A 72,089-nucleotide genomic window follows, 5' to 3' on the forward strand; every position below is an offset into this window, starting at 1 on the left:
ATTAATCTGATGGGTGGAGCACGCTACTTCGACATTTGATATTACAAAGCAATTCTTTACTGTGAGGGATGTAAGGCACTGGAAAAGGTTGCCCAGAGAAGTTGGGGATGCCACATCCTGGAAGTGTTCAAGGCCAGGTTGAATGGGGCTTTGAGCACCCTGGTGTAGTGGAAGGTATCTGTAGATGATCCTTCAGGTCCCTTCCAACCCAAACCATTCCATACATTCTACGATCTTTAAATGTTTTACAGAAACATCATCCAGAAATGTACTCATTGCTATTCACATTTCCTAATAACATTATTGTTCAAGTCACTAGCAACTAGACATCTATTGTTCTAATAAATAAAACAAACCAACAAAGTGCTGCATCTGAGTTGTCACCCATACTACAATCAAAATGACAATAACTGCATGACAATACAGACAATAGTCTCAATATCTTGGAAGTTATAGTTACTTTTTTCTAGTTTGAGGGAAGCTTATCTGACCTGTCACAGCCATTTATATATTTCATCTGTTCAGAGGTACAATGCTCTGAGATCACGTATGGTAGTTTTGTAATTTTCTTTTATATTTTGCAAAGGATTACCTTATGACCCCCTAGCAAATTCACCATTTCCTCCTTTCATTCAGATTACTTTTGCATTTTCTTCTTTGTCCTCCCTTCAACAGGTCTTCACTGACATGCTTTTTACAGTAGGACAATCTAGGGTAGTTAAATTTCAGGAGAAACGTAATTGAATTCTAATGAGCAAGTGGGATCAGCAGAGATCACTTCAGGTGGTAAAACAAGACTTTTTCACTTTGAAGCTAGCAATGCTGAAGTTAAAGTGAACTATTTGAGTTCCAAATTTCTATGAAAATAAGAAAAAAACTGAATTCCTGCTCTTTGGACACCTGTATTACAACAGCTAGCAAGGGTCATCATTACTTATGATGATATATGCCTACACACAGATGTTTCCTGTGCTCCTATGAAACACAGCATGTGGAACAACATGAATTCCAGTTCTGACAATCTTTATTTCTAGTGCCAGATATATTAAGTGTATTTCTGCAATTACAGAAACATTACTGAATATTGAAGTGTATGCATACTCAGACACTCTAGTGCTTTCCCAGCATTCAGTCTAGGATGTTTAAGTTATATGGCATAAGGATGCCACATTTAGATAGAACAACTGAGTTTGTTTTGCAGTTGGTTTCTTTTATAAAAGTGGGGCCTTGTCTCGCTTCCCAGCTTTGTCATTTTTTTCCCACACATTTTTACTACTTTGGCTCTTCTTCAGATGCCTCAAGTAAGCCTAAAGAAAATTATTTGCTCTCCTCCTCCCACCCACTGTCAGCTTAGTGAGATAAACTGGCATGAATACTAAGTACTCCAGAAGCATAAAGGAGCTGTAAAGAAAAAAAGTGCCAAGGCAAGAAGACAGTTTGGTCAGGGTTGGGAAGGGAAGAGCAGGATGTAGGGCAGTTCTACCTGTTGTGCAGGGAAGTTTTTACACTGGTTAAGCTTTCCTTATCTCAACACCCTACATACATGCATATAAAAGTTATCCAGGTCTTATCCAAACAAAGACAATGGCAATTGCAACTATTTGATGTATCTAAAATTAAGTCACTTGCACCTGTGGTTTTAGGTAGCTGTGACTTACTAACACCTTCTCATATACACTGCAATTGTTTTAAAGTACTGATAAAGCAGTCTGGTGCACTGCTGTTCCCTACAACAAAGATTATCATTCTTTCCATCTGTAGAGAAAGAGAAAGGGATACATTCAGACAAGCTTTTAAGCAGAATTCATTATGGCACTTGAAATGACCTTTGAAAATCATTAGTGAACCAGTTATCAACACTTCAAGTTTCATTTCTCTCAACACATTTGGCATATCTTTTTTTTTTTTTTCCTACAAATAACTTTGCTAATTATCATTAAAAACATTTACTCTGAAGTGTAAAATTCTATACAGCTGATTAGGAGGCATGTCAGTCCAGTGTGTCTTTTTCCTTCCAATTCTGACACTCAGACATTTGCAGTATGACCCTATACCCTGAATATGTCAGTAAAAGACACATATGTGAAGAAATGTTTTCCTATTAGCATTGATTGAGAAGTTTCCTTGCAGCTAGTATCATTGCCCTATCCCAGATATTAATTCTCCTGCATTACACCGCTCAGACTGGTGATGTTAATTGTTTATACGCTAAGACAAAGAAATACTTCAGCCATTGAGAATAGTTATGCTGAGGCTTCTTAGCTTTATTATAGAGCCTGTAAATCTTCTAACTCTAAATGCACGCAATACCACAGAAATATTTTAGAGCAGATCCTCTGCAGCAGTAAATCAATAGAGCTCTACTGAAATCAATGGAGCCAGCGTGATTTACAGTAGCTCAAGGTCTGCCCTTTCGATTGCGCCCAGTGATATAAGAGACTCAAGAGGGTTATTATAGTAATATTCAGGAATATATTTTCCAGTAAATTACAGTTCTTTAAAGATAGACTCAGGAAACATGCATGGGCGTTGCACTATGACACTGCTGTAGCAGAGGATTAGCAGGGGGGCATGGTTCTTCTCTCAGAATTTAGCTACCTGTAGGTAGGCACCAAACTAGCACCAGAACTAACCTGGGTCTTGTTCCTGCTACAGTCCATCAAGATACCTTGTCCAGTTCTGCCTACTTGTATGAACATAAAAAAATGCTTGGGGAAATCAATTTCCCCTCATTGCAAATGAACCCATGGTGTACAGCAGACATGCAACTCCCAGGCTGACAGAGGAGTCCTATCACGAGCCAAGGTGCTGAGCTTCTTCTGCCTCTGTCCTTGCTAGAGGCAAAGAAAGGCAGTGATGATCTTTCCTTATCAATCTCTACAGGTCTAAACTTTTGCTCTGATTGGCAGTGCAGGGAATCTTTAACTTCAACACTGTAAGTGCCTAAAGCCAGCAACTTCAGCCAGCCAGTGACTTGAGAAATTTGTATAAACTGTGTTTTTTGGATAAGCACAGAGGATTAGGAGACTTAGAAACTTGTATTATTTCACTCTTAAAACCCCTGTAAACCTGGAATAACTTTAGACTCAAGTAGACTCTGTTATGTAATCATACTTGCATTTTAGTTAAATATTTCTGCTTTTGAAGATTTCTTAACTAGCTACTTACTGCTTTCAGAATATGCCCCGGCAAACTAAATGCACAGGTGAATACAGTTGAGAGGTGGCACTGTAACGTTCTCAAGGCTCCCTGTTCATTCTTCATATAGCTTTATTCCTTAGAGGCACATATGAGCCAAACATATTACTGCAGGTACTCTTCTTAGGAAGGTTGCCAAATGGTTTTAAGTGACTGTATACTTGCTTTGCTGTCCAGGGCATGTCGTTCTTGTGGCTGATCAAATGACCAGAGGTCATCTTAAAATCTCCATTATAAAAGGCTTTAAAATATATTAAATAGAGAAGTATGACATAAAATGTGCCCACAGTACTGCAAAATTACCATGGTGACGTTTTTTGATTTAGTTTTGTTGTTTTTTTCCCTGTAACATTAACACAACTAAACTGAGTTGGACACATAAACAAGAAAAAATATGAGAAAAGAGATAAAATTTTTCATATAGCTGGAAAAAGAAAACAAAGACCCTCTGTGAAGCACAGAATCTCCATGCTAGAGCTTGACAATATATGTTATAAAAACAAAAAAGAAAAAAACTATAAGGAATTTTTCTATTTGTTGTTGACTAGAAATGGACAACATAAAAATAACAAGGAGAATTAATTTAGAAGACCTTCAGCTCAGGTGAATGCACTGCTTTTGTAAGCCAACACTTAGCACTCTATAAACTTACAGGTGACTTTGGAACCTTGTTTTTGTAAACAGTTTGGCTGTTCATATATTTGTAATAAAATAAGGGATTATTTCCTCCTTTGTTAATGAGCCTTCCACATCTCTTACCACACAACTTGACAAGATTAGGGATTGGAGAGACAATGTTTAATTACTTTCACAAGCTGTTTAATGTTTGCAAAGGCTGCTTAGAACCGTGGATGAAAAGAGAATAATTATCGCTTAATTATATAATCTTTAAGAAAACAAGAACATGTTTCATCTTTGAACCATATGTATGCCAGATAATACAATACTCTTGGGCTCAAAAAACCCTCAGAAATCACTTATAGTTGAATATCTGGTATCTGTTGTATCAGTTCATTGCATTATTGCAAGTGCACTAGAACAAAAAGACTATGTGCAAGTTCTGTGATATGCTCTGTTACAACTTCCTTTTTTTGGTAAGTAAGTACTTTGGACAGGAAAAAAAAATAGAGTCATGGAGAAGAGGAACAGAATTTGCACCTAAAGTTACCAATGGGAAAATAAGTTACATTGTTTTAGTGGCTAAAGAAGCAATTAGATATTCTCTGTTATTTCTTACACTGATTCAAAATCAAAATCCCTGCTATATTCTTCAGTATCATTTTGAAGAAGACATTAACAGACATTCACTGATGTGTGTCTTTTAAAGCTCAGGAGACAGGAACATAAAGAAATAACTATTTAATATATTGCTAATTGCTAAGGTTCAGTCTTTACTTTGGACAGAGATATGTAAACATTAATTCATAAATTCAAATTTTCAGGGAAATAATTTTCAATAAAATATATAATTCTAGTACAAGACTGTACCTTGAAAAATCTGCCCTAACAGACCTTCTTTAAAACAGGACCTCTGTAGCATTGACACGGCTGTACTTCTTAAGTTGTGATTATACCCTAAAAAAATTTAGTCTGTGGGAGGTTTTTCTATCTAAATACAGAGATTTTAGCCTTATTAATGGACAAAAGCAGAAAACTGCTTGAACTGGAGAAAGAGGAGGAAAAAATTCAGTATTTCCCAGACAGGACATAATTTGCTTAATTCGAGTCACCCTAAGGATTACTATAAATACTATTTTTTGGTTTTAGGGTTTTTTGCTAATATGTCTTAAGGCGTGTTAACTCCATTCTAGAAACTAACTTAAAAAAATTTAAGATACATTTGTACCTTTATGAGAGCTAAAAACAAAATTTCAAGACTCTATTACAGAATAAGCTAAAATCTAAAAGCTGTGAATCTTGGCACATATTTTTGGCATGAACACGGTCTTTAATATATAAAAACACAGGTATATATTTAACTATAAAGTGAGTGATAGTGCACATTCATATGATAGTAAATAACTACATTATGTTGTGATATGTTGACCCCAGCCAGCAACCAGACACCTCCACAGCCACTTGCTCACTACTCCACTTGCTCCAGCAGGACAGGGGAGAGAATAGGAGGAGAGAAAGAAGAAAAACTTAAGGGACTAAAAAAAGTAATTTACAAATGTAGGAAAGATGGTGGGTGGGTTTGCAAAGGCAAAACCCCTCCTACAAGCAGACTGATGCCCAGTCAGTCTCTGAGAAATGGACATATTGGAAGACAAAACCCCAACCCTCCTTACCCTGATTTATTGCTGGGTGTGATGTTATATGGCATGGAATATTCCTCTGGACAATTTGTTCCCCACCCATCTTCTTTACCCTCCTCCATCCCACTGGGAGCAAATTTTGCAATTTCTCTATGTTCCTTTCCTTTTGCCTTTAGGCCCACACATGAATATTGTGATCTGTTCTTGTTAGGATTGAGGAAAAACATACAACTGGTTTGCTCTTTCTTTATCAACCCTCCCAAAGGCATGCCCCAGGAGCATATGGTGGAGCATCTGGAGTTCTCTCTCTGCCTCTGCTCCTTGGCAGTCCATGGTACTCAAACTGGTGAAGACATTAGCTTTCTCAATTGTAGGGGTTTGGGGTGGTTTTTCTCTTTTCCATTAATATATGGTCTTTGGAATATGCTTCCTCTTTGTTTGCTGGAAAATCCATTACTGCTGTGAATAAAATTTTGTATAGCACAAGAAACACTGGATTTCTTCATTTCTGCATGGAGTCAGAATTTTTTTAATTAAAGACAATATATACATTTCTTTATGAAGTGCAACCTTTGCGTCCAGGAGGTTCACTAGCAAAGCCTGCAATACTGCTATTTGCATGGTATCAGTGGGAGGCTGTCTTTCACAGCTGTGTTCACACTGGTAGGCATTCAAAATCGCACACATAACTGCCTTATGTCTTCGCTCTGATTTTCTGATAGCACTCTTACTTTTACCAGCAATCTTACAGACATAAGTACATCTGCAAAAGTGGCTGTGAGTTTCCCCCCATCTCTAGTTACATTCTGAGTTATTCAGTCTCCTGATTTCTAAAAATATATTTTTGCTGCATCATAATCATTACCTTTCATACTGATAAGACGCTCTACAGTTTTTTCCTTGCCCTCCATTCCTGAGTAATTTTCATGGATCAGGACAGAAAGCATACATGCTGTTGGGGTTTACTCATCCCAGCCAAGTATTCTTAAACAATATACTCTGTCAAGACTTTCAAATTCTGCTTAGACATTCTTGAGATGCTTCCACTTGCTTTACAGACAACTAACAATACTCCAGACCTTTCTGTCAGTCATTCCTGTTGAAATAGCAGACACATCTCTGAAGTGATGAGAATATTACTTTCCCAAATTAAACATACAAATGTAAATTCACATACCTTGATAGAAATTTAACTCTTCCACCAGGCAGTGCTGTATTTTCTGAATGCTTGATGAGTATCTTCTTGCATTGCTATATAATTTTTATAGTAAAAATAAAACAAAACCCCAAGTTACCAAGAAGATTATTTTGTTACCCTATTCCTCAGTCTTCACCACCAAACCCCTCTGAAAAAAAGAAAAAAAGAGAAAAAGACCTTGTAGACTTGCAAGTTAGTCCATAAATATGAGGGCTTTGGGTCCTCTTGCTCACTATAGCCTACAAAAGCCTTATACCTCTGTACACCTGAAAATATTGCAGACAGCCATAGATCTTTATACTTTAACAAAGCAAATAGCTAACTTTAAAGTTAGGTGTGTTCACATCAAAAGAACATTAGATGTACTAGACCAGACAGAGGTCTAGCTGGCTTGGTATTCCGTCTCAAATCCTGGTCACAAGTAGATGGTTAAAACAGAAAAGAATCAGAATCAATGAAGGACATTTCCCATTTATATGTATGCCCTGCCAAATATTTTCCATACAATGCACTTACACAGTAGGATGTATATTTAGTAGTTCTATGAAATACATAGTATCAATTCATATTTAATATCCTTAAATGGCTTTATCTATCATGCTTTTGTCCAGTAATTTCTGGGTCTAGGTATCCTTTCACTATCTATAACACTCTCTGGCAATGAGCTCTACATGTCTACCACCCACTGTGTGAAGAACAATCTCCTCTGTTTTGTCTGAGTCTAACTCATGCTAGTTCTGTTTCATTACCCAAATCTCAACTTATTTTAAGGAGTCTAAACTAAGATTTGTTGTTTTGCTATGTATGTGCAGTTAGGGTCCTTCATTATTATCTATCAACCCATCTGATGCCGAGAATCCATTCATTTAACCCCTGTTGGTGAAACTGTTTTGTGAGGAATAGAAGTAAATGAAATTATGACTAACTGTTCCATTTCTGAGCCCAGGATTCATGCCCCATTCTGTGGTACCTGCATTGCTTGAGAGCAAGCACCAGCAGCTGGGAATGCCGGGAAGATAAAAACAAAGCCTCAGATGCCTCCAGATATATCATAGATGTCCAACATTTCCTGTGTCTTATACCACAGATCTATTGCTTAGATGTGCAGTGTAAAAATACGCAGTTCCCACACACAACTTGCAGTCACATAAACAGCTTGGGGGGTGCAGCTAAGGATATGAACTACATTTGTCCAACTGTATCTTAATGCGACATCAAATTCATGGGAATCCTGGGTTAATCTACACAACAGGAATTGAAAATCTATAAAACTGAGTTCCTTCAAGAAGAAACTTCTGAAAACATAACAGTCCAAACTGCTGAATAAACACAGGCATCATCAAATCTATATCAGAGCTTTCTCAAAGGAATGAAAGTAAATATTTTATGAAATGCATCCAGAGGATATGCTGCATCTACAAATAAAATTCCAGCTCAGGTTTGGGGACATAAAAATTATACTGCAGCAAAGGTCTTAGTCCCTTAGAAAATAAGGCCTAAAAACTTTCCAGCTACGATGAAACAATGCATTATTTGTCGCTAATGTATTCATCATAAAATAACCATACTCAACTTTGAGAATATAGCTGTGTAATTAGCTATGAAAGAAAACCACTTTGAAGTTCTGACTGCTACAAGTCCAAGAACACTATAAATGAAATATTTTATTATCTTGCTTTGTTGATCCCAAAATATTGCAATGTATAAAATATAACTGTACATATCTTTCCAGAAGTGAACCTTTCATTATTTCCTTCAGTTGTCAACTATAACAACTTTGCAGACTATGTTGCTCCCCTCTAACAAACAGCAGGTTTTACTATTCCTTTAAAGTTGACCCTTTCAGAGAATGAGTATCAAAATTGAGTTTACCAGTAATATAACTAACCTACTATGAGTCAAATTCCAGCTTGGAGTACAAGATGTCTTCTGAGATCAACTCCCGCAAAGTGAAATAATTAGAAATTAGTCAAGATATTCTTAAATCAGACTACATTTATAAACTAATCTTTTTTCTTCTTCATAAGCATACAAAAAATCAGTAGAAAAACATAATCTAGATCTATGTTTCTCCATAATAAAAATACTTTTTACAAATGTAGTACCAGATATTTTTTGGTTAGTCAGTGAAATAATAAAGACATTGACAAAAAAAACCCTTGTGAAGGCTGTAAAATGCAGAAACATAATTCTGTCTATAAAAGTACTTTTACATTGATCCTTGAATTGGAATTACTTTGGAGGATATTCCAGAGACATATTACTGTCTACTTGCCCTATTCTCCTAGTAAGCTTTCATTCTTGGCCAGAGTTAGAGATACGACAGGCTTTGGTCTGACACAGCCAGACATTCTTAGAGCATCCTTCTGAAATTCTTCAATTCATTGGTATCCCACACTGAAGCAATTACAAAATTTAATAGAATAACTTCAAAAATACTGAGCTTATTCCCAATCAAGAAATTCCTTTCCCATCTTATGATAAGAAATGCCTTCTTTTGGAACCTCCTTCTTGCACAAGAACCTGCAGAGTATCTGCTTCATACCTGATGTTCTTGTAGATCTTGATATTTTCTGACCTGAGATTAGTTTGAAAGGAAAGCAGGCAGATATCTTCCTCTTTCCTCTCTATTTCATATCAGAATAACCTTATTCTTTCAAAGAATTTTTTGTTTTATAACAAGAGATGATAACATGGTGAAAAGGAATGAGATCCAAGTCTCTTGACTGTGGAATGAATGAGGGGAAAAAAGAGGCAAAAAGGGAATCTGAACCTGAGAATACCTGAGGGGAAGTTACTGAACTTACTCCCTTGTCTTAATGAATCCAATTTTTCTTCCATCTTAAACTTATGAAGCCGTTCATGTCAGAATTGGCACAGGCATCCCTGAACAGAGCTTCAGATGTCAGCCTCTTTCTTGCCCCTTCAGGATGTTCTTTTTCCCAAAAGCTTCAGGCTTTTGACACATATGTCATGTAAGAGCTTAAACAGCAAATCCCTCCTTCAGCCCTGACAAGACTGGAAAAGGTCAACTTATTACATACTTCGTGGGACAGGAGGAAATAAGTCAAACCTGTTTTTTCTTAGTCATCTTCTTTGAGAGCATTGGAGGACTCTTCAGTCTTTTTCTTCCTGCCCTTTGAACCTTTGCCTTGGGGATCCTCTTGGAGCTGGGTGCTTGTTTCTTTTTTCTTTATTAAATCTTTTCCTCTGTGATCTAATATATACTTTTCCCAGTCATTGTTTTGTACCTTTCTGGAGAATGAGAGAGACATTCTCTACAGAAGCAAGGGATCTTCTTTTTCCCTTTGTATTTTTCAGATAGAAGACAAAGAGGTAGCAATGACAAATATACACATGCAGCAATCATTACTCTGTGTGTCTTTGTACACACAGACACACACACAGAGGTTATCTCTATTCTGAGATTACTTAAATCACTCCAATTTGTCTACACCAATGAAAAATTAATCTTCCTCCTATTCATTACTTCATAATTGAGTGCAAACTGCTACAAAATCATAATAGAATCATAATAACAATAAAATCAGAAAAACAATCACAATATTATAGCTGCTTTGAGACAATTTGAATACTTTCACACAAATGATACCTTACACCTGGGAATGCATTTCAGGATGTCCTGTGGTGCTTTCTTTTGGGAGGAACCTGCAACGAGGGCCAGGAAGGGCAAGAAAACTGGTATTATTTACTGCATGCAGTCATGTGCACACCCTTCTCTTTTCTCAGCAGATTGTTTGACAACATTCTTGTCACTGTTGAGGGAGCCACATTTGAAATTTGTATTGACCATTCTGATGGTGTTTGCTATTTTATTGCAATGGTGTCTGAGAGAACACGCTCAAGAGAAATGGTTTTTTTCAGACAACTTCAAAACAAAATTTGACAAGGTGCTATTGAAGAGTAGCAATTTTTACAACAAATGCTAAAATCAGTTCTTCCATCTCTGTCCTATTCAATTTTCTTCAAGCCACAGCATGCAACTAGAAAGATGGCAGTGTAAAAATAGGTCAGCATATGGAAAATCTCATTTACTGAAACTGAGTGCATGCACTACTTGATCAATGGGCAGCTGTGTAAGAAGACAAAAGTATAGTAGGAACAAGTATAAGACTGTATATTTTCCTCTATAAACAATGGAAAAAATGGACATGTGAAATGAAATCCACTTAACCTAGAAAAATGAGCATCAGCCTCTACCTTTATTCACTTCATCTAGAAATATCAATTTTCAGAACGGAATCTAAACAGCCAAAGGTATCTAAAAGAATAACAAAGGCCTCCTCAAAAGCCATAAACAATTTACCTGATTCTAAGAGTTCTGTGCACTGTTGCATGAAGGATCCCAGTTCATGTGCCCTGAGCACTTCCTAGGTTTTTTGTTTTAATGAAAACTGTGGATTATTTAAGGTGTGGAGGAGAAAAATCATTTTCACCTAGTGCAGAATTCTTCGTTTCTTTGTTATATACAAAGGAAATTAATAAACCATCCTAAGAATCTCCCAACTACCTTCAAACACAGAATTTTTTCTAATGTTGTTTCAATTTTTCCCTTTTGCAAACTTGAGAGCCTGATTTGTGCTGGTATCATTACAAAACAATCCTGGCAAGACAGTAAAGAAGTTCTGTTTTCTTACATAAAGTAGTTACAGAAAGTCATAGAGAAATAAAATCTGTAGCTGCACATAGATACAGCTAATAGCTTCGTATGGGAAAAATCTTGACAGTCTCTGTGCAACCAGCTCCCACTGAGGGATCTATATTTTCTTCTCACCATCAAGCAGAGATATTCCACAGATATCAGAGTGATGTCATACAATTTCACCCAGTCATTGTGGAATAGCTGTCTCTAAAACAATCTAGCATAATATTTTCATTCTACATAGTAATTAAATTTAATAGTGCAAAAAACCCCAACCCAAAGCAAAATAAACAGACAAACAAACCCCCAACCACGGTAGAAATGCCATGCACTTGAAAGTAAATTTAAGCTGATTATTTTTCAGCATATAATTCTGCAATATATTTTTGCAGAAAATGAATCTTACTCTGCATTAACTCAATTACTTTTTATCAGTTACTTTTGATAGCTGTTCCTTGTAGAAAATATGTTACTATCTCAAAAGACATCTTTTACCTTTAATAAACATTGATAACTCAGTTAAGTACCTTTTAACAAAATGATTGCTTTGAAATGAAATACTTTATTTTCTGGTAATGGTTTTATATATTCCTTTAAAATTTATTTGAAAATATTTGAAAAATTACATTGAAAAAAGTTCAGATGAGTCTTATCACTTAGATCATCTCTTCCAAAAGAGATTTATAAGCAAGTTAGAACTGATCTGAAACAGTGTCACCAAGTCAGAAGCTTTCTGGTTCAGCTTCAAATTTATCACAGAAGTCTAGACAACCCCTGGACAGGGAAGGAAGGTATTTTAAGCCCTAAACCTGCATCCCTGCCTATTTCCATTGCCACAGAAAAAACCTGAAGATGTTACTGTATCAAACTCTTAACTCTCAAAATCTGAAACCAGGCTCAAGACCATGTACCAAAGGCAATAGACATGTAAACACATTAGTTTTAGATCAAGATATAAATATTTTAAGGAAAAGAGGATAATTTATCCCTCTTAAGATCTTTTTCCTCTTAGTTCTTGTAATGTCTTGACCTGCTTGGTGAGTTCAGGGGAAGGTAGTTTCATGTACTCTGGCCAGTGTGCAGGAGGAACAACAAAATTCTCAGGCAGTTCAACAACAAAAGTTTTACTTGCAAACTTCAGAACATTAAAGTAGAACAAGCTACTTGGCTAATTTTAAAATGACTTCCAGACAAAGTAAGGCATTTCACAAATTTTAATGTAGCAAACTTTAACTTATCCTGACAGAACAAGGCACTTACTAAGGCATTGACTGAAGTTTTTTCAGTCTGGCTTACAATATATTTTGAGAAGAAGTAGTTAGGAGGGAGAAAAAGAGAAAGGAAAATAAGACAAAAAGGTATACAGTCACCACCCTAGGACCCAGCGTGGTCTCAGATGCTTTTAAATCCAGGCTATCTGAGCGTACCACTCGACACCTGTCACTGTCATTTTATTTGCTCTGGTCCACTGAGTCTTCCCCACAGGCACATGCCTGCTCTTTAAAGTGTCCCACAGGACCCCCACGGTCAGCTGGCGCTATTTTGGGCCTTACCAAGAGGTCAGTCAGCAATTTAGGGGCAGGCCATGAGGTCAGCCACTGCCATTTTGGTGTGGACCAGTGCCTGACTAAGGCTCAAGGGGGCAGAGTGGAACAGTGCACATTAGTGATATTCCATGGGAAAAACCCTGTGGCTGCAGTAGTATGATGGATGGTTGTAGGCTCTTCAGGAAAGATAGGCAGGACCAATGAGGTGGAGAGGAAGTGTTGTACATAAAGGAGGGGTTGGACTCGCAGTGTGGAATAGTTGAGAGTCTCTAGGTAAGGAGTAGAAAAGCTACCAAAGTGGGCAATCACCAACCTATGAAATTTAACAAGAACAAATGCCAGATTTTGTGCTTGGGGGACAGTGTAATGCTGGATGTATGTATAGACTGAGAACAAAAAGCTGGACTGCAGCCTTACAGAAGGGAATCTGGAATCTGATTGATTCCAAGTTCAATATGAATCAACAATGTGGCCTGGTGTTCAAAGTGATCAACCAAATTCTGGCGTGCATTAAGTACAGTATAACTAAACAACCTTCACCCAGAGGGTGATGAAGATGAGAAAGAAGGGCCCACACAACCCTTTAAATTCATCAAATGAACTGTTTATGGCTTGGAGATCTTGAGGGTGAGTTTGTGGGATGTCCACAGAGTTGTCTCCCAGCTGGTGTTGGGTGCAGAGGCTGCTCTGATGTTAGGGAACTGGCCAGGCACTGCTATGACGGCCATTTGTGTGATCTCATGGAAAATAGCCCAGGTATGCTAGGGTCATGAAAGATCAGCCTTGTCACTGGTAGGTCCACATCCATCAGTTCTTCATCTTCAGGTGTGTTGGCCCCTGTGGGCTCCATGTCCTTTTACGTCAGATTGGCACTCATGGAATCATCATTCTTTGATGGGTTAATATGCATGGGCCTCACACAACTCCTTCATTGTTTGACACAACATGGCCCCTCACTGTTCCTTGGTAGATCCATATTCATGGACTCCACACCATCAGTCACACGGCAATCATTCACATGGATGGTGCTTCTCCTCCATCAATCCTCTGGCATACTGACACACCTGGGCCCCATGCTGCTCTCCAGTAGAGCTACATGCATTTAATTCACACCATTGGTCCCATGAGCAATCACAAATATTCTCACACTATTTTGGGTGGTGTTCTTCCTCCTCCAATTCCACTTTCTCCTCCTGGGAAGTGGCTTTCTCCTTTGTGTTTCTCCCAGGAACTACCTCTCCTGTCCCATGGCCCTTGGGCATAGGGACTGTGCTCCACCTCCCCTAATGAGCCCTGGGCTCTAGACTTATCCCATGCCCTAGACAAGATGCTAGTAACAACCTTCCAGGAGGGTTGGGATCATCAGTGACCCTCCCCTCTTCCCTGGCACTCTGCAAGGGGCACACCCATCTGCGCTGGACAGTGGCTGAGAGGGGTCAAAGCATCCTTACATCCCACTGACAGGAAAAGGACACTCAGTCAGCCTGCACAAGGGCTCTGCCAGTACTCCACAGAAGAACTGCCTGTTGCTATGTGTTGCACAGACTCTTCTTCCCTGTCCCCCAGCCCTGTCCGTGGAGTGTGGGGAGCTGCCTTTTCTTCTGCGCAGAGGAAAGGGGAGGGCCTGGGATCTTTTGAGTGGCTGTGCCAGAATGTTGCAAGGACCCTGTTGGAGGCCATGGAAAGAGGGCCTTGGAATGTGGAGAGGGTGATGGTTAAATCTGAGGTGCACCCTTGCTCCTTTTGTTCTTATAAAGAGCAAAGCTTCTCATAACTTTGTTGGTCTTCCTCATTCCAAGGAAGATTTCTCACATATTGTTGGAAGAATTAGAAGCAGCTCCTGAACTGCAGCATTCTGGCAGGTTTCCAGGAATAAACTCTTGCCCTTCTCATCTGCTAGAAGATTGCTCAAAAGCACACAAAGAACAAGGTGACATCAGTGACTAGCCAACACAGCTTCATGAAGGACAAATTGTGCTGGGAACAACATGAGCCATGCTTTGAGGAGGTGATGGTCCTAGTGGGATGGTGGTAGAGTAGTGACTGTGTGGGGGGTTGACCTTGGCTGGATGCCAGGTACCCACCAAAATTGCTCTATCCCTCCCTTGCAACTGGACAGGGTAGAGAAAATATAATGAAAGATTCATGAGATGAGATGAGATGAGATGAGATGAGATGAGATGAGAGAAGGGAGAGACCATTCATTGATTAAGGGGCAAGGATTGTCACAGGCAAAACAGACTCAACTTGGGGAAATTAACTGAATTTATCAGCAATCAAATCAGAGTATGATAATGACGAGTGAACCAAATCTTAAAAACACCTTTCCCCCACCCCACCCTCCTTCCCAGTCTCTATCTCCTTCCCACTGGGAGCACAGGGACATGGGGAATGGGGGTTATGGTTGGTTCATCACAGGTCATTTGTGTTGCTGCTCAGGGAAAGGAATCCTTCCCCTACTCCATTGTTGGGTCCCTCCCATGGGAGACAGTTCTTCATGAATTTCTTCAGCAGGAGTCCTTCCCACAGGCTGCTGTACTTCATGAGCTGCTCTTATGAGGGTCCCTTTCCACATGATGCAGTCCTTCACAAACAGCCGGCTCCAATGTGGGTCACCCACAGGGTCACAAGTCCTGCCAGAAAAACTGCTCTAGCCTGGGCTCCTCTTTCCATGCATTCAAAGTTCCCTGCCAGAAGCCTGCTCCAGCATGGGCTTCCCAAGGAAGTGGTAATGGCCTCAGGCTTGTCAGTGTTCAAGAAGCATTGGGACAATGCTGTAAGATGCATGGTTTAACTTTTAGGTTGCCCTGTGTGAAGTCAGGAGTTGGACTTGATGATCTTTGTAGGTCCCTTTTGACACAGGATCTTCTGTGATTCTATTCTGTGATTCTATACCTCTTTTTTGCATTTTTCTCCCCGTTTTTTCTATTCTTTTGATGACGTTAAACATGACTTCAGGAACCCTGAGGAAGACTAAAATAATGAACAGATCTATTTGAACTATTATACAAAACAAAAAGATTATATGCAATTCACCTTGAAAGTAGAAGCCGTTATTATTCTTTTTCATGGCTATTTAAACAGTTTTTTTTAAAAAATAGGAAGCTGCTGAAGTAGTATTTTCACCTTTAGACATTGTCCTAAAGAATGTGCTATGTTTGAAAAATCGTCAGAAATTCTATTTCCACTTTCATTGTGAAATTAAGAGAGCTTTTGCATTTTGAACTCTACCCACGCACTGCAGCAGCAGTCCCCTGGATTGTTCTGAGCCTTAAATAGGTGTGCTTTGGAGAAAGTAGAAGGAAAAAAATCCTTCAAAAGATCCCACACTAATGACATTCTAAACTTTTAAGAAGTTTTCTTTCCATATTTATTGAAGCCAGGCATTTAATTTTGTACTCATGGGTCCCAATGTATTCATGGTTTCCTACAGGAGATTTGGATATTTCTTTCCTTGGACAATTCTGGCTTTAATTATCTATTATCCTAGCAGCCTGAACCTTTTTGTGAGCATATATTATTAGTTGGTGGCAGTGCTCAAATGTTATCTGACATTGGCAAAGAACAATCTCTGGGCCTAGCTTTTCTTCATATATGCCAGTATGTGAATCAATAATAGCTCTTCAGAACTCAAAAAGTCTACCCCAGAGTGAGATTGGAGTAATGAGGGAAAAATCAGACTCCTCAGTTTGAAATTGTCTTATTAGAGAAACTAGTTTGTACTTAAAAGTGAAAAGTTTTATTTTTTTTACCTCATATGTGAAAACTGTGAGTTTGCTGGTGAGGGTGAACAAGGCCAAATATAGTCATACTCCTACCAAAAGGGATGTTGTGGATTCATGACTTCATCTAAGTGCAAACCATGTGCCACACTGGACAGTATAGTATTTAACCTGTCAGCAAGTCCCAGCTGAGAGGTCACCAGAACTTTGCATATTGTAGCTTCATTTCTAAAACATTTCATGTCATATCTCAGTTACACTGTCAGAAATCTTTCAAAACTTAGTGGAGGCACAGCACTCGGGAAAGCTTGTCTTTATCCTTGCACTGTACACCCATGCCCTTGTAGCAAAGCAGGCTGTTTTTTCAGCGAAGGGGCACTTCCCTAGGAGGGAAGAGGCACTCTGCAAACCTGGTGAGTGGTGTGCAGTAATGCACTTTTAGTCCCCTACCTTGTCTGAAACTGTATGGCTGCCCAGCTTCACAGAAGTCCACAGACCTGCTGCAGAATCATAGGATGGGCAGTTTGGAAGATTTCCAAATTGTGATTCAGTTGTGCGTGTTGAAGGTCTTTCCTGTTTCTCAAGCCTAGTCTACATCTAATCTGTAGGGAATACTTAGAGGACAAGCGTTGTTAATTTGCTGCAGTTTGGTCATGTACATGTCCAAGCATGTATGGTTTCTAGTAATACTGAGCAACAGAACTCCTAAAATCACCAAGGTTCCTTCAAGTCATTAGTCACTTATGAAGAACTGGCCAATAAGACTGAGAGCAGGGCAGGCTGTCTCTTCCCTTCAATCTTTACTTCATCTCTCTTACAGGTCACACACTCCTGCTCTATAAAGGATATTTCTTTAGAAATAAAGGGTTTTAAACAGCACAGTGAACTACATGCAAATTCAATAAAATACGTTACAGCTTATCTTCATGTCCAAATCTTTATGAGTTAACATAAGCATATGCACATTTTTTAACCTTCTTACATTTTTCACTGCCAATGAACCACTGATCCTTCAGGACCTTTTCCCTGTGTTCACTTTAATACCACTGAATTTTAAGTGCCTAGAATAATATACAGAGAGCTTGTACATATTTATGACCTATTCTGTTAAGCCTTAAAAATGTGACATCTTAAAAATGCAGTGGAAACTTAAATTTCAGATTTATTATAGAAAAACTCTTCTCCTCATTTTGTGTTCTACATTAATTGAATTCATTACGAGATTTCTGGGTTTAGACATAAAAAAGTTGCACGTAAGTATGAAAACACAGTGATTGCACAAGCTTAATACCAGGAAATTAATGTGGAAATGCTCTCATTGTTTCATCTGGTTTTGGCCCCTTTTTAACTGATGGCAGTTAAGACAAATCACAGCCAGTCATTAGAAGTGTAAATAAGCATCCTATTGAAAAGTATTAAGGCACCACTCCCTACCTTGCTTTGTGATATCCCAAGCCATCAAAAGCCCACTTGCTGTGTGCTTGATCTCATAATGAAACTGTGTTTTAAAATTAATCACAAGAATCCATGCTATTCTGTTTTCCACAGTGTTAATTCATTAAAGTCTGGGATTAAGTTGTGTAAAGTGTAGAACACCATGGCTCTGAATTAACCTATGAAAAAGATAAATGTTGCAAGGGATATAGAATGAAAAATTGACTTTGGGTCTCAATTAAGCTCAATATCACATAACTTCATTATAAAATTTTGCCTCTCTCCTTCTCCACGAAATGGCTCTATTCAGGCACTATTTAGCTATAATACTTATCAGAAAAAAAAAAAGAAAAAAGAAAAACCAGAAAAAGTAAAACATTAATAAAAAATAACAGCTTCTTGTGGTATGAGGACTGTTTGGAAAAATGTAGGTCATCTGTAAAAAAGCAATTCTGCATCTGGAAAATCCATACTAGTTAAGGAATTGAAGAAAATATTTGAAAAAGGTCTCAGAAAGCACAAATTGTGTGCATTTATATAAAAGATTTTTAAAAAGCTTTAGACTTTATTGAATTGAAATTAAAAAAAAGCAATAATGAAAGTAACAAACATTTACTGAAATAACTTTTCATACTTATAAACATTTTGGAGGTAACACTGGAATAAATCAGCTGTGTACTTATACAGCACACATCACCTTTGAGCAGAGGAACTCATTGCAGGAATAGTGAGGACCAAATCTATAAATAGATTCAAAACACATCAATCACATACCATGGACATATCCACTGGGAGTGTTAAGTACAGTAACCCAGGGAACCTCCAAGATAAATCACTGCCTGCCAAGACCTTAAAAAGTGTGCCAAGGGATGCTTGTGCACGAGGGATACACCTACACCTGCTAGAAGACACTGCCAGAGACAGCATATTGGCCCAAATTAATATTTGCTGTGACTTGTTCTATGATTCTCTGAATAGTAAAACGTAAATCAGATTTATATTTCAGAATTCCTTCTAGGTTTTATGTTTTATATTTTGAGTGTAGCAAGTAAGGCAAAATGAAATAATTGCATTTGACAACCAATCTTGATAGAAAAGAGATTTCTAGGGATTAGAGTGATTAACTCTTTTAAACACCATTTGGGCAAGTGAGTTTAGTAAATTTTGATTGCATCCACATTTGGAAGATAAAACCATAGCACAGACAAAAGTCCTGTTGGTTATTTGGAACCCCAGAGAGCCATCCAAATGAGGTAGATAAGCCCGTGTTGAAATGACAGGTGGTTAGAACAGCCATAATCTCTCAGTGTTTACAGAGCACTTTTATCTTTTTCTCTGATTTATTCATTAAGACAGCTTGTTGAACGATCAGAAGGCAGATTCAATATGTAACGAATACAAGGGAAATACATTTTGCCTTCTTCAGTCATTACAGTTCATGTGTACCTTGAACTTATGAAAGACAAGAGTTTGTAAGGGGATAAAACAGCAAACAAGAACAAAATATTGTGCACTAAACAAAATCATATTGGATCTCTTTATCCTAGTGTACAGTAAGGGTTGTGATTTTCAGCTTTTCTTTGGCATAAATCTAGTAGATAAGTCCAGCTATAAATTAGTAACTAACTTTCACTGAAGTGGCTAGTTGATAAAGTTTCCAAATTCATTCATGTAAAAAGTGTGAAGAAAAAACAAAAAAAACCTGTAAAAAGATACATCTTGAGGAAATGGAATTTCTCCTGAATTTGGAGCAGAATACAGGAAGCTTGGCACTTTCATATTAGAGATTGTGCCATTTCAGTAATAAATAACATTATGCCTTTCAGCAGGAAGAAATCTATTAACATATGATGAAATGCAGTCAAGCTAGAGCAGCATAATAAGTTATTATTTAAAATTTAAGGCACTTTAGCTATCTGTGCATACATTTGCAAAGATAAAGCATGCTAGCTTAAACTTCATCAGTAGAGGTTTTCTTTAAACCCTCCACCTCACACATTTATGGGCACATATCATCTTACTGCTATTCTATGGTATTTAGATGATCAGCTGTGGCTTCTTAAAAAGAGCTGCCCCTTTAAGTGCTGAATTAAACCATAATCTGTCAAAGGGCACCAGAATTTGGCTCCAGGCCTCCTAATTTATTATACTGAATTTGAATTTGAGAAAATTAATGCTGGCTAAAAAATATACTGAGTTCATAAACTAAACAGAATAACACAGGTTGGGAAATTCATACATACACAATATTAAGAGAGAGAGAGAATGATGTATCTGTGTCTCAGTTTTCTTCAGGAGGAAACACTCCGGAATGAGTGTTCCTCCCCTTTTCCTCCATCAATGAGACAAATGGGTCACAAGGAGTGAAAGTGGGAAATAGAAACCAAACTGTTTATTAACATACAAAGAAAACAGGGTAGAACAGGATAAAAAAAAACCCTCAAAATACAACAAATACAAATACAAAAAATTCCTGGAGAGGGAACAGAGACGTGGGCTCGGACCAGCCGGGGCCACCCTGCGGGCCTCCGGACCGGTGAGGAGGGAAGGGAGGCAGTGAGGCAAGGGGAAGGAAAGGGAAGGGAAAAAAGACCGGGAAAAAAGACCAAGAAAAAAGACCAACAGAACCTTTTCCCAGCTATCCGGAACACAAAGGAAACCCAAAAAGCAGCACAGTGCTCCCAGCACACTCCCTCCCGAGCCTTGCCCAGACCCTGGAGCCCTTGGGCTGAACCGTTCAACTGCCCCCTCCTGTCCGTGGCTCTGGCCCCGCCCCCGGGTCCATCCCAAAGGCACAGCGTCCTTGGGCATTGAGCGGACGGTTAAGGAATAAAGCGGCTTCATAACGTCACCCCAGGACAATCTGTTAGTCATGGTCAAACTGTGAGCAAGACTGATCTGTTCAATTCAACCAGCTGAATGATGCAAATTGTTTCTGAAGTATCAAACACCTTGCAGGAAGAAGCTGCTTTTCAAGACTTTGGGTTTCTCTTTGGAAGTGAGGTACCCTGCTTTCTTCACTGAGTTGTAGAGGACCGTCTGATGTAAAGGACTTGTAGACACTTTACAAAAACAAAAGAAGTGCTGAAAAACCTCTCTCCACTAGTAATCAATGGGAAATTGTTATCAATGTATTTAAGAATTTCGGTCAAATGTTGTTTAATTTCTGTAAACTACCTAACAACAAAAACTATTCTTAGTCTTGTTAAATTCTCTGAAAAAGTAAATACTGTGTTCGAAGTGTATATATATTTAGTGCTGAAAAATATTAATGTCTGAATAATCACTTTTAATCACCTTGAAATTGGGAAAAAGTGACAAAACAAATTATAGGGATGCAGATTTTTAATACTTGTCAGCAACTGCTTCAGCTATCCATATTCATTAATATCACACTAGGAAAAAAACTCCATGTTCTTATTTCTTTCAACAGATACATGTCAAAATCATGTCCTCAGCTGGTGAATACCTGTCATAGTTGTGCAGGTTCAACTTAGGGGACACAGAGTTTCTCAGCATTCCATTTTGAGAATTATATTTTGCAATCCTTAGCAATATTACTGGTGACACTGAAAATAGTTGCTGCAGGTCATGCAGTTGGGGAGTTTTAAGGGTCTCTGCTTTCCTGCTGTCTAACATTTTTGTTCTTTATTTCAACAGCCATGAAAAGGGATAACATCTCAGGGCATGAATATAAAAAAGGGTCAGCTAACAAGGGTAACATATACACTTCTAGGTCATCACAATGCCAAAATAATCTTTCTTTATGCACAGTGTCTTGCATGACAAAACAAACCAGATACTTATCTGAAACATTGCAAACTTAAGGCAAAATGAAGTTGTGTCTAAATTTTCAAAACCACAGACGACATGTGAATTGAGGGAAACTCTGATGGAACTAAATATTCATACAGGATGGGACTTTTTATGCAGAGAGAACCTGAAGGAACCTTAATTTAGAGACAGAAAACAAAATGGTACATGCAACGCCATTCAAGTACCAGAATTAGGTGCTGGTCATAGAAACTGTCCAGGCTATTGTTACTGTCTCTCTGTATGCTCGTGCATAACTGTAAGGCAAAATATACTTTTGAAATAAGCAAGATCCTTGAAAGTGTTACATTAAGCCAAGACAGAGAGGGAAAACCTCGGAGGTTACTAGAAAAGAAAAAGACAATGCATAAGTTGGCTTAGGAGTGCTCATTTCATTAAAAATTGAATAAAAGATGTTTTTTCTTGGTAACAACAATATCAATAAAAAGCCCACAAAAAAACTTCAAACACATTTCTGCTGTGATATAAATAATTTCAATTCAGAATTCTGAGCAACTTGATAAAAAAAATAAAAAAGAAGACAGGTGATTGGGGAGTCTAAAGGAGACAAAGAAGATCTTTATAATCCATCAAATATAGCTACTTTTTACCTGAAATCAAGAGTCACTAGTTAGTTCCCTGCCGCTCCCCGTCTTTAGAAGACATCGAGGAAGCTCAGGAAAGGTGATTTTTGTTTGTGTGTTTGTTTGTTTATTTGGTTTGGGTTTTTGTTGTTGTTGTTTGTGGGGGTTTTTAATGTTGCTTTTGTTTTTTGGGGTTTTTTTGGTGGGGGAGGTTGGTGGTTTTTTTGCTTTGGTTTTTTTTTTTTGTTTTGTTTTTCTGTTGTTGTTGTGCTTGCTTGTTGTTGTTTTGGTTTGGTTTTTTTTCCCCCAGCAGTGTTTTTCTAATTAGCTGGGGTTTTTCCTTAGGATATTGTTGATGAGCAGTAGTATTCCTCCTTGCTGTGCAATCTGGAAAGCAAAAACACAGTTTACATGGATGCTATTGAGAAATTCAGCCCTTTAGCCACTCCATTTTTTGATTGATACATTCCATGTGCTCTGGCCAGAACACGGTTATCTCAGTGAGCTTTCTGCCAGTATTGTCCTGAAGACTTAAACCAAATTCTGCAGTCTAAAAAAAGCAGACTTGCCAGCCAATATTTAAATTAAGCCTGATAAGCAATTTCCATGCAGTGTCATTTTTACAGAGTATCCCAAATCCCTATCACTCTAATGAAGGTCTCTGCTGACAGCTATGCCGTTGCTCGAGATTTATGACATCAATGAAGTCAGAACCTAAAGGTGTGTCATGGTATTAATATTTCTGAGTTACTATTCTAAAACACAATACAATTTAATTAATTTGTTCCGGTTTGGCCAAATTTAGAAATATATCCTCTGAGAGAAGGCACAACCACCCCTCCCCCACCAGATTCGGGAAAAAAATATGTCAGCCCAAGACATACGTTTACAAGATGTTCACTTAGATGATAATTCTACAGAAGACTGTGTCTTTTCAGATGGACCTTCAATGAACTTTTTTGATTTGCATAGGGTAAGTGATGTGTAATCTAGATCCCTTCAAGGACCTTCAATAAAAGTACAATTTAATTTTAATAATACTTCTGAAGTGATGTTGGAACTCCTTAAGATATATGTAAACAATATCTGCAAATTTACATTTATTTTCATACAAATTAGAACTATATCTGAAAAAGCTCATCAAAATCAAAGGGAATCATCCTATCTACTTCAACTGCAACCCTAAAATTTTTTCCATACAGCAACTACTATAAGTACAACATGAAATAAAGGTAGGAATAAGAGAGATCTAAAAACAACTTTTCAAGAAGTTTTTTCATTTGCTGTGGTCTCATGATTGCCAAAATGGGATAAAAATAGTTCTGCGGTTATATTTTTCATGAACTTCTGGCAGAAAATACTCTGTAACAATGGCATGAAATTCACTTTGGTACAAAGTGATTGCATTTTTCATATAGTGTATTTGTGTTCCAGAAAGTGAGTGCACGGAAGAAGGATCCGTATAGCTTCAGTCATGCAGAATTTCAGTACCTAGCCTGGTTAACAAAACTGATTATCAAAAGCTCCTCTGTTTAGGGAGAGAAGAAATATGTATCTACACAAGGACACTTGTCACCCCACTGACAGAACTGTATATTACACACCTAAGATTAATTTAAACACTTGAGGTAAATGTTTACAACTAATTTAGTCAAGATGCGTTTTCCTTAAAGAGACGCAAGAGAAACAGCCTTGTTTAACAAATGGCTCATCAGGTCTGTTTCAGAAGTCTGCTTTGGGGTAAAGCAACTCATAGCTTGTTTTTTGTTGACTAGATTGGTGGTCATTGATTATGGAAAGAGTTCAGGGTGAATACGTGCAACAGAGACAGGAACATCAGTCATAGGAATCCTACCTCTCACTTAAATACCTCAATGTAAGAAATATCTGGCTTTTTTCTAATTAATTCATGTTTATAAATCAGCTCAACTATAATAACTGTTATAACCACTGGACTGTGCCTAGCAGGCTGCTGCTCCCTGAGAGCCCAGGGAGGGTTTCCTAGGGCCATGCGATCAGTCGCATCCCGGAGTCCATTTCGGACAGCCCCGCGATCTGGCTCCGGCAGCCAGCAGCATTACAACGCAGTGGTGGTAAAGAAGGCAGAGAAGGGTCTCTCACGAGGGTTTGAGATGGCTTTAATCACATCTTGTCCCCATGATGTTCAGAGGTAGAAAGAGCGTGTTCTGAGTGCGGGGTGGTTTTGTCAGGGGCCCGGGGGCGGTCCCTGGGCAAGGTTGGGGTACAGAAGCAAACAGGGAGAAACCGAGGGAGTGGCCAAGGCTAGGGAGGGAACAAGGGGAACATTCAGAATCACAGGTTAACAGGCCACCACAAATAACCACCACAGTCTTAAATTGCTTTAAAACATGTAATCTTCAAAATCAATATGCTTATTATTTGGTGCTGTGTGAGTCAGCTGTATTTTTTTTTCTTCTAGTAGTTCTGTTGGTTTTATGCTAAAAATGAGCAATGACAGCAAAGACTTTAGCACAGATTCAACTTGATGTGCAAATGAAGACAAGAAATTCAATCTTTTATCTGGCCTTTTCACAGACTTTTACGAATTTATTCAGAATTACTTAAGGCCTAAATTCCACCAATGATTCTACCACCAAATAATGTAAAGCTAGGGTGACTGAGAGATATGGAAGAAAAAGAGAAACAGAAGATATGCAAGAAAGTATTTATTTGGTTTAGACACAAAAAGTTATAAAAACTGAAAAGCTTGAGAAATCAAACATAACTTCATTTCAGGTTGATAACATCAGTATATATCTGCTGAAAAATTCAATCCAGTGTTATGAAAAAGGAAGGTATACTACCCTGTATGTAGTAGCTGTGGCTTCTCAATGTCCAGAGATTTATGTTTCATTATTTTAATTTCTCAGATATTTCAAGCAGCAAATACAGCTTTTAGAACTCAGTCTTCTCCATACATTTTATTTTAATCCACTTAAAAGTGGGCTAGATTTTCAGCTAGTGTTCACTGGCAGACTACAACAAATGGTTTAAAGCTTTGCTGATTTATACCTGTTGAAAGATATGACAAATTATATTTTCAGAGAAAAAAATACAGAGATTCCTGATGATACATCCTTGCCCTGTTATAAAAATCAATGGTTTATCATGTTCAGACATGACAGTAAATCAACATTTTAAAAAATATTGCCTTATATCAACTTCAAAACTGCATGCTCCTAAGTTGTTAATTAACAATTTAACAGCAGAGAAGGACAGTGCAGCTGGATAAAAACATTTCATCATTTGAATCTGACAACGTTGTGCTTTCAAGACCTAGGCAATACATGAGGAAATATATGGGCTTCCAGTCTGCGTGGAAACCCATATAAAGGCTTGGATATCATACTTTTCTCAGCTTCTATAACACCTTTTGTTCAACACCATTTATTAATGATTTGATTAGGCTAAGGAGAGACAAATCACCAATTTGTAACAGCAGTGGATGACTCTAGTGCATGATCATGACTCACTAGCTGTAGTTGGCCCTGGTGCCTTGGGAGCTTAGTATTTCTTCATCCCCTAAAGGAGTGAAGGACCAGCATCTGAACTCTGACTACGTATCTATGGGCTCTCTCTGAAAATGCAGGCATAATACTTTACAAAACATTGGGGTTTGTTTTGAGGGGTTTTATTTGCTCTCCAAAGATTTCTTTACATTTTCAGTTTTTTGGTTAGGAATAGTATAATACCAAGTTTCTCATGAAGACTTTCCATTTTTTTATGCCATCATAGTTTCTATTTTTTACAAGTTTCCATAATTTGATAATGTAGCTGATTCAGTCCCAAAATGGTGCACTTATTCTTTATTTAATACCTAAATAGATTTTTTTCCCTTAATGAAAAAGTAAAAAAAGGCAAAATTTGTGTCCCCATCATTTCCTTGCATTCATGTGAATGCACAAGATCAAAGTTTGTGAAATTAGCAAGTTAGAGATGTTTGATATATGTTTTCATGAACAGTGAGTGGGTACCAAAGCTGAATAAATCCCATTTTACTTCCTAACTACAAAAGTGATATTTTTAAAATCACTTCAGACTGACAGTGTGGCAGTTACAAAGCTATGAAGTAAGAAAACAACTAAGTTTCCAAGTCTCAGACACATAACAGGATATTCACACATGCAGGCTGATCTGCCTTTTTGACTTTTAGCATGGAATGACAGGCATGCTGCTGGCCTGCATTTGCACTCCTGATATCCCCAAAATGCCAGAGAGCTCAGATATTGCTATTTCCCTTTTGATTTTGACAGACAAAAATCATCTGGAAGGAGAATGTGTATGCAGACATAGATGGGACAGAAGCTGAGAAATGCTTAATATCAGCCCAGACTTCTCTGCACAGTAAACTGATCAGCTTCTTTCACTGGTCATTCTCACCTGCTTGTGTCCTCTACTGACCACAAGGTACATTTGCCCCAGTTCTCCACCCAGCTCTGACTCTTGCCCAGCTACTGGTACTTTTCTTCTGGAGCCTGCCAAGGACATTTTATCTTCTTTTCCTGACACTAAGGCATTTCCCCCACCATTCCCATTCATTGCATGACATATTAGTCATCTAGGACAAAATTGTCATTGTCAAATGTTTATGACTGGACCTCTGCCAGGTATCTCTAGGTGTCCCTAAAACATCTACATACACATGCTGAAAATATCAATGCAGTGTCATCCTCTCCCTCCTGTCTCTGCTAACTCATCCTAACAAGCAGGAACCATTTTTCCCATCAGTTATTCAAAAATTATCTTAAAATCATCCATTTTAATTTCTATGCCCCTCAGATAGCCCTCAGCTACTTCTAATATATTATTTAGTTCATATCCACACACTCTGCATAATTCCTTATTCTTCCCTTGGTATTTTACTAACATGTACTGTACTCCTCATTAGCATAGCACTGCTCAAATCCAAATAAAATGGTTGTATATTAGTATTTAGCTAAATTTTACATTCTTAGATATCTTACTTAAAATGTTTCAAAGATTAAAGTTTTAGTGTACAGACATAAGTTGTGCCAATTCCCAGTGCCTGACTCTGAGAGATCTTCACTGACTCCAGTTCTTGTAAATCTTCTCAAAAGTTGTGTGTACTCAGTCTAGGGAAAGACGGGGACAGGGAGATGGACAGAAATTCAGTCAATTAGAGTTGGTAGAATTGGGCTGAGTTGACAGCACATGGTTAGACTGTTCAATCTGAGGAAGGGAAGATGTAGTCCAATTGGTACCTGACATCTGATTGTCAGAAAGTTGACACTCTTCCTTTTGTCAAGGTTGAGTAAATTTAATATGAAGCAAGTAACACTAGGTTATTTATACTTTAACTAGACTACCTAGAGCTCAGTTTTTATAAATAATCTGCATACATTGCATTAGTGAGTGCATAAAGCAATTCCCATCATAATGATATATAGTCTATAAAAGAAAGGAGCAAACTTAATACTTGCTGAATTTTTGTTCGATTAAAGAGCAGACAGAACCCTCAAACTCCACTTTATTTGGTGACTGCAGTTGAAGTACATGTAAAAAGGAAACATTTTAATTTAATTTATTTGTGACCAAGGCATTTGATTTAGCTTTTGCACCTGTAAAGAGGAGGGTAGGAATAGTGTGACTCTACCAAAATTGTGCTGGATTTCACCTATGTAAAATAAAGTGGTTTAACTAACTAGGGACTGTCTCCAAACTTCCTTTGCTCTGTGTAATCTCACAGTACTCCTATTTCCTATTTCCTATGTTAACATTTAGCTGCAATCAGAAATCTGGAGTAATTCCATTATTTACTTTAATTCTGTTAGCAGTACAATTGCAGAATTTCAGTTCCGTCCTTTATAAGAGAATAAACCACAGATATCTGTCTCTGATTTGATTTCATTTTACCCCACCTAAAGGTCATGATTTCCTTAAATTTAAGATTAAAGGTGTTTTTTGGCGAGGTTTTTTGTTTATAAATTAAAAAAAAACATATTTATATTCTTATATTTTAGCAAAGCTCAAACTACGGAAGAGATAAATTTCCTTAAAAGCACTGAGCAGCAGGAAACTGATTTAACTGGTCTTTATTAAATAACTAAGTCTTCTCAGGATTCTGCTTTTCTTGGACGGTTTAGAAAGTGGAAAGAGGTTAGGGGTGTTTTTTTGTTTTGGTTTGGTTTAGTTTGTTTGGTTTTGTTTGGTTTTTTGAAGGGAGGTTTTATGGACAACCTGCTGGATTCTAATGTAAGTTAATCTAAATTTTCTTGAGTCAGGTCTCAAATCCTTTGTATTAGAGGAGACTCCACCATTACTGAAAGAAGAGCTGTTATGTTGTTTACTGAGTTATGGGACATTTCTGTTTCCTTCACAAGACATCCCTGCAATGGGCACCTGTCCCAGAGACTGGAAGTTCATTTCAGACGCAAGTTGAAACAGCAAAATTGATAGACAGCTCTTTTACCTTAAATGCTGTCTTTGGTATGAAAAGGGGAGCAGGCTACAAATTAAAGTGTTGCAGCCTCCTTGTCTTGATGGCTGTACTAGTAATTTTCAAATTACTCATGTGTGTGCATGTGTATGTGTGAGACAGAGAGGGGGAGAGACAGACAAACATGGAGAGCGACTGGAAGCTTCTCGATTAAAATAAAACCCCAACAGTCTTATTCTCACATCAGGTAAGCAACAAGAAAAATAGTAGAAACTCAATCTATCTTACAAATGCCAATTATTTTAAATTACTGTTCTTCTACACTGTGGTAATAACCTGGCATTAGCAGGTTCAGCAGTTGTTTCCAATACTGACAACCCCAAAATCTGTATAAAGAGATTTTGTCCCCTATTGCTCAGTGTCTGTATGGTGAGTAGAGCAGCTGACACCTGCATGTAAGCCAATTTATAGCTTCCAAGTAAATTTTTAGACTGTCATCCCAAAGCTACCTTATTCAGCAAAACAACCTCTCTCAGGCCCTGGAACATGAGACTTAAAGTTCCATCAGTCTCTTTCAGTAATTTTCATGGGTATGCTATCCTGTCAGGTTATCAGCACACAAGCAAAGCTTATATTTTCCTCTCTTAGACAATTCTTAATATATGAGCATGTCACCTCCCAGTTCTCTCAAAGTGTGAGAGAAGAAGGGGAGAAATAACAAACTAAAGACTAATAATTCAGCAATACAAGAAAATCTGCTTATGGTAGTATAATTTACTTTAACTAATGTAATTTCATGGTGTTGCTATTGGCTCTGAGAAATTTCTCTCCAACTCATCATCTTCTGAAAACCTGAAACCTAGCTAAATTACTTTTTTCCCAAGAAGTGAAAGTTCATACTTGGCATTGGAGTAAGACTAATCATGATGTCAGTAAAATAAGTAACAATACGTCTAATAGGCAAAATCCTAAAAATGAATAACTTGTCTACTTTGAAGAAACATTGAAATGTGATATTAATACAATAAATCTTCCTTACAGTTTCCACTCACAGGTTATCCTCTTCCCCCCCACCTTCTGCCAAACCTTCTAACATGCACTACAAATCTGTGTACTATATATGATACAATTTTTCTGATTGTCACTCTCTGAAAAATTGTTACAAGATTACTGTCTTCAATCTTTATTTTTACTGATTTCAGCCCATGAAAAATAGAAAATCAGATTTTGGCCGAAAGCTTAAGGAAAGTTTTTTAAGTACTATCATTGCACTGGTGAAATGGTGCACCTCATGTAATTTCTACAAATGTTGGTATTTTTCTTTAATTATATTTTAGTCTTTCTTGTATATGTAGCATGTCATACAACAAAATAAAGCTACAGTAATAAAACACAAATACTGGTTTATTACTGTGAAAAAAATATATTATCTATCAAACAAGAACCTATGCACTCTGTCAGCTGCACCAAAATAGACTTGGTTCACAGGGCAATTATGCCTAAGAAATTATTTAAGAATCTGTTCTTGTCTTGGTTGTTAATTACCACCGCCCAGCTGAAATGCCACAACTGACTGAATGAACACTCCCTGTCATTTACATCTAGTTTAGATTAAAAAGACTTCCTAAAATCACTGTTGGAAGCAGTTTGAAACTCTTGATTAGGGTTAATCTCATAGACTTCACAGTAAGACAGTTTAAAAGTGCTTATAAATATAGGATAGGTGGTCGCTGCTAATTAGGTAAAGGAAAATAATTCAGGTCTTTTGTAACTTCAGTAGGCTTCTATATCCCACAATATACCCTCATACCAACCCTACTACAACACTGACGTGCTGCTTGAAGACTCTTTGGCCTTGACAAACACAGTCAGTTTCTTGCTCTAATATACATAACAATAAAATAAGACCCAGAGAAAGATCCCCATGGTAAGACCTTGGCCCACACCTGCATATCATTGTAAATATATTTTCAACGATTCCAGGCAAGAAATATGAAATAAGACAATTGCTTTGGAAAAGTTCAGCAGTGTTACATAGTGCCTGCATCTCATGGCATATGCTGGTTATTAACTATTTCAGGTGAAATAAAACGCATGTAAAAAGCCACACAGAAAAGCAAAGTTGTGTGATTCAATTTTAAATACAGTGAAATAAGAGGTAAGTTCAGCTTTGAGGTCAAGTAACAGCTTCCAAAGCTTTTATTGGTATTTTCTACCACTAATAAGCTAACAGGAACAAATTTCCTGAAGGAATACAACAAAAATGACAACCCAAAGACTGGGATCTTTCACAAGGATTATCCAGATTCATAATAACAGCAGGAATCACCTATCTTATGCCAAATCTCAGAGACTCTCAATTCTACTGTGTCCATTCTGTAGTGAAATTTCTAATGAAAGAGATCCAGGATAGAAAGTGGGGAATAAGTTAAGCAGTTTTTTGGTGCAATATAGCAGCAAAACTAAATCAACACAGACTACATTTATTATATTTCTAAGAAATCTACCTGGTTGTTGTGGTTTGATGCAGCTAAGCATCAAGCACACAAAGTCCATCAACTTGGGTTCAACCCACTACGCTGGTTCAGTTGCTACGTAGTGCTAAATGGAGTGTTAACTGAAGAACTTGTAGCTAGTCCCTTGTGGAACTAAGTGTGAAGAATTGCACGCCTGAATCATAGCAAGTCTACACCTGATGTAATTAGTTCTGCACCTCCTAAGTGTGGCCCTCAAATGAATGTGACTGCACAGACTGTACAGAAATCTGTGACTTAGAAAGCATCTCTTCCCAGTGTGGTGGTGTTCTGCAGAGAGATCCACTTGATGGCTCAGTGTCAGCTCAAGGACTTAAAAGGTAGCACGAGATGACTGTCCTGTGAAGATATGCTAGGATACTTGTCATAGAAGAAAGAAGCATTTCCAGAAGTAAAAATGAAAATTATCTGCTCCATTTGTTAAAAAAAGGGAGCCAACAGTAACAAAAACCTTCAAGGTAAAATACAGTGTATACAGTGTAAAAGACAGTATACAGTGTAAATGGAAAACAAGTTATTTTTCTAGGCTTTATTTTCATTTTAGGAGGTTTCACAACAGAGCAGTTCTATTGATTTTACTGCTCTATAAAGGAATAATCAAGCTTTTCAGCAGATAGATGATCCTGAACAAAATTCTCATAGCTGATTAATGCTGAAATTTGGGGAGTTTTATTCTATGATTACCTCCTGGCAACCCCTCTGAACTTTTAGAATATTGGCTAGATTCTATTTCTGCCTAAGATCATTCATAATTATACTTTTCTTAGGAAAATACACAGAGAAATAAAGATGACAAGGGAGAAAAAGAATGCCACTCCAGGACATTTCTCAAAAGACTACAGTATCTGTGTAAATGAAAAAAAGCAGTTGAAGGCAAGGTCTGTGGAAGTAAACAAGAGAAAGAAAGGGTGCTCAAAGACAAAGCAGAAAAGCTATCTTGCTGGAAAAAATCATAACTTACCTTTAATTTGCTCCAGTATATTGGGAAAAAACCTAACAGAAAAACCAATTGTTTTTTTCCTATGGCAAATAATGAAAATATACTAGAAATAAGGTCTCATGAGGAGACATCTTTGAAGAAAAATTCAAGAACATTTTGAGGTCAAATAGTATTTCTCTAACATTTCAAATAGGCCAACTTCCCCATGTAGACAAGCATATAATTACAGTTGGCACCAATCAGTAAACAGTAGTACACTGGGTTTTTTTTTCTTTTGACATGTGGAACAGAGGCTTCATATCAAAAACCAGGCTAGCTTTAAGCAATGAGCAGTTCCAAATTCATAACAAACAAACGGTGCATTTCAAAAAAAGCTGTACCTTCCCAAGATCAAAGAAAGGACTAACTGAATCACAAAAAAACCAAGTTTTTATCTTATCTTTTTAACTCCCTCATGGTAAAAGAATAGAACAGACAACACTTTCTTTCACAGACAGTCAAGGGAAGAATAAAGCTACCCAACTTCAAAACAGGACTTTGGAGGAATTTCAGCAAAGTATCTAATAGTGAAGCTGTGAAAAGCCTTCTACAAGTATGTGAAGTCCCCTGGCACGTTTTGTCTGAGTTACTGCTTCTTTCTGAGCATATCACTCACAAGCTGCATGGAGATCTATCTGGACACATCTGAAGGGCTCAGCTCTATAGTACTCCTACTTTGTGCCCCCCTCACTAAACTCCACAGCAGAGGAGCTGGATGAAGTACCTTCACTGGAGTAAGTAGTCTCTTCAGCAGACAGTTCTGGGCCATGAATGAGATATGATACAAAATCTGCTTTTTTGTTTTTTAAACCCCCAACGTGACTGCCTGCTTAGCTGACGAGGTAGATTATCTGGAGAAGAGTAAAGAGCAGGTTTCCAAAGCAAAGGATTAATGACACACCTAGAGGCCTGCATGAAAAATGTTGGGAGGAGTGTGCAGAAAGCCAGATAGCTTGAGAAAGGGAAAGCCAGAATCTGAGAATAGACAGAAGGAGAAAACATCCCTTTTCTGTGGCACTCTGCTCTCCATAGACTTGTTAGTCAGAAGGGGTGGGCTGGAGAGGAAGGGTAATTAGACATAAGACAAGGCAGCTAGCTTTATTACTACAAGTCAGAAAAGCTTCATTAGTCCCGCAGTCAGGTTTAATTAGATGTTCTAAGCATCCCAACTCCACCATTTATTTCTGTATGGAACATCAGGCCCAGTGATTTGTTTATATGGCAGGCATGTGACCAGTCAGGGGAATAAACTAAGTCTTGCGAATCCTAGATTAGCATGAAAGCACTGACACATCATCTTGAAGTGAAGTCCAACTCTCACCCCACCGAACATGCCTTCTCCCCCCACTGAACATGCCTTTTTAAATTTTAATTTTCTACACTACCAAATGGGGCAAATACTAAAACTATCCTGTTTCTGTCAGTTAGGAGAGGAACTGTAATACTTAAAAATTAAATAAATCAGAGAAAACAAGTTCAAAGCTGAACACATCTTGAGATAATATCACAGCAACTTCATGTAAGCACAAGATTATAAAAGTTCATGCTATCAGCATCATCAGGTATCTATAGCAATATTCATGGCATGCCATCTGACCTCTGGTTCAAAAAGATGGCTGGCTGGTTCCTCCTCACTGTGCAACTCCATTACAATCTCTTCTCTGCTGACACTTCACCTTTGTCAGCAGGTCATTTTCATCTGAGCTATTTAATCAAACTGTTTTCTTGATGGTGTTCTGACATACCAGACTGTCAAACGCATTGCTGGGATAAGGTCCCCTAATGAACCATGACCTCATTAACATGATATATGGTGCCCAAACCAGAGTCTACGGCTAGACTTAAATTCCCTTGAAGCTGTAATTGTAGAAAACCCAAGTCCAAGAATTTGTTCCACTCAGTTAGCATTGCAGAAGGCACCATTCTTTCACTGCCTGGAGCACACTACCACAACAAGATGAATAGTGTTTAGCTGGTTCATTTAGCCAAACAAATACTTTGACTGTAGAAGATACTGTCAACACATTAATTCCATTAAAGACTGTTTTGAGTGTTAATTATTGCCAAGTACCAGATAATATTTTCTTTTAAATTTCACACAGTCTCCAGTGTGAATAAGGTGTCAGTGTCATGCCTGTGACCCTGATACCATTAACAGCCACTGTGAAAACCCTGATTTGCTTCTGGTTCAGTAGGCAATGGGTCACCAGAACTGTTGCACTATAATCAAGCCTGGTTACATTCAGCACATTATCTTCACTTCACCAAACACTCCTTGGTAAACTGACCACTTCTCCTTCAGCCAGATATTTCCCAAGACCAGTTACAGGCTGTCATTATGTTATCCCCGTAAGTTGGAGTAATTTCAACACAGCTGAACAGCTCTGCCTCATCATGTTATGTTCAGACACAGAGCTTGTCCTACACGCTTTGATTTCAAGTCTTGCTTACACCCCATAGATTAAGCACCTGATATTTCTTGGTTAGGGAAAGAAGTGCATCCAAGGTGTGGTTCTTCCCAAGACACCAGTCATGAAGATTCTCTGATCTGTTTTTAATTTCTCCTTTAAAGTACAGAGGACATCAGTGGCAGCAAATTTACCTCTTTTATGCTTCCTGGTCTCAGACGTGTGTGTACATACAGCATCACAACGAAACTCAAATTTTCCTTTATATTCCTGTTGTGGTCCTTACAACCTCTTTACTTTTCTACTAAAGTTAAACGTGGTTTCACAGAAATTATCCTGGTTCAGTCTGATAAAATGCTCATTCCTGATGTCCCAGCCTTCTAATCTTTTTTTTTTGGTTGGATTTTTTTGGCTTAGTTTTCTTTTGTGTTGTTGTTATTGTTTGTTTGTCTGCTGGGAGATTTTTAGGGGGGGCGTAGGCTTGTCAAGGAGTGAAGCTTCATTTTAACATTTCTTAACATGAACATTTAATCTAGTTCTTCAGAATGATTTAAAACTAAATTTACAGTTATTTATATTAAACATGCAAAATGGCAAAACCCATTTTTGGATCATATAAAATAATGTGTCTGTTCATCTGAAGTAATTTGACCATTGGTGTTTTTGTGCTGCTGCTGAAAAACAGTAATTGGTAATTAAATCTCATAATTTCATTTTAACACCTTCCCCAAAATGAGCTATTGTAGTCATTCTCAGCCCAATTTCTTCCAGACTTCGATAAACAGAAAAACATATTCAAATTTCCTCAACATTTTACATATTATACAAAGAGACACGCCTGCAAGTTTATACACTGTATGAACTGCATATACAGGGTACAATTTTTTTATGTACAGCTTCACTCATTTGCATTTTATGTAAAATCCTCTTCCTGTTTGAAATGTATATGTTAACTTATATGTGAGCTCCAAGTCAGTCTTGCAAACTAGATAAGTTGTACTAAACTTCAGGCTACCTCTTGTACCATCTTCCCTAATCTAACCTCAAATCCTGTGGATTTTTTTTTTCCCTAACACAGGCAAGATCAATTAAATGACTAACCTTGTATCTGCAAAATAAAGTGGGAAAAATAATATATGTGAAAGCTAAAATGATTTTTTTTTTGTGATAAGAGTATACACAGAGTAGTTTTCCTGAGTGATACTTGATGAAAAACTTCCATGTAATAAAAAGCAGATTTTTTTTTTTTTTTTTTTTTTTTTTTTTTTTTTTTGTGGTAAATAGCATGTAGAGTAAAATGTGAATGGGGATTTTTCTGGTATTTTTTTCTTCCCATTCCACAGGTCATCTTTCCATCTTTTCCTCCAATGTGCATTCATGAGTAACCATGAGCTATTTACAGTCGAAAGGAGAGTGTATGCCTTTCAAATTTCAGCAGGTTTTCATTTTTTCAACACATTACATAAAACAATGCAATTCAATAAAACCCAGTGAATCTTGACCTGGCACACTTATCTCAGCCTTACTTGTTGCTCCTGAGGGGGGGAAAAAAAAGCTTTTGTAATCACGTTGGGGTTTGGGATTATCTTTTCTCTCCTCCCTCATCCATTTGAGCCTCTTGGAATGGTGGTACCAGAATCTCACTTCTGGAATTTTATTATTACTATTTTTATGATTATTATTATTACTATTGTTGTTGTTACTATTATTACTATAATTATTATTACTATTGTTGCTGTTGCTTTTGCTGTTGTTGTTATTGTTGCTTGGGATGGTGGTACCAGAATCTAACTTCTGATTTATTATTATTATTATTATTGTCATTATTATTATTATGGCATTGTTGTTGCTGCTGCTGCTGCAGCTGTTGTTATTGTTACTTTCAGAGACTTTGATGGTAACAGCTATATTTCTGGGAGCTTTGAGTCAGAACAAGGTCCTGCTAATACAGTGCATAAAGTTGAGCCTACTAAATGTGGTCTCCAGTTCTTTAACTACCTGGATTCCTCCGACAGGGCTCTTGCTTCAGTTTTCTTTCACATGCCCATCCTCCTTCTAATATGAAAGCAACAGCATCCTATAAAGGATTTTGAAATAACTGAAGTTAAAATTTACTGTGAATTCTACCTTTTAAACCCTTCCACCAATGCCCTCAGAACCTTATGGAGCCATTCATCTGAAAAGCTTTCTAAAATCTCTCACCTTTTTACCTGAATGCCACACACCAAATAAATGTCCTGTTTGTGCCCTTAGGAGCTATATCTGTGTAATATTTTTCTCCTGGTCTTCAGATGAAGAGAGACTGGAGAAAAGATAGCCAGAAAGGATTGCTTTTTTACTTTTCTTCCCTACCTCTTTTATCTGTTTGTCCATGCCTCCTTTCTTTATGCCCTGTGTCTTCCATCACAGTCTGACCCTGTGAAGATACCAATAATGAAGAGTTTTTGTTAGAAGATAAGAACTAGTATTTTATATATAGCCTAAAACTGGTCAGATGAACAGCAGTTTTTCTGTGCCCCATGAGGCAAAGTTAAAGTGAAGACAGTGGTTTGCTCTTACATCTAACAAGGGCCCTAAGACAGGAATCATGAGCTAGTCTAAATATTTTGCTGTGAAGACTTTTCAATGTGGGAAACTCATAACACATCAAAGTGACAGTTTTTCCCTTAAAAGAAAATGAACAACAACTGGGTTGACATCCTGAAATCTAAAATAACTGCAGAGATTCTAACCTAAAACCCATTGCAGAAATGGTAGGAGATAACAGAGTTTCAGTAAATGGAAACCATGAAACCCAGTAATTCTGAACTAATACAGATGTTTTAGCCAGAAGTTCTCTGGCAGTCATTTACGAGAGACCCAGTGAGTGTGAAATCAATGTCTGAGCTAAAAGAAATTAACAAAAATATGCTGGCTTGAATACAAGGTGTACAGTGATGTTAGCTTACTTTTAAACCTGGTTTGCTACATAAGCTCTGAAGACTGTGAACTCTCTGACTCTCTTGGCACATGTGCATGTGTGCATGCACTTGCATGTTGCTGGCTCTCTCCCTACTCTGAAGCCTCTTAGCAAATTTCAGTCAAAACAGATAAGCAAATGAGGTTCCAAAGATATGAAGTTCTCTCAAGTTTGGCAAAAGAATGCAAGAAAACCCCTAACTGGAGGAGAAGCTGAAGGCCATCCTTCTGAGGCACCATGGAAAGACATTACAAGAATGTCTCAAGCGCAGTCATATGGCTGAGAGTGCTCTCCCTGTATGGGGTATCAGAAAACCTAGCCATATGAAGCTGAGAGATAAGCAGCAACCAGCCCTCATTAGCTTTGGGATTAAAACTACTTCATTTTTTTGTTATAACAGAAAGTATGAGTATCTTTAAATATCACTGGAGTGTAGGTACTCTATGGGCCTAGGGCTATACAAACATTCCGAAAAGCATTTCTCCTGCCATAGGGAGGTTGCCATTTCCCTCACCGAGATCAGAGGAAAAACTATAATGTTTCAAAATCAACCCAGACGCCTGTGGGAGATTCTCAGGTGCACCTTTCACAAAGATTGCACTGGACATTTGGGTGAGAATACTGCTCAGATCCCTAGAGCCAGCCCAGAGGTGCACACTGAACAGGAGGCTGCTTTAATCCCCTCCTGGCTGTGCACAGTAACTGCTAATGCAGTGGAGTCAGCTGAAGTCTGATAAGCTTAGTAGCTGATATGGTGCCTGCGCCTTATCAATAAGTAGTTTTGATAACTCTAAGTCGCCAGAACCCCCAAGAGAGAGGATATCAGTAACAGTCATATCATGATAATTTCTTTCCCTTTGATTCCTTTAGTAAAAGCCAAGACATTCAAAGAGATCACAACAAAGTTGTACACTGTAGCTATGTAATTATTTTGGAGGTTTTTCTAATTGAAGTTTTTTCAAACTTTATTGACTGAATTGTAGTCTATAAAAAGGGAATAAAAATAGCACAACCACACACTGTAGATTGTATTGGAAGTCAGATCACAGCAACACCTAGGATTCTATGCACACAAAGTTTTTGTTTCTCTTTTAATAGATAAATCACACATGGACAGATGGGTTTGCATTTTCTATGTGCTTGTTACACAGTTTACATATTTTTTTATCCTATATTTATCCAGTGTAAAAAATATTCATAGCTTTTATTTCTATAAATATTATCTATTAAAATGCTGTGGATATAGGGATAGGAAAAATAAACTTAGTCCTACATCCTCAGCTGACATAAACAGCTACACCTATGTATCTAAATCACCTAATGTAAATTAAGGTAATTTCTATTACGTGAATTTGTTCATAATACACAACACTTTTTTTTAAAGGGATTAAGTGCCTCATGTAAAGTGGTAAAAGCTTCTTAAAACCATGTCTATGCAGTGTTCAGAGAAGCTCTATGTTAGAGGAACTTGCACTAGCAAGAAATCATTCTGCTTACGGATGACTGTTTAAATTATTAATATGTACATATAGCCATGATTAAATTGAGCATACTGAGAGAAATCTTGGCCTTTCTAGAGTACGTGGAATTTTCTTCAACTGCCTTTGGTAGTCCAGACCCTGACCTTCATTAAGGATGATGATGTGTCAGTACATCTGGATTCACAGCTGCAATATAAAGAAAATAATGTGAATTGATAGTAGTGTCTTCTGATCCACTTGGTACTTATCTCTCTAACAGAAATATGCATGTATGTGTTACATTAGGAATTAAATTATTATTGATCTGCAACATTTACTATGCTTTGAAGCAAGCTAATTAGTTTTAGAGGTATTAACTTGTACTAGAAAGTTAAATTGTTATCTATGTGTTTAAGAATTATTGGCATTTATTCATATCCATCACAGAAAAACAAGGCAGAAAAATGCTGCTTTCAATCAAGCCAATTCACCATAATTATTTCCTGGTTGACAAGCTGCCTGATTACAATTTATACTTTATCTTGCTAATTTATGGAAGATCTTTTAAAAGTGAATTTTTTACCTTCCAGTGTATAAGCATAAGAAGGTGATGGTAACCCTAATTCACAGGTTTCTTCTGCCAGTGATGTCCTAATTGGCTTTGGAATCTTCTTATGTTATTTGACAATCCATTGGTTTGGTTTGACAATTTTGGTTGGTTGATTAGGGTTTTTTTTTTCATGGTGTCTCATGGCATTCTTTTGGTTTTTCTTCACAAAATCACTTTCTTTTCTTTGCTCAGCATGCAGAACATAAGAATACCAGCAAATTGGATCATTAGGAAAAAAATAAGAATACTTTATCATTAAAAAGTACTATTTTCTTAACACATTTTTTTCAGAATATAAGGATTACTTACATTTGAAGATAAGGCAAAATTTCTTGATCTAATAATTCCAGACTTTTTGATTCAAATGCCAAAAATGACTGTTAAGATATTATTTATAGCATCTTTCATAGATAAGGAAAGAGCATCCACACAGTAATACCAAGGAAACAGTAACAAAGTAGAAGAAAACAGCTGAAATAAGAAAATTAACCCTCCACCTCTGTTCTCCAAGTGTCTTTTTATGTTTTCTTCTCTGTCCATTTCATATGGATAAATATTTGTGCATACACTCCCGGTCACTTCAGTGAGACCATGATTTTAACCTCAGGCTCCAGTCCAGAAAAGCATTCAAGTGTTTTGAGTCTTACCAAAACCAATGTTGGATTACTCACAGACCTAAAAAGCATGTGTTTAAGCTTCTGCCTGAATCACCTACAGTGTTTATACCCACCTAGGTGTTGTAAATAGGCATTGAGAAGTCAGGTAAAATGTCAATCATTAGAGCAGTACTGCTCTCTTAGTATTAAGATCATACCATAGAAGGCTTTAACCTTGGTAAATTAAGCCATCTGAGACAGTTTTCCATACCCAAGTGCCTGCCTTAATTCCCTCTCCTGTCACAGCATACTCATATAATGACTATAACTCAAGATGAAACACAGCAAAGTGCTGATTTCTCCCCCTATCTCAGTGCCTTGACTTCCATGCAAAAGAAAAGGGATAATCAAAGGGAAAAAAACAGAACAGACATCAATTTCAAAGAGACCCTCAGACTCCAGATTACCTGGGAAACACCATGGCACATTGCAGAAAGTCCAGGTGAAAACGTATTTCTCTTGTTCTATCTAGCTCTAGAATGGCTTAGTTTGCTAAGAGCAGTCACTTCACACCCAGCAAGGGAGACTCCACTTTAGTATGGGGACTTAATCTCCTCTCAAATAGGTACATGATTCTACAAAATATCTTCTAGCTACCAACATCTGAAATTTTTTATTTCCACATGCACAGTGCAACATTTTGATTCTGTAATGGGACACTAAGTCATTTAGAGCAGTAAAGCAAGATTATCTACATCTTCTTATAAGTCTTTCCTCAGAGATAACCCAAAAATCCAAATTTTATTAAAATGTGAAGTATAATTCTAGCATGCTTACATTTTAAATATAGAAACTTCTAAGCAACATGATGAGAGAGAATATGGGGAAGCGAGGCAGGTTTAGAATCAGTTCTCCCTGGGGCCAGCATGTCCTTCCAGTTGAGTACTTGCTGCTAAGCTTTGCTTCAGTAAAATCTGTGATTTCCTGAAGAGCAAACAACATTGTTCATTTTCTGGGGGGCAGCCAAGACTGTTGTAGGCAGAAAAGCTCCCAAGGTGCCACAAGATTAGCAGGTAGAAAAGATACAGAGGCAAATCCCCACCCAGAAGCCGAAGCAGAGGTCCAGACAACTGAACGTGATGGACAAGGCTCTCCCTAGAAGCCAGAGGATGCTGTGTAATCTCCTTGCTACCAGGCATTTTGGGAAAATGTGGTCACTCTTCTCTTGAAGTTACATAACACAATAGTGAAAATACAAAGAAAAACAAATACTACCCATCCCAGGCTTCCTGGAAAAGTGATAACAGTATGTATTGGCCATGGTGGTTTGTAAGATTGGGACAATTTCCCCCCTAATTAATCTGCCAATGGTGGGTGAAAACAGCATAGGTTCAGCACAAGGAAAAGAGGTACTATCTACGCTGGCAATGGCACAATAACTGGATTAGGATACTGAGAGACAACAACACGAGTGGAGATTGTGAGAAAGAGACAGGAAAAAAGTTGAGATTATCATAATAGACAAGATGAAGATACTGTATAAGGAAGCTGTACACAGAGCAGAGGGATATTTCGTGTGGGGGCTGGGGACACGTTTCCCACAACTGAGCAGCAAACAAGAGGTAGGAATGGAGAAATATTTTACTGTTAAAAAGCATTTCCCAAAGAACAGGAAGTACCTGAGACTCTCAACTTATAATATTCCTACTTCAACTTAGCTTACAAAATGTATGCTTCATCTGACTAGGTAAATAACCTGCCTTTACAGAGGATGACGACTTTTTAGAGCTATCTGCATATTTACTCTTTTAGCTTGACTGGCAGATATCAAAATGCACAATGAATTGGAAAATTTACACTGAGTATACTGTGGAGCATTTTCAGAATTTCACTTGTTTGAAAATTATATTCTGTTTGTTTTTATTGAAGAGACTGGAAATTACAGAACAAGATCAATGTAAAATTATACACTAAATATATGCTATAGCTGTCTGACAAAATAATTGCAAAAGAAAGGAAAGGTCAGATAAATGTGACCTACATACAGCTTTAGCTCAATTTCCTTAACATTTTACAAATGTTCAAAAGGAGACAAACATGTTAATGAATTCAGAGCAGGTGAAAAGCACAGTCTAAAAATTGTAAGTGGGGAAGACATTATAGTAATATGTCACAATTGTCTTCAAAGGCAAATCTTATTTTTATAGTCAAATACAAATCCAGTAATTTTTCAGGAAAGCATTAGCTTTTTTTTGGGGGGTGTGTGTGTGTGTATTAAAATCAGCAAAGAATGAAGTATTATGAAACAATGAAGTTTAAATGAAGTTAAGTTCAGATTTGGGCTTAATGATATAATCCAAAGATCAATTAAAAGGAAGCTCAAAATCAGAATGCAAATCAGTAATAATTAACAAATATGCAATACTGATAATGTAGGTAGCTTTAAAATGGTTTGTGTAAATAATTCAGGTTTGAGCTCAGAAACATATTGTGCCTGAGATAAAACTCACCCTAATTTAAAAACATGTATATTAAAACCGCCATCAGCATTTTATATTTGTTAAATACAAAATTTGTTTCTCTTAAAAAAAAATAGAAAAATTTCAAACTAATTTTTTGTATGAAAGTGTCAGTGCTCATGAAATTTAGAGAAGTGTCCCCAGCTAAAACCCTTCCCAAAACTCCAGAAATATCAGAGGTCTTTTTGTCACTCACCATGATCATTTTTTTAAATAGAAAATTGAGTCAGAAAACTTTTTAGTTTTATGACTTACACAAGCTTAGTGGAAATACATCGCATACGAAAGTTAAGGACTGCATTGATGGTTACCTTTTTTTCCATTTTTTTTTTAATCTGTATGCATGAAGAGGTCAAGGGTTTTTCAAGGAACAAATGGAAACAGTGTAACAGCTTTAACAGAAATATTGAGGAAAAGAGTGTGCAACTTTTATGAGCAGCCCAAGCATTACTCAATTTTTAATGGCTGAACAGTTTTAAAACACATTTGGCTTCACATTATACAGTATAAGCAAAACCCTATTCATTTCCCCTTTTTCCTGTATGAAATGACACTTTGTACTTCTAAGTGACTTTATGTAAGACAATTTGTGAGAATGGGAACTTGAAAAGGCAACAGATTTTCCTCAAAATTGTATGGTTTTACTGTTAACAGCCAATAAAAGAAGCTGGGCAAGCTCAACATAAAAATACATCTCTTATAAATTTGTGACAACTCCTGAAAAAATAGTAAACTGCAAGAGCAAGAAGAACATTAAGAAGAGAACAACAAATAGAAATATCCTCTGAAGCACATTGACTTGGTACTGAAATGAAAAGCCAGGATTCCTCTTTCCCACATCCAAGAGCTCTTCTCCACCACACGTGCAGGTACCAACCCATCCTTAGAGGTGCAACCTTTCTGTCTGTGCAGCACCGTATGAGCTTCACAACTCAGCACTGGAAGTGTCCTGTCTGTCTTTTGCAGGGCTGGGATTTCTCTTACCACAAGTTTAGAGAGCAGCAATAAACTGGCATTGCCATTCAAACTCCAAGTGCTGCAGAGCCACAGGGAATAGGAACAGAGCAATCAGGTGAAACAGCATGTCCTAAGAAGGAGCTATAAATAAGAACTCTACAGGTCTGACAGGGCTAGCACTAGAAGTGCTGATAGCCAGTGACTCTGTAGTAAAACTAAAAGCATAACTGAAGGAAGAGTGACAAATTTAAGATGACATGAGTGGGAAAAAAGATTATATGCAATGAGGTTGCTCTCCTACCCACTTTCACTGCTCAAAAGGATCAAGAAGGGAAGATGAAAAGAAGAAATTCATAAGAGTTACAAGATATTTTTACAAGGATATATCATTTTCTATAAGAAAAACTGGTATTGTTGTGTCCCTTCCCATTCAGAGCTGAATTTAAATGCTTTCAAATTTCTAGCCTCATTTGAAATGCAGTAGAGATCTATAGACTTATTACTGTCCTACACCATGACATTGCAAAATATGCTAGCACTTCCTAGGGAGGCCTACCTACCTCATTGTGAGGCTGTACTTAATTTACTGCCTCTTATCAGCTACAAATCTCATTTGTCACCATAGTTCTTAAGGTTCCTGCCTTCCACTGAGATTGCTCCACTTTCCCACAGTCTGCATTTTCAAGAGATGAATCTCATTTTCTCATCTTCCTGCCCACCTTTCTAATCTTCCCAAAACCTTTTTATTATGTTCTGTCCTTTAGTGTTATTTTCAATGACTCTCAAGTTAATATCAGTATTCAGCCATTCCATTCAAAATCTGCTGGTTTTTCCCAATAATTCAAAAAGATATTAAATAATAATTATTAATATGAGATTTTGAAGAAGTTAGACATCATTTCCAACAGCCTTTCTCTTGCCTCTGCCTATTGTTACCAGTATGCAAAAATTAGAAAACTCTTCATAGTTAAGCCAGGGTCATTTGAAATAGAGATACCATCTAAATAGTAACGTGTATGAAAGGAAAAAAAAAAACCTAAAGAAAACAGTAGAGTTTTATAAAGCATTTGAGGAAAAAACTCAAAGTGTTTCCTCTTTAATTAAAAAGCTGCTTCTCTTATCCAAGAAGCTAAATAAGCAGTAAACCTACAGCACAAGCGTAGAGGAGGGATTTAGAACAAACTAACTAAAATCATATCACAGCCATATACATACTGTATTCATTATAATAGAATAAAAGCTCAATTCCTCCCTTATCTTCTCTCACTCAGGGAGAAACTGCTACTTTCCATTAATGCAAAAGAATGAAAGGTATTACATTTGAACATAGATCCAAGCCACACACTATGAACCCCTTCCCAGGCAAACCTGGAGAAGCCCAAAGGGGTTCTGGCAAGATGCTTAGATTCCCATTTCCCAACACCTACAGACTGTGACTAAACTACCTGCCAGTGTATATTCTCCCTCACACAAGTCAGCTATGAAGTTTTTTATCCCACGCCTTCTGGGTACGTGCAAACTCTGTTTGGGTTAAGGGACTGCAATTGCATGATGTTTCCGTGTCATCATATATCCAGGACCATGTCTATTATACCAGCTAGCTTAAAGGGGGGAAGATATATTAGACATGTTAATTCCCCTGATAAAACTACAGCTGATGTAACTTGGAGCAAATCAGTGCTTAAGCTTCAATTTTCTTAGAAAATTGACAGTCACTTTCCCAACATTGATGGGGTAACATTACATGTACCAAATCTATATTGCATACTATTCTACTAGGGGTTTTTTTCAGGTTTTGAGTTATCACTCTTCCATTTGCTGCTGTTTTTCTCTTCATAGAAGGTGTCAGTGAGGATTACCACTTGCATCTCTGCTTGCAATATCGTTGAAATGTGATGATGTAAGGATTTATCCCATTTGTGCAACACTTTAATGATTGTCCTAAATGCTGCCCTCTGCAATCCATCTCTGCCAGACATAACTGACAAGATAAGTACAGAGTAGCAGTCCTAGTGATGCCTGGGACTGCCTCTTCAGTGCAGTAGGAAAAAAAAGCAATTATTGTGAACTAGACAAACAAATTCTGCAAAAAAATTCACATTGAGTTCTTTTGGTTGGTCAGTTGTTTGAGTTCCTTTTTTTTTCCTTTTTACTCAGCCAGTAGCTTAGGAAAAACAAATGAACTAAACCCAAAAGCAAAATCCTCCACAACTCATCTGTTTTCAATACAAGTTTTGAATATTTACACATATGCTTTGCTCCTAAATGCCAGCTTTTGGCTCAAAGATAATTTTTTAAAGCCAGACTGTAAATACACATTCAAGAAGAGAAATGCTGGAGAACCTTCTTTCCAGCCTCACAGCATCCTAGGCATTGTGAGGAAATGTCAATTGAAGCAGGAATTACTGCATTAATCCAAAATTTGGTGATAAAGCAAAATAAGCATTCAAATAGCCATGATGATAGCACTACTGGCTTTTACCTTTCAGATTAATTTTTTTGTAATTGTTTTGAATATAAAAAGAAGACTTCCATTTACTTCTTTCAGGGTTGTGAATGCTTGTTAAAAACAGACAGTAACTGCTCTTAATTGCAATGAGAAGGGAAGGGGTAGATGGACCAGTATTTCAGGCTTAGAGAATAAGTACAGTGTTAGGTGCACAGTGTCATCTAGAGGCCAATAAAAGCTCTTCCTAATAAGCTTCACAGCGAGGGCCTGAGGTTTTTTTCCCTTGCTCTGATAACCAACAGTTACATCTCCTTGGCTGGTCACATAAATTATCTCTACAAATATCTTGAACGGAGGCCCACTGTGGTCATTCTGAAAGTCTGCATCAACACCACAGACGAGTGCAGGAATGCTTCACTGCCAGGTACACACAAGTGGCTGGACTGTGTGTGACCAACCTCAGGAACTCTTTTCTCCTTAGATCTCCACAAATAGTTTTGAGCACAGGGATCAGCCACTGTTTGTCACCATGAATAGGCAAAGATGATTGCATTTGAACAAATTTGTACTGACTGAGTTGGATACCAGTGCAGTTTAAACTTTAAATTCACGTCATCTTCTCCATTTTTCCAGGAAAACCAACATTCAGTAAATAGGACATAGTAAACCTAGATAGAAATACTCCATCATTATTGTTATGAAAGATGCAAGAGAAAAAAACCACCTTTTTTTGAAAACAGCTGGAATATGTTCTAACAGAGGAATCTTAATTTACTAACCAAATGAGAACATGAAATATTTGTATCATCCCCAGTATTAGTATATGACAACCTATAGAAAAAGCTAAATTTTCAGTCTGTATGTAAGAGGATATACTTCTCACATGTTTGCATGCTGTATTCTATTGTTTCCAGAAGAATGATCCCCACTTTAATACACACAGAAAAAGCACAGCCCATCTGACAACTGCCTGAGATGCAGTTAGGGGGAGTGTTTACTGCAAACAGAGTCTAGACAGATTAGTATCACACAAAGAGGAAAAAAACATTGGCATAAAGGAAGTTATGCACGTAAAAATACTTCAGGCTTGGTACCGGTTTGGTACAAACCTTGTCTGGTTTCTGCTAAAAAAAACCCCAAACAAACCAACAATCCAGTTGGCAGTATGTTATAAAAGGGTGTGCAGACTCATTCAGGGGTAGTACAGCTAGTACTGACTCCATCAGACTGAGAGAGAGAGAGAGAGAAAAAGTGGTGGAGCACTGCACTGAATCAGAAAAACCTCTTAATGCATCTGTACATCCTTGCAAGGAAAGAGGGGGTGGTGAGTCAGGCACATTTTTATTCCTTCTTAGCACTGAATAATCACAACTGCTGCACCCTAAGGATGCAGTTCACCTGTAATGAATGAATGAATGAAGTCTGGTACATGGTGGTCAAATCCACATTTATGAGAGAAGGTATCTAGTGACAAAAGAGTGTAGTTAATCTGGGAATTCAGCACCCTGTGAGAACTAAGATTTTCTTTTTTCTCAGTAGCAAGAATATAGTTCCTTTTATCTTAGTTAAAGTTCAGTTTCTCCTTCAACCTAAAATAAGTATTACCAACCCTATGCCTTCTTGCAACTTGTATGAAATTTATTTACATATTCTTTTTTAAATCCCAATAGCATCTGCAATAGTTGAAAATAGGTGGCAATTAAAATTTAAGTATGTATATTTCCATCTTTTTTTTTGGTCTGCAATTCAAACCAACTGGAAAGAAGAACAAAAAGTGGGAGAAAAAGAAATTGCAAGTAATTTATCTTCTATTTCCCCTTCTATTTAGAGTGCACTTAACGTGGGTGTCTGCAGGAATCGTCTGGGCTGGAAGAGGAAAGCACCTAACTTGTCTGCTAATACTAACTTGTAGTTCAACAACTAAGTCCAGTGTTGATATAAATATAAATATTGAACATATACTATTTTTTATGCCTTAAAAAATGTGTCTATAGTAGAAAAATTATCTAATTCCTAAAAACATTTAGAAGTAATAGGAGTTACCAGAAATAATAGAAATATATATTCCATCATAAAGCATGGAAGCAAGAAGCATTCAGCACATTAGTCTTCCCCCATATCTCCAAAAGTACAATGAATTTTAATGTAAAGTGTTAGAATTTAAGAATAAAAGTGCTGAATAGAATTATTTATACAAGTAAAGATTGCACAGCCAGTACTTCACTGAAAACCCACGCATCCCAGGACTGAAATGGGTCTTAAGAAAGGACAGTGAATTTATTCTATATAAAGGAACATATCTTTTATTTCAGAGAGGATTTCTTCTTTTCTTAAATTTGGTACCTTTAGGCTCCTACTTCACAAATTTAAAGTACAAACTCCATAGCCTGGTAGTTTATAAAACAGTAACTCTCTAACATTGATGCAATGTCACATTAAACAAACTAGGGTACTCTTCCCGTTTTTTAGTGTTTATACATTCATTTTAAAATGATGTTTTGATTGACTCCTATGCATTGAACAGAGATTTTTTTTCATTTCTGTCCCCTCACACAGTGAGGCCAGGGCACAGTTAAAGACTAGCAGGAGGGCAGTATTTAAACTAAGTCACTAGTTGGAAAAGTGTCTTGACTAGGAGTACTAGGTCTCTTCCCATAGAAATAGACTTCTCACTGATGATTTATCAATTAAACCCAAAGAGAATCCATGGCACACAGAATGAGAGATTTTCACAGGCAGCAAGATTCACATCTTGGGTTTTATTAAACATATGATTTTTTGCCAATAGCTTCTTCTATAACCCTAGACAGCAAATGCTCCTGAGAATTCAGCTTGCACCCATATGACAAATACAGTGATCACATAGTTTTTCAGTATTTTTTAAGCAACATTCAGAAAAGAAAAACAAAAGCTACTTAAAGCATAGAGATTAAATCAGGGTGTGCACAGATAAATTTCTTTTATCTACCAAAAGATCAATTCAGAGAGATGATTAATTGTTGCATGTATAGGGCATTGAGGAAACATTACTAGAAAATATTTCCATTTCAAACAGATCTATTTGTCAGCTCTTCAAGCAGACTATTATGTGCAGCAGGTAATTGAAAGTAAAATAATAAGATTCACAGAATACCTGATATTTCTATTTTATATCTGAACACTTAGGGGTTTCCAATACCCATAATATTGTGTCTACAGTATGCAATCAATCAGCAGCATTCTCACTTGGTCATCCAGATATTTTAAAAATCATTCACCACATTCTGAATAATTTATAGTGTCAGAGTAGAATTCCAATCAGACATAGATGCTGCAGTTCATAGACCAGGGTATTTATTTCAACTGTATAAAAAGTCCAGTTTACATTAATATGCTAAGCTAAAATTATAGGGACAAAGACTGTTCAGATGTCTCTGCTTCAGGGGTATAACACAGCACAGATCAGAGGAAGGCAACTGAAAGTAGTCGAGTTCTTAAGCCAAAACAGGTATAAAAACAACCAGCTGGAAACTGAGTGATTTCAGATTAGTTTCCAAATAATGGAAAGGAAAGAATTATCTTAAGTAAACAGAAGGCACTACACAGGCTGGATGGATTGCAACTACATTAAGAAAATCCCCTGAATCCCTTGCTGGACAAAAACACTAACACATATTCCCCCTCACTATTCCAACACTATGTTGACACTTATATTAAAGTAATGGGATGGTGGTCCAAAAATAGTTATTTGAAATTCAAAGTGAGTGGCAAAATAACTGTTGTTTGATTGACTGAAGATTTTTAACTTGAAATAACTATGATTAGCAATTTTTGTAAAATTATTTTCCTATCATGTCAGATTGTCATGGTTTAACCCCAGCCAGCAATCGAGCACAAGCACTGACTTGCTCATTCCCCCACCAGTAGGATCAGGGTGAGAATTGGAAAGGCAAAAACTGGAAAACGCATGGGTTGAGATAAAGTCAGTTTAACAGGGAAAGCAAAAGCTGCACACACAAGCAAGGCAAATCAAGGAATTAATTCACTGCTTCCCAAGGAGGGGCAGGTGTGTCAGAAAGGAGGACAGGATGCCAAGTGCAGACACTGTGTATGTCAGTGCTAACCACAGCACTCCTATCTAAACTTTTTCAAACTCAAAAAGTGTAATGCTTTCCTTATTTGTTGCTTGACATAGAACTTACTCTCACTGTCAATGCACATCTTGCTCTCCAGAGAGGTAAAATGGCTTCTTACAGCATTGATCTGTGTTTTGTAGCTGCTTTTGGGGAAAGAAGATTAAATATAAAATGCTTTTAGTAATGAAAAAAAAAACCAGCAACTTTTCTCTTTACTGTCTGCCAGATCCTGAATCATTCCTTGCATAGCAGTGATGGTTTCAATCACAGAGTGCAACATTCTCAGCTAAACCTTGTTCCTGAAAATGTGTTTTTTTCATTTTTCCATGAAATTATGCTGTTACCCTTCCTCACGGCTGTGATAGATATAAAGAACAACACCACTGTCCTTTTCCTAAATTTCACAGAAAATCACGGTTATGAAATTTCTATTAATTTTGTTTGCCCTCAAAAAGTCAAAATTTGCTTTTAAGTTTTTCGTCTGTGGGCTCCACTATAGCTTTCTAATATGATTGCCCTTTTCATTTCATGTGCACAGTAATTCAGAACAAAAATATTATAGCTCTACACAAGTCCATGAATTTAAAACTCCCTCTGTTCTCTGAGGTGGAGATCTACTTGTTTTCCAATATATTCTGACACTGACGCAATAAAAACCCCCCATCAAACCTGTGCAAATTGCAGCTTTGTAAGTCTCTAATAAATTCTATATACTCAGCTGTGGGAGTTTTTGGGGATTTCTTTTTTTTTTTTTCCTAAATCGAAATATTATAAATGGTTAATTGCTCTTTAATTAACTTTGTTTTGCAGGATTTAATTCTTTTATTACTCCTTTATCAAATATCTTTTATTTAGAAGATGCTTCAAACACCAAGGTTTTGTTCCACAGTTGAAGAGAGAATGGTAATTTAAAGTTGAGCATTGACTTCATGCTATAAGATGTTATGATAGCAAAAGTATTTTCTTATCAGCTACCTGTGACATTTGACAAAAATTCTATAAGATTTTTTTTGTAGTTGAATACTCTTGAAAATTTATTTTTTCCACAAGTGCATGTCAAGTCAGATCTTAGCAACTGTACAGACTGTATTAGAACAAAATGAAAGTGAATGTTGGAAGTGATCACAACTGAAGCCATCTTCTAACATGTTTTAAAAGTTTAGTGGATTTTGTTGTTACTGATTTTGTTTTATTTTAATATTTTGAGGCATATGTAAGCAAAAGACACTGCATAATGGCTATAATTTTAATTTTACTTAGTCTTTCCACCGTATCTTGAAAAGCCACTTGATCTTACAGTTTTGCTTGCCAGAGAGAGATGAAGGTTGTGAAATATCTCTTGCTGTTTTTTCTAATCTGTTAATATCTATCTAGTTTTTTTCAAAGACCATCTCTCTTTAAGAAAACACAAATATTAATATTGTGTGTTTTGATGAAGCTGGGCTCTCAGGAAAAAGAAAAAAAATGCCACAGACAAGCTGTGATATTATGTTGCAACTTTCCTGTTCCTATACTCATTCTGTTGTGCCAGCAGACTTCAGCAACAAGCAGAAAGTGTGAGAGAGACATCCCGGAATACCATCTCTTCAGCTTGCAGAGGCTTTTTTTCTCATTATCTGAAACATCAACAGTATTGTAAAACTGAAATTCTAGCAGCACTAAATGCTTTGAATGCATGTCTCAAGTCTGTGTTCTTTGATACCTACTCTCAACACTCTTGAACTAGAAGGTACACTCAACTTAGAGATGTGAAAACAAGATTGAGATTGTGTATGTAAGCACTAAATTAGTATTTATTCAAACAAATCTGCTTTCTGAAACATTGCTCTCTCTTAGCTACCTATCTAAATCAAAGCCAAGCCCTTTTTGCCTAGAGATACCAAAATGTTTATACTTGTCCTTATCCCTATTTCTTGTAGAGTTTACCATTGATTTTCATTTGCCATCCAGTGTCTGCTTTTCATAACTCATAATTTATAACCACCTCTGTGAAACTTAGTTTTTTATAACATACTATATATTTAATATGAGAGAAATGCTTTTACTCCTACTACTATTTCCAACAAGGACATTAAGGTTTTATTCCGGGTGTATCAGAATGCATTGCTGACAAGCAGAAAGGCACCAATAAATTATTCAGGTCATTCTAAGTGAATGCCAATAAAATCTTCATATACAACAGCATTTATTTTGGAATTTAGCATTTGAAGCATTACTCTAGTTTTAAGCATTACTTTTTTGTATAATGGATTCACTTTTCCTCCCCTTTTCTGCATAGGTAGATCTAGGTGCATTTAACTATCATGAAAGATGAACCAGAAATAAAAAAAAAAAAAAAAAAAAAAAAAAAAAAAAAAAAAAAAAAACACCAAAAAAAAAACCAACATCATCATCCTTTTCATTCTCTAAAAATAACTGATGAGGAGTCTTCTGCACAAAGCACTGCTGAGAAGTACTTAATCTCTCCAGAATACCAAGACATGAAGACATTGCATGGCCCATTAAAATAAGGTTGCTTCTCCTTTGCATTCTCCATACTTTCCAAATTTATAACTATTTGGGATCATGATATCATGGACATTAAAGCTTGCCTTCAGATTATCCTACTTCACTGTAGAACACAAGACGTGTTTGCTGGTGAGTGGTGAAAGTCAAACATTGCATTTTGAAGAAAGGACAAAAAGGAATTAAATTAATTGTTCAAGGATATGATCATAGAATATTCCTGTGTTCACAAATAGGAATAGATTATTTGGCAGATGAATAATAGAAAACAAAATGTATATGATGAGTCCAATTTCCTGTATAGACATCATCACTACATTCATGGTCTGTTTCTTGAGTTTGTTATTCTGCAACGTGACACAGACATGAAGACATGGGCCTGACCTAGGTCTTTGTGGTCAGCCTTGCCCTCAGAGTCCCTGTATGTGATGCACTACCATTGCAGAAAGAAAATTCATACTGGGAAATTAAAAGTTCAACAATCCTCAGGTACCAACTTTCTAAGGATCTGTGCTTTTGTTCTGGATGATGTTTTGGATATACATATTGATAAAAAGAAAAAATATATGCACATGTTATCAAATTAGGGTTTAACTTCAGAAGCAAAACGAGATGCCTATAAAGGAAGAATAAAATTATTAATATTAGTCTGATTATAGCCTCTCTGCATCCTCTGAAAACCCAGTTTTATACTTGCTCAGTAAGAAGATTAAATTTTCAAAAGCTTCCTGAAATACTGAGTGTGATATTGATCTTCGATGTGTGCTTTAAGACTAATTTTTCAGTATTTCATAGATTCAGTGTTTGATTTCTAAGTGTTCAGAAATATATTTTAAAAAATAGTAATGGAATAGTGGACCCGGTATAACATGCGATGCCAAAGACCCAGAAAAATATTTGTATCTCCTCTGACATAACAGAAATCATCGTATTTTAAATATGAGAATCGATAACTACACACTACAAGACTAGACTCTAATAATACTTCAGAACAAGTGTTGCTCCATGAGCAAGTACAATAAGAAAAATCACTTCACATTTGAAACAAAGGTGCATCTAAAATGCTTCTTTGGCTCCTAGTTTTCATGACTGATGGTCTGGCTTGACTCTCCAAAGCAAATGTTGGTGGCTTGCTACAGCCTTTGATTCACATGTGTTTCTGCTTGTGTTTCTCTTACTTGTGGTTTCTAACAGACACACCACTCCCTATTTTCAATCTCAGAGAACTGACCTAAGCTCAAAAATTCATGCTAAATTCTGGCATTAACATTACTGAGTGCGGCCTTCTTCTTACCCCACCAAGCACCCATAATTTCAAATTTTGTTTTTTTGTTTGTTTTTCACCACTGGAACTGGGGGTAAAGGGGGAAGAAAAACTTTCTTATCTTGTACTATATCATTATAAATATTTTTTGTTTTCTATAAATGATTTTCTCTCCATTTCCAAGAGAATCTACAGTATCTATGCTGTTACAAATGCTGTGTTCTGTCCCTAATTATTTGTTGAGCAGGAAATTCTTAAAAATCAGTGAAACTCTTATTACAACAGTTCTGATAAAAGTTCTCATAAAAACTTCATTGTCTTAAAAGGGAAGATATTTGCTTCTGAGACTCTCTTGCTGGCAATGTTTTAGCTACTCAAAACACTGCACTGACTATAAAGTGTAGGTGGTAATCCACCGGGAACCTTCTCTGCGCCTCCCCAAGAGTATATCATATTCTAGCTATAAAAAAACGCTCTGTTTTAAACTATATATATTTTGAGAGTTGTTTGAAAACAACAACATAAAAGTTTAATGGCCTTTGCATTTCATTGATTCTTTCTACATGCATCCTTACTATTTAACGTTATACCTCGAATTATCTATTTTTAATGAAATTAAAGTATGTAAAAAATTATTCTGGAATAAGAATTCACAAAGTTACTTCTGGTCTTTCATATTTCAGTGAAGAAACATAGCCTCACTAATATTCATTTACTTATTTTTCAATTCAGGTTCTAATTTCCATCCATTTTAGCAGTCTTCTCTCCTAGTTCAAGTATTTCAAACCTGAGTATCTGAATGTTAAAACTCTCCATTTGAGAGATGCATGGAATGTCTATGTAGCACCGCAAAATATCAACAATGGACAATCAGCATTGAGCTACAAGAGGTGAGGAAGAATATTACATAGTACTTTGGCTTAACTTCTGTGAATCAGTTAGTGGAGAGTATCCCACAGACTTATTCAACATCCTCAAGTACCTACTATCATTTAAGACAATGTGCACTTCTTTTGCTAAAAAAACTGTCACATCAGTTTAAGAGATGGTTGCCATTTCTTGACCTTAATTCTGAAAACACTTTTACTGCATTTTATTTCTGGGTGGTTTTTCATCTACAAGGAAAGTAGTCCTGATTACCATGAATGTTGTTGTAATAACAACATTTATATCTGGATCTTCAGTTTTTGTTAAAATGACAGGAGAAGCAGCTTTGAACTGTATCACCATATACCCTTTTTTTGACTTTTTCTCTGTTCAAAAAAAAAAAAAAATTATGAGCTAACAGAAAATTTGAGTCCCTAATCTCTTCATTTATAAGGTTTCTCATACACGGTAAAATTTCTTGAGAGCACTGTATGTGTTTTCACATTAAATTTCTGACCTTTATGAGGTTTCCCTGCCACAATTAATTTTTTACTGTGGAAAAAATTATTAAATCACTTATTCTTAGAAATAAAGGCTTTAAAATTCTCTCTCTCCCCCTCGCCTCCCCCCCTCCAAATAGTTTACTTTCTTAATTTTGCATTTCTCAGACTTTATGTTGTAATGCACCATTATTCCTGCATGATCAGTCTCATATTTTTAATTGTTATTTCAAAGAACACCCCAAAAAGCTCAGCAGTTAGATTCACAATGTACTGACTACTCAGGGTAGTCAGATGTCCAAAATAGCAGCTTTCCAATGCAAATGATAGTAGAGTGATCAAAGTGATCCATAAATCTCTTTTCCCACTTTTCATAATTTTTTACCGTTAAAAGAAGCTTTCAAGAAATCTTTTTTTCATAGCTGTACTTACACCTTCAATAGCTTGTAATGGAGGAAGGTAATGGGAACAGCATAATTGCTAGAATCAAGAAAGAACAAGTCTCATACTGCATTGTTCAGTCAAGTGGATGAACAAATGAAGATAGATAATGATGAATTAACTCTATCGTGGTGCTGAATTCCTTTCAGCACTCCAACCAGTATTTCACAAAACCTTACACTTTTTCACTACATAGGGACAGGAGCTGCAGTATCACAACAAAACAACCAGCATTAACAGATGACAGTCACAACAGGTAACTGGAGAGTGCCATTAGACTACTCAGCTGCGACAAAAAGGCAGGGAAAAGGAGGGAGCCACTAGGCTGTCTGTTCTGAGACTCAAAACAGGAATATTCATACTGATATGGCAACAGAATAGGAAATGTTGTGTTTGTCAGCTAGGAACACACAGTGCTGCATCAAGAAGAGAATTGTTAAGCTGCTGATTTTCTCCTCTTTGGGAAGGAGAGGAAGATAACAGGCTTCCTGTGTGACTTTCAGGGGACTATTTGGGGTATTGGCTAATACACAGCAAAAATCCTTAATTCATATTTAGAGCCTTTAGTTGCAAGCATAATTTATGCATTAAAATGAGATAACTTTATCAAAAATTAGTCTATGTGATTGCTTCTTTTTTTCTTCCTTTTTTTTAAGATAAAGAAGAAAACAAGTGATAGATAACACTCCCCTTGTTAGAAGAACACATGCCATAAGTGTACAGATTAACTCACTTATTTGGCTGAGCAGTGAAGAGCAGCAATTTGTCTCCAGCCAAGTGTATTTAAAGTATATGGAATTTCTGCAACACAGTGAGAAAGAAACCACAGGGAAAACAATTCTTTTGAGGTACCTCATTCCTTCACACTGAGTCCAATGGCCAATGTAACAATGGAACTCACAGAGTGTGCTGTGTCCATCTCTGGGGTCCCCAAGATAGAAAGGACACGGACCTGTCCGAGCGAGTCCAGCGGGCCAGTAAGATGATCAGAGGTATGGAGCACTTCTCCTATGAAGTCAGGCTGAGAGAGCTGGGGTTGTTCAGCCTGGGGAAGAGAAACCCCAGGGAGACTTTAGAGCACCCAGTAACTAAGGGGAGGTCTACAGGAAAGCTGGAGACAGACTTTTCACAAGGGAATGTAGTGATATAACAGTGGAAAATGACTTTAAATAGAAAGAGGGCCGATTTATATTAGATATTAGAAAGAAATTATTCACTGTGGGGGTGATGAGGCACTGTAACAGTTTACCCAGGAAAGGTGTGGATGCTGCATCTCTGGAAGTGTTCAAGGCCAGTTTGGATGGAGCTCTGAGCAACCTGGTGTAGTGGAAGGTGTCCCTGCCCATGGTAGGGGGGTTAGAAGTAGATGATCTTTAAGTAGATGATCCCTTCCAACTCAAACCATTCTGTGACTCTAAATATCTGAGATTATGCAGTCTGCTTTTTTCCTAGGTAATTGCAAAAGAAAACAAAAAAGAAAGATGACCTTTTAATAATTAATGTAGTTATTGTTGCAGTTGGCGATTTGAAGTGTATCAAAAGACTTTGATGATATATACTCACCATTATTTGCGATGACAGCTTTGTTTCACAGTGCTTCTGCAAAAGAAAAAGTTACCTTCATTGCCTTAAGCCATAAACCAAGAAAAGTCCAGTTAATGACTAAAAATAGCAATACAGCACACTCAAAACACTTTTTTTTCTATAGTCTGTTTGCTGCAGACAGATACAATGAAGGAGTTGATTGTATTTTCTCATCTGGAGACATGACCTTTCTAGTCCAGTTCTGATACAAGTTACTAAAGACATAATAAACTCTGCTTTTCCCCACCCCCCTAAACTCTTAGCCTAAAATATCGCAGCTGGCACTGGATCCCCTTGAACTGACCCAGCTCAGGCCCTCCTTCTGCTGGAAGGAACAGCAGCCACCAGAGTAAGGACCCATTGCCAAGTGTGGATTTGGTCATGTTTGGCTAATGGTTTGGCTAAGGTGTCTGCTGAGGTTAATTCGTTGGCCAAATTTGCCATGTGGAAAAATTGTGGATGTTAAAGTTCCGTGTTTTCACTAATTAAAATTAAGGTGAAGATTTTGGTGGTAGTGGCGTTTTTGTTGTTTGTTGTTTTGATGAACTACTGGTACTATCATGCATACTTCTTAATGAATTTATTAAGGACCTGACAAAGCATTTACATGAATAACTCCAACTGAGTTTTCCACATACAGCAACTAACACTTGGAACCACCAGACAGTTTGGCCCAGGGATCAACTCATCAGTGCCGACCCAACTGAGAACAAAAGCCTTGGATTTTTTTTTCTTGTTTCTATCCTAACAAGCGTAACAGGAATTTTCTCTATAAATCACATTTAAGCACTTGGGGACACAGATTAATTCAGTAAGCTGTCTGCATGAGGAATTACCACAACAGTCAGTACACCTTGCTTCATGAGGGCGTGCAGATCATCTTTCGTGATTTTCACTGTCACCATCTAGATACCCATGGGGTCAGATTCTGAGCTAATATCAAAGTTAAAAACCAGTTGCTGTTGTAGCTGCCAAGGAATTCAGTCTTGAGCTTACTAGTGATTCTGAGTTTAACTTATATAATGACTTAATTCTTTGAGAGTTCATAAACATGTTTTCTTTCAAATGTTTGCTCAAGGAAATACATAAAAGTACCTGTGGCAAAAAATAATTAAGAATCAAAAGGTAAATACAGAAGATTTAACTGCCTAATGTACCTTCATATGCATATTTTAAAAATGGTTGTGAAGTAGATTTAACTTCAAATTATTAAACAAAAAGGAATTATCAAGTCTGTAGGAGTAATTGAATTGGCTCAATTATTAGTAAAACAGTCAGAAGAAAATAATCTTCCTCATTCTACTGAATTGACTAAATTGGCAAATGAGCTGAAGAACTGGTAAAGTTGAACAGGTTTCAAAAATCCTCTGGTGCTTGTAGAGATCAGGATTTATTTGCTTTTTTTTCAAATAACCTGTGTCTAGATCCAGTAATTACAGGAAACGCCCTCAAAATCATAGGGAAAAACAGCCAACAAGATGCTCTGAAGAAAGAAAACAAAAGCATACTTTTTTCAAAAAGTGACTTCACAGCCCTCCAATGCGAACAAACATCTAAAGTTAAACAGCTAGCTGCTCGTATAAGTACCCTGGAAAAAAATGCAACTTGGTTTCAAACATTCCAGGTGCTGTCTGTTTGTTTCATAATTTTCAGCTCTGACCACTCACACTGGCTTTCATTTCTCTTTGCAAATGAGAAGAACTAATCACACAGTTAAAATTTCAGCAGCTGAAGTAGGAGCAGAAAAACTAGATCTTGTTTACAGGAGGATATGTTATCTCCTGGCCTTCATTTCCTTTTAGAAGAAGCAGCAGAATGCAGGAGGGGAGCTTTCCCAGACAGGGCTCGGCCTCTTTGTAAACACAGTGCTGCTGAATTTCGGCAGTGCTGCCTACAAAGGTTAAAACTGAATACCATCCTCCCTCCAATTTTAGGTGGTTTTTTAAATCTTTTTTTTTTAAACTCTTCCAGAAAGCTTTTCCATTCACTCAGTCCCAGAGCTTCAATGCCAGCTGTGCTATGAAACACTACAATTTGAAAGTTGTGGGTACAGACACCTGTGCCTTCCATGTCAGTGTATCCAAGGGACACAACAAAAGTTCTGGGGAGGAAATGGTTTGGTACTCCCAAGTCATGGGTTACAGAAAATAGGTTGGCAATTTGCCCAAGAGACCAAATAGAATCTCTCTGCTCCTTGCCACAGTCTGCAGAAAGGCATGAGCTTGTTTGTTGTAAGAATAGAAATAAAAACTCAAATGTAGTCTCCCATTGCCATCTCAAAATTACTTACGTGAACTTAACCATGTATCATCTTCCAATATTAGACATGAGAAAAATTCCACACAAATTGTAACGAGATAAAAAGTGTATTTTTCCCATTCCATCATAAAGCAGTAGATTAATGTGTTACATAAGCATTGCAGGAGACAGGTGAACTATAGAATAAGCTGCGTGATATTAAAAAATTGCCAAGGGAGAAAGGTATATTGAAAAATAAAGTGAGTGAAATCAGTGTTAAATGCTGCCCATGGAATATAGAGGGATGATGAATTTCACTTCTTTCATTACAGCTCTCCTATGATATTCAGATAAGAAATAAAGTTTCCAACCCTAGTAATTGGAATGTTTGCAAGACACTAAAAGAAGATTCAGAGATTTCATTTCCTCCTCTTCCTGCACTGCCATGCTCTGAGAAGGGCTCATCCCTAGAGAAGTGCAGATAGTATTGTTGACAGCACCATCTTTAAAAGAGATTTGTGGTCTAACCTGCTTACAAAATAGGAAAAATTGGTGTAATTTCAAGGTCCTTTCCAGCCACAGGCAATATACAAATACCTGCCCTGCTGCCCTTGTGCTTACCAGTAGCCCTGTCACCAAAGACAGCAGGGAAAACCCTTGTCTGCATGTCTGATATAAGAGCTCTGGTCATATCAACCACTCTCACTCATTTTTCATTATTAAGTCCCAAATCTAAATTAATTCTTTTTAGTATATTATTAGCATTGAATTTTCATAACAGAGCTACATAGTTACAATTGGCAATATTTTTCAGTATTTCAGAAACAGAGAAACCTCATGAATTCTCTCTTACTTTAAAGCTCGATTGGTTTTAGATGTCACATGTTTAGAAGTTACATGTCTCTCTGTTTCTGTTGCACCAAATCTCATCACAGCCTGACCTCTGAAAGCAGTTCAGAGAAGTTATTTTATTATTATTGTTATTATTGTTATTACTATTATTATGAAAAGAGACACATAAATGTATCCACTACCTCTAACCGCTCACAATTTTTGCAGACTTGATATGTCCACACAGAATATGGAAAATTAACAGTTTTTTTAATTATAGGAACCATATCAGCCAAAGGTTTGAAGGACAGTTAAGTATAATTCCCCTCCATCACTTAAAAGAGCACTACAATTAACATCTGTAAATACAACCAAAAAGCTTTAAATTCCAAAAGAACAAAGCTTTATTTAAAGACTAATGTAAAATAACAATGAGTTTTTTAAACTGAGAAATCTCAAGTGACTTGTTCAGACAGCCTAGAACTAGATGGGGGATAACTGTCCCTGCTCTGGCACACTAGGTCCTTGACAGTGGGTCCTTACTTCCTGGCTTGATTTTAGATGAATCAACAACTTCAAGTTGCAGCAAATGCACCACAGTCCTCTCTTGTCCTTAGAAAGGTTACTTTCCTTGATTGTGATAACTGGCTTCCTAATTCTCAGCAGTCCCTTTTCCTCAGTCTGAGAAATTTCTCAGTCCAGACCTTTCTGAGGAGGCTGTTCTCCACAGCCTCTGAAGACCTCTCTCTTCCTTACTAATTGTTTCCATAGGAGAAATCCCACCTTCCTTCCATAGGCACTGACATCTTTAATTTTAATTTTTAATTTAAAAAGGCATATCATATGAACAGCAAATTAAGCATAAAGTGTCCATTTTTCAGTGTCCATAAGACAAAAGGCTTGTATATTCCCATATATTGCTATTACTGGCATCCAGAGTTTGAGACTTTTTTTCTTTTAAGACCTTGCAGAATAACCTGTCTTGACTTTCATCTTCAAGACTTTTTGCCCCCTTGAAGCACAGGTGCATGTTGAATTCCCAATCCCCCAATTAATCTCTGCTTCGGGCTCAGGCTGGTTCATGGTCATAGAATATTAGAATCATTAGGGTTGTAAAATACCTCCAAGATCATCAAGTCCATCTTTCAACCAAATACCACCATGTCCACTAGAGCATATTGCAAAGTGAGTAATGCTCACCATAGAAAATGATCCCGCTTCCTAAATGCCTGAAAATCTCTCATTCCAAAACAACATTTTGATTGCTGTATCAATCCATTGGTTTTTTTAATACTCATCACACAGCACCTTGCAAGTTGCTTTTTCATTACGTTAGTTTTGGAAAGTCATCTTTTGAGAAGTAAGAAATAATGAGTGATAGCTGCAACAAAAAGAAACTTCCTACTACATCCTTTCGATTTTCAAATATACATCTATATGTTGCAGTATACACTTCTTTTAAAAATCAGCTCAATGCCTTTGTTGACTAAGTGCAAATTTTACTAATAATTTAACAAAAGTATGAACCTGGGAAGTCTGAGTTAATGGTGTTGAGCATTTCAGTGGGATCTTTCTTTTTTAAATTGTTGTCTATTACATAAGGATATCCAGTAAAAAATGAAAATAATTGTATATTATCTCCTGGCCTTCCCAAGACAGTATTTGCATGTCCATTAATGCTACTGTAGATTGGATTTCAAGGTGGAGGTCAGTACAGTTGGCAGCAGATCAAGAACTAGGAATTGACTCAAGAGCTGGGTGATGGCTCCTGCCCTGATACAGTGACATCTGTAATACACAGAACACAGCACTCTTTTTTGGGGTGCTGAAAAGGAGTTAAAGCACAAGATAAAATTGCGAGAACATCTAAAGAACGTAAAGCAAAATAGACCATACATAGGTCTCCACGTTTGGTTCGATAGGAGAGTTTCTGAGGTGTTTTCTGAGAGACCTGACTATGAAAAGAACCAGATGGACTGTTGGAGGAAAGCATGGAACATATTAAAGTATAGGAAAAATGAAAAGAAAATTGTAACCAAGCTAGGAATGGACAAAGTCCCTCTATTGTTTTCATTAGTGATGTAGAGCTTCTGTCATGACTGTCAACCAAAGATGGGCTGCAGCATCCAGACCTTGTCGGAATCATTAGATGACCAGGGATTTATTTGAAGTCAAAAGTCCTCATACTACAGTAGTCCAGTTTTACAGAGCAACTTCAGTGAAGTCAAAGACTCATAATAAGCACCAAGCTGCCACAGCACAGTGGAGAAATGTCCCTCGCATTCTTACAGTTGGGCAGGTGGGGGAACTACTGTGTTGCAGAATGGAGAAAGTCGGTTTGATGTGTGGGCTCTGGCACATGGTGAGCATTTTCGCAAGGAAGTATTTTACTGTAATTTAACTTTTATTGTAAGGCATGACACATCCTTTCCAGCTAATTGCTCTATTTCAGCTTTTAAAATGAACAGCTCTTTTTCTCTTATGTTTCAGCTCATATATTGTAATGATATTACTGCTACTGTTAAAGGTGACCTGGAAATGATTTTAAATTATTTTCTTCTTGCTTCTTCATTCATTTACAATGAATAAAAAAGTCTAAGAGATTCTAGACTATTTCTAAAGCATATCCCCTCCCTCTGCTCTACTGCCCCTTTCTATTTTTATTTTATATATGTCATCTCTCATATTCCAGCTTTACTCATGTTAGAAGTGCACATGATATATCCCTAACAGCCATTTTAAGTTGAAGAAGTAAAAAAGATTTTTAGGACAAGACACAGCTCTGTTACATGATGTGCTATACAGATTCTTACGAGTGTTGTGCTACTCTGGGGAACTATCTGGCCTTCATCACTTCTGCACTGGATCTGAAGCTCTGCAGCCATTCCACTCACTTGTTAGATTCTTCATTTTGTGATTGATGGTTTTGGTATGGATCTGCCTTAGAGAGAGGCCAAAAGGCAAGAGATGCTGTCAGAAGACTTACAAGCCTTTGCTGAAGGGTAGGCAAATAGAGCACCCATGTATTAAGGTATCAATGTTCAAATAGAACTCCCCAACCTCCCAAACTCCAATTCATACCACAAGATAATACTTGTGAGCCTTATTAAGATTTATGCTTTTAGGTAAGAGATTTGGATTAATTTCAAAAGAGAAGTGGTGAATTCTAACTTAGCAGGGGGGAAAAAAAATCCAGAATCCATAGTTTTAAAAAGACTGCTATGCAAGGACGTTCTCTCACCCAGAGCCAGGTCAGAGAAGCAGCTGCATCTGGGAACAGTGAGTACTCCTTAATCTTTCATTTTATGTGTGGAATAAAGAGATCAAACCAACTTTTAGAACACCTGAGCAACAGTTTTGTTCGGCAAAGAAGAATGGTGTTCTCTCTTTCATATCTGTTAAACTGAAGCATTTACAAGATGTAAAGTCCCTACTGGGAGCATAATGTGAAAATCCACTCAGTGTGTGTGTTTCTTTAGGAACTTAAAGTGCTAGCAACTTGATTAATTTAGCTTCTCTTTTCCCTTCAACCCTAAAAGATGAGAACATTCTGAAATGCACAGTGAAAAATCTTGATACAGAAAGGATTTAACTCTGTGCAAAATCAAATCAGATGACTTTTTTTCATAGAGAACTATGCATGCTGTAATCATGGAGTATCACAAGAGCATGAGACTGCTGCAGTCAAGGATAATTTGAAACCCACAGGTAGGCAAAGATCAAAACGCACCTTCAGTTCTATAGAGGTGTTGCAGAGATGAGTGGACAAACAGGTTAAATAAACCACTGGATTTCTGATGTGATTGGTGTATTCATTATGGTTGGCTTCAGCAGTACAAAAACATGTAACCAAGAGAAACAATAAGAAAGGTTTGTTGTTCTCAGAAGAAATTGCTGCAGCCTGTTCCCAAGTGTCAGACTTATACTACTAAAATCTGTATTTTAATCTCAAAGAAACTATTTGAGCAGCAGAAAACTCAAAATAAGCAAAACACCCATTATATGGATCAGTATGGATAAAATTAAGATGATTAGCTCAAGAAAAGGTCCTATCAATTTCTAGTGAGTTTATACTGTCATAATACAGCTTAAATCGTGAACCCTCCACAACATCCCTCTTGATATTTTCTGAAGGAAAAGGAAGGCTTTAGTAAGGCTTTTGACTCTGTCCCATAACATATTCATGGACCATGTGCTGAAGCATAGGTTAGATAACTGTACAATGAGATGGCCTGAAATCAACTGAACCATAAATATGATTCCTCTTTTCCAAAATACAAGAACAGTTAAAAAACAATTCCTATGGAGTGAAATTTAAAAGTAAGCTATGGGTCATCAAATGTTTCATTTCCCACAAAAAGAAAATAGGTACCCATGATTTTAAACTAGACTCTTAAAAACCATGCACCTCTTTAAAGTCAATCTAAGGTTCAGTCCAAGGAGAGAAAACTGAGAGTTCACCTCATAAAATAATAAAGTCTGAAGGTTAATAAGTATTTAGAATTTTTGATACAATTAAATATCTAATTAAAAAAATTCTGATAATCTTTATCTTTATAGTCTGCGATCTTAAATATGATACCATGTATCTATAAAAAACATTTTACAATAAATCTAGGAGTCTTCTAGAGACTAAAGTGAGTTGTAAATTAGAAATTTAGTGATTTAAGAGTTCTTAATTGGTTAAAAAATTAGAAGCAGAACAAACTCCCTCCACCTCCATAAGCTTATTAGCTTCTACTAGACAGGTTTCCCTCCCGTTAACAAAAAGAATAGTAATTTTTATTTTTAATGACCACTCGTAAATATCACTTACTATAAAAATATTAAAAGATCAGAAAATCTTCTTATGAGACATATTTATGGAATTTCCTGGAGGTGGTGAATTCTGTAAACAATTACACACCAATATGGACCTCTTATACTTCAGAGCCCCAGGAAAGGGAAATGGGTTCACAACAAAGACTAAAAAACTAAGAAAACAGTTTTTACAACCATTGAGGGAAGTGTTACTAGTTTGTTGTTCATGTTTAATTAGTTTTCCAAATGCTTTAGTCAAAATCTAGATAGTCCTCCATCATTGTTAAAATCTAGTCTTTCCTCAAAGTATTTACAGGATAACTGATAGCACAGATCATTTGTCATCAAAGGCATACGATTAGACACAAAAATAAAATGCTGACAAAACATACTTCAACAGCAATTCTCAGAATGGCAAGTGTATAATAGAACTTTTAAAGCACTTTTTTTTTTTTTAATCTTCCTCTACATAGAACAAGTTTTCTTACTGACACTGGTAATATGACTTTCAGACAGACCAGGAGTGCATTATACAAACTGTGACTGGAAAGATGGCAAGTTTTTGTTTGTTGGAGCATTTTCATCTGTCTATTTTTGACAAGGTCAAAAACCTCCTTTAATTCAAATTTACACTTGGCTGATGATGAAAAGTAGCTTTATGTGTTGACATAAAATAACCCACAGTATCAAGTAATAAACATTTGAAAGCATTCCTACTAATAACTGAATTCAGCACAGCAACTGAGCAGAAATATCCATCTTCGTCAAAAACTGTGCTTCCGAAGTGTTCTGCTAATCACTTGTAAGCACTGAACACACAACTCACTGAAGTCTCATTCTATTGTTTGCATTTCAGATGAACAATAATTCAAACAAACAAGGAGACATTTTAGAAAGTGTTGCAGAACAAATCTTTAGAACTCTCCCTTCTTAAAAAAACCCAAACCAACTGAACAACAAAAAAATGAAAACTAGCAAACAAAAAACCCCCAAAGTAGAAACCAATTATGAAAAACACACACACAGAAGTAGCTCCTTTTCTTAATTCCCACCATAACTAATGTCTGTCAAGAAAAGTTACAGAAGCACTGTATTTTGTGGTGAGTGAGCCATGGAAAACCAGGAGTGAAAAAGTTTAAATCCTTCCAAACCAGCACTTACAAATCAGAAATGCCACAAGCACAGGTAAACTAAGCTATCAATCTCTTCTCCTGCTGACAGAAATTCTCTCCTTATCACAGAATTTTTGAAGGGGTTCCCATATGATTTCTCTAGACTCTTACCTAGGTATGTCCAGTAATGTAATTTCTAAGAGCAAGTAGAGCATAAAGCTCCTGACAAGGTGGTGTTAGAAAGTGAGCTAATGTCTTCACGTCACTGAACATAAGTACTAAATATTTTTTGGGTTTGTGTCTCTGAAAGCAGCAACCAATTGTATGACAATGCAATTGATATTCTCTATCAGAATATGTCTGTGTACACTTTGTTTTCATATCTGAACTCAAACTAATGTTACTCTATGAATGCACAAGAAGAATAATCTGTCTCAAGCATTAAAAAGAACATGCCCTTGGATGTTGTTCTATTCCTTTCCTATTTATCTGATCTAGCAAAGGCTTTCATAGAAGTGATATTCTTTTATTAGAATTCATTAATAAATTATTCAACTGACATCTGAAATCCCAACAACAATCATTTGCATGACAGAAAACTCACACTGGCAGCACTTCTTTTTCAACAAGGTCAAAAATCTCCATCAGTTAGTTCTACATCAAGTCTAGCTCGTGAAGCATTAGGGCTGTATACTTTTATGGTAGAAATCCTTCATTAACAAAGAATAACCATTTTGTTGTACATGTACGAGTGATGCAAAATATGCATTGAAGGTGACATATGAAGAAAAAGAAGAGCAACAGAAAACTCTTTCCCTTACTGCTTCTGAAAGATGGACTTTTCCTATGTCCTCTGAGGCACTGTCATTGGCTTTATATGACAGTTCTATTGGGAAAAAAAATCACCAAATACCATTTTTACCTTACCTTTAATATTACTTTCATAACCATTAAATCAACAGATTAGTATTAATAAATCTGGAACTAGGTCTTGCAGTCTCAATTTACTTTTCACTACTTAGTTCTTTTAGCTGAGTGTAGACTCTTGGCTAAGCATGTCCTTTGATGCCTAAACCAAACATACCTTGTAGACCCACAAATTGAAAGTTCAAAGTCAAACCATGGATTCTGACATTCACCAGAGCTGATAAAAACAACTGAGAAGGGTTTGAAATATTTTCACACTAGGATTTTTCTGAAAGACCTCTTCTGTTTTTATAGCACTTTGTTTGCTTCCCTAACCCTTCTTTCCCTTGTCACTTAGCTGCTGAAAAAAGATGCATTTCAGAGATGGGAAAGATAAAGCAGGTGGAATAGAAGGACAAAATTAAATTTTTTTTAATCCTATAAAGTACTCTAGAAACCATCTCTATCTCATTCTGAAGTGAAAAGAAGCAGTAAAGTAGAATTCAATGCTAGTCCTATATGAACCTATACAGGGTTCTTTCCCTTTTGTAGTGTAATTAATGAAATCTTCTCTTTGATACATTCTTCTCCATAAAACAGCTGCACAAGTTTTAGACTTCTTGTTCATTTACAGTGTATAACAGTCAGAATTATGTAAAAGAGAGGCTGGGAGAAGCAAATGAGAAAAGCAAAAATGCCCAAGCTCTGTAGCGTTTCTATCAGAGCACTGCTAAACCAGTCTCAAGTAGTCTCCCAAATTCATTGATATTAAATTTTTTACAGACTTTTTATCCTTATCTAGGAAAATCATAAAAGAATGAATTCTTTTCTTGAAGGGGACTCATAAGTGACACCTTAACTCTATCACACAGTGAATCACAAACAGAGCTATGAATCCCTAAAGTACAAGTAATTCTCTATTTTACATTCCACTCACTGTGCAACACATCCCACTAAAGCCTGCCTCTAGGTTAGCCCACCAACTATTTTCAAGTCCCAGATATTACGGATATTTGAGTGTATGTAGAGTGAGGTCTTAAAAAATTCTACATTATTAATCATTACATTAGTAACTTTTAATCAAGGAACTCATCAAGAAAGTAGGACAAGGCCAGTCCGGTCAACCTGATGCTGATTATCATACAGATGTGTTATCATGCACTTTCTCAAAAGGTTTTGTTTGGATTTGAGAGCAAAATTATTTCTAGTATCAAACTATGTGTGTCCTTTTTTTTCCTGTTCGAGGTTCAAGCTAGCAACTGTGATTAGAAAATGAAATGCAAATACTTCTGAAGAAATAAGATGAAGAGAACAATTCCATGATTTGTCATTGCCATCAACAGGCCTACACAGTAAAGTGCAATTACTGTGGATGAGGCGAGGAAGGCTAGGTACGAGTGAGGATCTTTGCCAGGCAAAATTTCTGTTCATGTAATTTCATTCTACAATGCATAGAGACCCTTCAGATCAAAAGAGTCTCACATCTAGAAGGACAAAGTTCTAACATGCTATCGAACTGTAGATAAAAATTAGATAAAATAAGACATCTGCTTTCTAACCTAACAAACTGGTTATTTCCTGGTTTTCAGTGTTGCACAGCAGCGTAACCTGGGTTACGACTCAGGTGAAGAGCTTCTAAGCTGCAAGCAAGTGTGGTGAGAAAACAAATACAGTAAATCCCCATTAGGTAAGAAAAGCAAAATTAAAGACAGAAGAAAGAGAGGATTCCAGAGGTAAAATTAATACAAATGTGCAAAACGCTAAGGAAAAAAGCAGGGAATTGGAAAACTGCACCTTATCAGCAGTGCTGTTCAGCCTATCGCACCAATCATAGGATGGGATCAAGGGGACCAATCTTCCCCTCTGGCTGATGACTGCTAGGCTAACCCAACTCATGACAGGACTTAGTGGAGGGTGGCTCGCATATTAATAATTTACCAGTATCTCATAAATTCCTATTATGTAATAATTAATTGGTTACCTATTGTATCAGCTGAAAATTTCTACTTTGTATTCTTTAACAGTGCAGAACTGCTTTTTAAGGAATGCAAATAGGAAGGGTAAGAATAAGTGAGTTGTAGTTGTGATTTGTACCTACCCATCTGTGAAGCTGCCTAATGCGAGCTTGCTTAAATATGCTGGTGTCAATAGCACTTCATGGTTTGAACAATGACATTGAAAACTCAGTTTCAGTACCACAAAAACTAGAAGCCTTGGTACTTACAGTGGTAGCTTCACTTGGAAATTTATTTTCTCTTTTAAACTTCTGGAAATACATTCAATTTTTCAATTACAATATACATGGGAATTCATGGTAAGGCAAGAGGCTGTATGCTGAGAGAATCACAAGAAAAGTAAGAAGTTCAAATGGGTCTTTCAACATCCACATGTTGTTGCCTCTTTCAGATACATCATAGGAGTGGGAAAAAAGTAAACTCACCAAAACCAGTCCCAGACACTTGGCTACCCACCTTACCCAATATTTTTTTTATATTCCAGAAACATAGTCCACCAAACAAAAACTTTTCCAACTATCATCAGTATTTTTTGTTTAGAAATTTGGAAGGTGCTGAGAACTGTAATGCTCGGCCCAGAAACCTTTGTCACTCATTCAAAAGAAGAGAAATCCATTTTAGAAAGCAGGAAATTGGTGGAAACCACAGATTTGTGGACCTCCTTCTACATCTGTTTGACTAGAATTGCTCCAGACAGAAACCTGCAATTTGAGCATTTTGCTCTACCCCCTTCACCAGTACTTGAGCCTCTGCTGTTAAAAGTTCTTAGCATCTACAGAAGTCAGTCTCCCTCACTTTTGGGGTGAAAGCTCCTCTGACACCCTTTCATTTCCTAAGACAAGGCACAGGGGACCACCTTATAGTCCTGACGCAAAACATGACATAAATCTTCCTCCTCTATTTCCTGCTTTTTCTCTATTCCCCTTTATCCCTAGTGCTCCTCTCAAAGTAAAACTGCAAGATAATAGAAGAACAAAGAAAACAACTTTAGCTTTTCAGTTAGTGCTTTCATTCCTCCTCCTCCTTTCCCCCTCCCTGCCCTTTGGATGTTTAAACAGTTGCATGTTCTGCTCAACTCTGTTGTCTGTTACCTCTGTCTCTCACTGCCACTGAACTTCATGCCAGGAAAAAAATCAGCTCGTAGACATGGAAGTCTGAAAATACACATAGACCATTTTTACCTCATTTTGGTCTACAATACTTTGACTCTTTAGAGACACAAAACCCTCTTGCTCCAAACGTAAATCTTAGAGGATATGAACAGGTTGTTCTTTTGCCTTTCAGATAAAGTATCATTAAGTACAAAAATTTACGAGGTCTGTATTCCTCCCATCTTTTTTCTCAGGGCTCTAAGTGTTTCTCAAGATAAAGCAATAAAGTTTTATTCTTTGTGCAATTTGGTTTTGGTCTGCTGAAACAAAATATTTGCAATATTTACTCCAGATTAGCTGAAACAACATGGTCTAAATAAAGACTGTTTCACAGCAGTCTATTACAAAGAGGGACTATTTAAACTATTTTAAGTGCTACACCGTTATTCTCAAGTATTCACTTTTTACAGAAACCAAGCTAGCAATCTGCATAGATATCAACTTATAAAACCCTACCTAAAGGAGCACAGAGCTAATTTTGTCTCACCATAAAGGTCAAAATTGCCTGACACAAATTAGAAAATAACATATTTTCCACCAGTCAGACAATGAAACAGTCTTCAGAAAGCAACTGGAGCACCCCGTTGCTGCCTGTTCCAAGCTTCCCCTCCCCCTCCCCAAGACACTTGCCTCTGCCATGTGCTCTGAAGCCCTTTGTTCCAAGCGCCGGCAAAACCAAATGTAACTCAAACTCTTTAGCAGTGTCTGATTGGCCGGTCACCCCGGGTCTGCCCCCAGTCCTCCCCTTTCCCCTTCTCCAAATAAAAGAGAAGATCAAGGGAGGCCCTGCCCTCTTTTGGCTCTGCTACCCTTTCTGCGAACATCTCCTGTTTGTTTATTTTGAAAGCTTCTAACTGCGGGAAATTGAGCGAGCAGAGAGCTGTATTTCTCCCTCTTTGCTTCTGCTGGTGGTATTTGCTTTGCAGCTGATACAGTTACTGATTTTAGAGCTACTGAAATGCTGGATTGCCCGTGCTACCTCTCTGGGTTGCTTGAGGCTTTCTAAGGCATTGAAATACAAGTGCTAGCTGGTAAAAAGCTGAAAAGATACCTCCTCACCCCATCAAGTCATATTTCCAAAAAATCAGTTACTCTGAATTCTTTATGTAGAAAAAGTGATTTATAGGTTGTTTTCATCTTAGTTGTCAAACATGAAAACAATATGCTTGCAAAACTCTAAAAGGCTGTGGAAGACTAATGCGGTTGTTAAGGATAAAAAAAGTAGATATTAAGATGTGGAAGAAAGAAGAGATACTTCCACATCCCTTCCTCTACACAGACTCCAATACAGTCAGAGCACATTTACATTTAAATGTACAGCATGTCACATATCCAGCATACTAAACCATTTTAAATCACTGTCCCAACACCATTTTTCTAATGACATAGCCTTCCCTTTGACTTAACCTGCCTTCTGATTTTCTATATATGCATCCAATTTCTGAATTGCCATT

The 72,089-nt window shown here is 37.1% G+C and overlaps 1 long non-coding RNA gene across 2 annotated transcripts; it reads right to left on the minus strand.

Annotated features, from left to right (window-relative positions):
* Positions 1-6,628: 6,628 nt before the first annotated feature.
* Positions 6,629-39,959, minus strand: LOC120409833. Of its 2 annotated transcripts, XR_005601652.1 has the most exons (5): positions 39,759-39,959; positions 39,269-39,382; positions 37,109-37,172; positions 36,755-36,833; positions 25,105-27,531 (listed from the first exon to the last, which is right to left on the minus strand). It is a non-coding gene; the product is annotated as an uncharacterized LOC120409833 (long non-coding RNA). The 2 variants fall into 2 exon arrangements; XR_005601653.1 differs by lacking the exons at positions 25,105-27,531; positions 36,755-36,833 and adding an exon at positions 6,629-6,707.
* Between the last annotated feature and the right edge of the window lie 32,130 nt (positions 39,960-72,089).

Source organism: Corvus cornix, chromosome 2 (assembly GCF_000738735.6).
Source record: "Corvus cornix cornix isolate S_Up_H32 chromosome 2, ASM73873v5, whole genome shotgun sequence".
Lineage (NCBI taxonomy): Eukaryota > Metazoa > Chordata > Aves > Passeriformes > Corvidae > Corvus > Corvus cornix.